This window comes from Marmota flaviventris, chromosome 8 (genome assembly GCF_047511675.1).
Source record: "Marmota flaviventris isolate mMarFla1 chromosome 8, mMarFla1.hap1, whole genome shotgun sequence".
NCBI classification, from domain to species: domain Eukaryota; kingdom Metazoa; phylum Chordata; class Mammalia; order Rodentia; family Sciuridae; genus Marmota; species Marmota flaviventris.
Genome location: NC_092505.1, coordinates 75196424 through 75268512, shown reverse-complemented (window position 1 = coordinate 75268512; position 72089 = coordinate 75196424).

Sequence of the window (72089 nt, the reverse complement as noted above, 5' to 3'; positions counted from 1 at the left end):
ATGAAATGATGGTTATGGTGAGAAAGGAATTACTCAGACACAGGTAAAAATTGAAGTTCTTGTGTCACACATGAGCTTCTGGAGGACACTGCATATCCAAATTGTAAACACAGAGCTGTGAACTAGGACCTTCACATCTGTATTGACAATGCAAGCACAAAAATGAGAAAGAAAAGGAAGGGAGGAAGAAATGAGATTTAAGTTTTTCACATTTACCAAATTCTCTACCTTTTATCTATTGTCATTTACATTAGATGACAGTAATAGGAAGGTAAGGCCAATTAATGCATAAGCTATGCTTATTAATAAAATTATTTCTAATGGGATATCTTTTACTTTCTTCTCTCACTTCCTCCTCCTTTTTTGTGGTCTTTCTTTTTAAGGCCACCATCAAGAATCATTTTTGTAGATGCTTTTCCTTTGTGGTTTCTCTGCAATTACCTGCTTATACCATATACTGCATCCTATTTCTCTCTTGTTAAACTCACCACTTGACCTTCAAGTTCTAAATATTTTACTTGCCCATTTCATACTTGCATCTGATTACTGTTTTTATACCTTTCCTTTTACATACAAAGTCATGATTTTATATGAATTTTTTTCATTTTTGCCCAATCTACACCTCAGCATTCCCACAATGAGTGTTTCTAACTCTTCTTTGTTTTGAACTGATTTGTTTTGATGAAACTGGACCAGTCATGAATGCTTAAGAAACAGCTGATAATCAATTTCAGAAGAGCCAACTAAATATCTTCTTGCTTCTTACGTCACAGTTACATTTGCAAATATATCTTATTTTAAAATTGTAAACTCTTTGATAGAAGACACTATATTTTATTTGTGTTTTGCACTGTGATGAATTCTTATTTAATACTAAATGACCAACACTGAATTAATTAAACAATGAATGTGGAATTTTCGTTGATGTGAGAAAAGGGATAAGAATTGGATAACATATCCTCCTAAATACAAATAAGGGTTCCTTAAATGCTTAGTCATGGCTAAAACAACTTTACTAAATCTTAACCATTCTAATTGTTCCAGAGTGTCTAAACCAATGCCTACACTTTAGAAAAGAAATAAAACAACATTTAGAGAATCACTTACTATGTATAGAAAATATAGTATTTATCTGTTATATCGGAATGCCCCATCTGAAAGAAAACTCTTCTGTATATGAGATAAAACAGTTGACCCTTGACTTTCTGAGTCTGTCTTATTTCACTTAGCACAATGTTCTCTAATTCCATCCATTTTTCCTCAAATGCCATCGTTTTATTGTACTCTATGATGAGTAAAACACCATTGCATATATATATATATAAAACATTGTCTTTATTGTTCATCTGTTGACAGGGACCTGGGCTGATTTGATAACTTTGTTATTGTGAACTGTCCTGCTAATAAACATCAATGTGCCTGTATCACTAGAGTATACTGATTTTACTTCTCTGGGACAAATACCAAGGAGTGGTATAATTGAATTATATGGTGGTTCTATTCCTAGTCTTTTTATGAATCTTCATACTGAATTCCAGAGAGGTTGTACAATTTTCAGTCCTGTCAACGATATATGAATGTACTAGCCCCCCCACATACTTGCCAGCATTTCTTATTATTTATATTCTTGATGGTTGCCATTCTAACTGAAGTGAGATAAAATCTCAATGAAGTTTTAATTTGCATTCTTCTGATTCATAAAGACATCAAACTTTGTCTTTATATATTTTTGTTGGCCATTTGTACTTTTTTTATTTTGAAAAGTAAGAGCAACATTCTTATGGCTCATGATCTCTTTGGCTGTTCCAGGTCTTAGGACAAAATAAGGGCAAAAAGTATATGTGTGCTTTTGTGTGTGTGTGTGTGTAGAAAAATCGCATGAAAATAGATTGGAGACCACTGGAGTAGACAGGGTGAGGGAGAAAGGGCAGGAAAAACCAGGAACATTGGAATGGAATTTCCCAAATTATGCTATCTTCATACATGAATATGAATATATTTCAGTGAATTTTACCTTTATGTATATCTATAAAGCACCATTTTAAAAATATAGTAATACATAAATAGACCAAAGACCAGTAGAAAAGAGGAAGGGGAGCAAGAGAAGGATGTAGGGAGGAAAAGAGGAAGTACTGATGACTAAAGAAAATTATAATCCATGAATGTGTGATTATGTCAAAATGAACCCCAATATTACATATAACTATAGTGTACTAATGAAAATATTTTTTAAAAAAAGAATTAAAAAGAACTCTTCTGACTAAATCAACACTGCAAACCAAACTTTCTTGCATTTATGAATAAAGGATCCCACTTATTTTATTGTTTTAATTAATAGCAGGCTTTTTGTGCCTATACATGAGGATGATAATAGCAAAGAAGGCAACATATGAGAAAAATACAGACTATATATAATACTACCACCATTACCATGCATTAAGTGTGATTGCAATAAATTATGTTTGCCCTCAAAATTGAGTCTTTGTCCCAGTGTTTCAGAGGGAAGAGCAGATTTATCCAATAGTTCCTGCTTTGTAATGAAAGGCAATCGTTAGCAATTTGGTTAGACCACTTAAATTTATTTAACAGTCAGAAATGTTAAAATCCTTTGGAGATTTTCTAGTTAATAGAATTAACCTATAGTGTAATTACACATATCTGAATTAAAGTCCTTTTTCAATAAAAATCCCTATGATAGAAATAGTCTCTGGATTTAAAAAAAAAAAAAACTTAGTATTTACATTAGTGATACTTTCATTATCAGAACCACATGGTCTTTGGTCTTTAATCCCTGGAAGATAAGACAGCTGTGGAGACTTATAGGTTTTCCCTTTCTCATCAACTATTTGACCTGATTTTTATTTCAATGAATATTGACTTTCATTATAATTTTCTAATATGAACTTTAAGGAAAAAACTATTTGCTTTTTCCTTTTTGATCCTCCTTTTTCAAAATATAGGCATGATATAAATAGACACAATTAGGTTGAACATCGGCAAAGTCACTGCTATAGGAATCAATCAAATCACTGTCACAAACCTCATGGAGGAGTTACTGAAGTTGAGCTAAATAACCTGCACTCAAACTTCATCTGTTCTCGGAAGTTTTCCCTAATTCTGAGAGCAGAGACAATTCCAGTATGCTCACTAATATTTCAACATCACAAAGCTAATGATGAACTAAGAAAGTCTAAGCTCACTTATCTGTTTTTAATATTGTTTACATAAAATGTAAGTACAAATATTTTTCATATTCTTTTTTTCTATCTTTTTTATTAATTTATAGTATTCCTAAGAATCTCCTTGTGTCCTCAATTCAAAATTCCTTTCTGTACTGTGTTGGTCTTTCTGGAAATGTTGAGCACCATATTGATGAATATACTGAATTTCTTTTATTTGCCATAGTAGGCCACATAAGTCACATTTTCTTTGTTAGAAGTCTTTCAAATTACATGTTCCTGTACCTGTTTTGTCTAAGAGAGCCCTATGTGGCTTATATTCATATATATATATCACAGTAACATAGACTATGAGATGGAGTTTAAACTTGAAGTTCATATTGAATTACAAAGTAGTTGTGTTTTTATCAGTGGAACTCTGGGCTCCTTTGTATCTTCCCTGATCACTCAGAACACAAGTTCACATGGCCCAAGCACTGTAAACAATGAACCCTACACATTTTCTAATGCTCCTTGGGGTATAAGGCTGTAGTTTCTATCCTCTGCCTTAATCTTTGTGGCTAAATCAGCTGTATCACCCTCATCTGGACTTCTGAATTTCTTTTTACTGTAATTTCTATTGTGTCTTAGATATTTAAACATAGGTTATATTTTACAGCAAATTTATAATCCTACACAGTATCTTTATTTTACATATTTTGTGTCCTCATAATGATTCTCATTTGAACCTCAGAGTGTTTGCTGTGGACGTGAAATGAAATAAATCATGTGAAGTGTTCTTAAACTATAAGTGGCTGTACAATTGCAAGTCAGAGCAGTGTGTATTGACTGCATTTGGATATATAATAGAAACTTGGTTTTCCTCATTAAAAAGTATCTATAATAAAAGTAAGAAAATTTATGCACATTCAGTTTGTAGAATACATCAGAAATTGTTATGTTATTTAATATTGATAAATTGATGAAGAATCTCTATTTCATAATGAAGAAAATAAGGTTTCAAAAAATAAAATGATGTCTTACCTTTTTGGCATAGATAAATGTTCTTGATTCATTCTCAGATCTATTTACATTTATTATAATTTTTGTTCTTCTACCACATGGTATAAGTTTTAGGATTATTTTATAAATAAATATGTGGCTTGTGAAAAATTTTATATCTTCACTTCAAGCATTATACTATATAAATTCCTTTCTCTATGAAACAAAGTGAGTTCTAAATGATATTGTCTCCCACTCTAGTAAGGATATAACTTACATAGAAAGGAAATATTATATAATCAGCCTTCAACCACATATTCCCTTAAGAGTTAGCTTCTGGAGTCATTTACAGTGATCTGTTGTTAATGCTCTTGGACTCATCTATGGAAGCACATCTTTAGCCTATAGACCAATAACAAAAATTATTTAATAATGGAATTACATCTTTTTCCCCTTGCCTTGCTGAGTACTGGGCATGTAGGTGTCATTCAACAAGAAAACACTGAATAAATGAGAAATTGAGGAAACTGTGAAGGAATAAAGTCAGCAGCATATTATAACTTGTACATTGTGTCTATTATCTGGAGAACTTGGCTGTCATTTTTGATCATTAACTACTGAGTTACCTTAATGACCCATAGAAGGTCTTCTAGTTTTTAAGATTTCAATTTCTCAATGTTTCACCTATTTAATTATTATACCTCTAATGTCCCCTCCAGTTAAAATATTTTCTAGTTCCCTAGATTGCCCAAACTTAAGCTAACATTAATTTGTAATGAACTTCATCAAATCTGATCAATAGTTTAAACTGTTGGCTGTGTCTCAAATTCCAAGTTATAATATATCCTGGGTCACCATTCTCTATGCTTTTATTTGGCAAGCGTACTATATTCTTATAGTTTGCTTTTCATCTCTCTCACCTCTCCTTAGGTGCTGCTGCTAACAAAGACTTGACTTTACGAACATGAACAAAAATGAAGATTTAAAGAAAATATAGATCACATTGTATTTTTCAAACACTTCAGGTTATTTTATAGTAAAAAAAAAAATCCTTTCCAGAATCATAGTGTCTTCAAATAAGACAAAAAATAAAGAGCAATGAAGGCCTGAGATTTTGCCTTTTTGTGTGCTAACAAGAGAGTCTACTACAATTTCAAAATTCTGGCAGAAGACTCGGAATTCCTGGCAAAAGATACAAGATTCCTAGGTCAGAGATGGAAGGTATTACCCAAAGGACAGCAGGCAGAATAATCTACATACTTAATTAGTTCCCCTTTTTTTTCTGAAAGTTCCTAGAAGATGACTGCAAGTATCTCACGTGTGTACAGCATACAAAACAGTTCTATGCAACATTCAATGAAATCTGAGCTTAGAAAACCCCAAACTTATAAAGGTGTTCCAAAAATTTGTTGGCCTAAAAGAAGACACTATTTTTATTTATTTTATTTTATCGGGGGGGCGGGGGGGATACCAAGGATTGAACTCAGGGGCACTCAGCCACTGAGACATATCCCCAGCCCTACTTTGTATTTTATTTAGAGACAGGATATTACTGAGTTGCTTAGTGCTTCACTTTTTGCTGAGGTTGGCTTTGATCTCATGATTCTCCTGCCTCAGCCTCTTGAGCCACTGAGATTACAGGCGTGTACTACCACTCCCAGCTAGGTGTAGAGAGCTATCTGTGGACTGTGTGTGGACTATATTGTGAATTGAAGCCTAGTGAATATTAGAATCTGGTTATCTTGGAACTTCCAGGGGACATTTCCTCTAACTTCTCAGATACATTGTGAGACCTATTTCTGCTCTGGTCCCATATAGCATGGAGATAGAGTGATCTGCTGTGGCCTCACAGCCCCTCTGAGATGGGTATGACCTTCCAAGATGCCAATCAACCTGCTGACTGAAACACTTCAGGAAGCAAGGCTCCACCCCTGAAACCTTATCCCCGACTTTGATGTACCTTCTTAAATAAACCACGGGTGCCACAGGAGCCATTTTTAATTGTCTAGCTCCAGTTCCTGTGTGGACTGGATCTATCAGGTCTCCATTTTTAAAACAATCTTTTCTGACTCTTTGTCTTTTGTTCCTCCCTAATTATTCTGGACTTTAATTCTTAGGAAGTTTATCCCTCCAAGCAGGCAAGAATTCACTGGCGAGATGCTGGTCACTCGGGGACAGCTGGGGAAAACACACTATTTTTATTTTCTGCTCAAGACAAAAGTTTGCTTTTTGTTCTGGAGGGAAACACTACTTGAATCATCCAAGAATCTTTGTTGTACAAAATCTCTGAAAGGATGGCCTAGGACAAAATCAGTCACAAGACAAATAGAAACACAGAGAATCTTCCCTTGATAATACAGTCCTCACTTAAGATACTTGTCTATCTTGGGGTAAAGACATTATTTATTTAGTGTAATAACTGAGGCGCTAAGACTAACAGAAGTTTTATCTACATACTTCTGCTCCAGAACTGATGCAAAAAGAAGAGCACCCAGCAAATAATGACACTTTAATCTTCTTCTTCTAAGTAGAACCACATTCCACTTTTATCTATATGTTGTTGTCAAAAGAAAATCACAAGTTTATAATTATTATTTTACTATGTACTTAAAAGGAATACTTGGTGATCAGCACTAATAATGGCAACAGTTGAATTCCAAATTGAATTAATGGCTGCTATAATTTGGACATGGCTTAAGTATGTCCCCCAAGGGTTCCTTTATTGGAAGCTTGGTCCTCAATGTGGTCATATTAAGAGATTTTGGGAACTTTAAAAGGTGTAGGATAGAATGAGAGGAATTTAGGTCTGAGGTTATGTGCTCTTCAAAGGGATTACATACAGATCTTGTGGCACCAAATTAGTCTGTGGCATCTCACTTGGGCTTCCTGTCTTGCCATCTGATCTCTCACTTTCACACACATTTATATCATAATGCCATCCACCATGAAGTGAAGCAGTCAGGTAGCCCTTAACAGGGCCAATGATTTGCTGTTTGTACTTTTAGCTCCCACACAGAAAATAAATAAATCTCTTTTCTTTATATTCATTCTTAGCTATTTTGGTACAGCCACCGAAATTGAACAGACACAGAGAATTTAAAATTAAGTAATGGACTTAGGTTGTAGAAATTTAGGGAAATAGATTAGAAAAGGCTAAAATAATATTGACAGAGCAGTAAGGAAGATTATGGGGAGGGTTCAGAAGGCAGGTTGACCAGGAAATTAATCTCAAATATAAATGAAGAACTGATAAAAAATTGAACTAAAGGTGATCATTCCTATATCATTGAAAATAACTTTTTAATTGATTGATTGATAGTAGATATTAAACTCAGGGGGACTCTACAACTGAGTAACACCTCCCAGTATTTTATTATTGTTATTACTTTTTAAATTTTGAGACAGGCTCTTGCTAAGTTGGACAGGCTGGTCTGGAACTTGTGAACCAACTCCTTCAGTCTCCCAAGTATTGTGTCCAAGCTTTTCCTTTGTGAAAGCCCAAACCTAAAATTGATGGACTGATTTATTTATCAAAGGAAATTTCAAAACAACAAAGCACAAAGGCTTCAGCATAGACATTATTGAACACTTTTCATCAGTTTTTGTGACACTCAAGAACAAAAGCAACTGGAGTGGAAAGATTTGGAAAATTCACATTGTGACAAAGGAAGGAACAACACAGTTTATAGAGATGCAGATGAGAAACCCAGTTTGGAAGGAGGCAGCTGAATTGCTGCCTGCTAAAATGATTAGAATGAATTAAAAGAATCAAGTGCTTTGCATCAAGACAATAGCAAAGAGCTCTTGGGGACATCTCAGAAATCTGTAAGGCCACTTCTCCCATCATGGGTGAGAATTCTAGGGCAGAATTATTTCATAGAAGGGTCCCCAGGTACCTTTCATTGACATGAGGCCAAGAGCTCACAGAGATTCTGCTCCCCTCTTCCCAGGTGCTCCAGTCAGTGTTCAAGTGGGCCAAGGCAGTGCTTGTGGTGCTGGCACCAAACCTTAGTGGCAAACCCAGGGTGTTGATTTTACAGGCACAAAGAATGCAAGGATTGTGGAGTCATGGTGGCTTCCATCAAGATTCAAAGGAAATCCTGGGAATTCAGGCAGAAATTTGTCCCAAATCAGAAACCCTGCAGAAATCTTCACTGGGAGACTACCTACTGGAGTCATGGGAGTAGATAGAGCGCCACTGATGTGCACAGCCTGCTAGGGAAAGCTATCGACAGCCTGCAAAACCTAGCTGAGAGAGTTGTCCAACCAGCAAGGCCATAGTGCAGGGTTCCCAAGGCCTGGGGGTTCAGCACTAATTCTGAATATGAAGCTTTAAATTTTAATGTCTGCTCTGCTAGGTTTGGTTTCAATTTGGGCCAATTACTTCTTTTCAGTTTTTTTATTTCTCCTTCTCTAATAGGAATGTTAACCCTTTTCTGTCCTGCCATTGGATCTTGGAAGTATATAACTTGTCTGTTTTGTTTTTGTTTTTGTTTTCAGGAGCTCATAGATGAAAGAATTTGTCTTGAGTTTCAGATGAAACTTAGGACTTGGGCTTTTGAGTGGCAGTGGAAGAAATTAAGTCTTTGGGACTATCAGGAAAAAATAATTAATGCATTTTCCATGATGTGATGGACAATCCTATAGTTTATGTTGGGAATTCTGGAAGTTCTGGGCACCAGAGGCCAAAGTAAACACTTGGAGACTAATCAACTCTGTCAGAAAGGCAAGAAGTTTACTTCCATGCACAGAAGTTGCAGAGCAATGAAAACTAAAAGCAGGCATACTGAGTGGCAGTCTGTTTGGCTTTTATACCAGACACAGGGGGGCTAGTTCATTGCCCATTGGTCAGGACTGACCACACAATATTTTGCTTAAACAGCTATTGAGGAAAGAGAATACTTAACTGCTTCTCATTGGGCAGACTGACTTCACTATCTCCTTTTGGGTTATTTTTTAAAAATGTATCTTTTAGATGTCTTCACCTCCATTTGTTCCCTTATGGGGTGGGGGGGCGGGGAGTCATCCTGGGTTGAGTGCCTTTGGCATATGCGTAGTTGTGTGTCAGGTCAGACTCCTTCCTTCTCACCTCCTTTTTGTCAAGGGACTGTGAATATTTATGCTCTGGTGGTAAATGCTTATAACTTTCTATTCTGCTTTCCCCTGCAGCTGCAAATTTTACATCCCAAGTCATTTTACATTTAATGTTAAAAACTGTATTCTAAAAATGAACCACTGGGTTTTTCTATTTCTCACATTTCAAATATGACTTATGTTTGTACCTTAAAGTTTCTTGTGTTGCAAGCTGGGTTCTCAGTGTAGTTCTTGTGGAACCAAAGTTCTCAATATTTCACTCTGGCTGTTTCAGCATATAAGCTCTCCCTCCTGTACACGTTCCTAGCATGACGTAATTCACGATGGTCTGATCCAGCCAGATGCCCTCCCAAGATTTGGTCCTAGCTGTAAACTAAATAAACATTTTATCTTTATAAAGTACCTAGTTTCAGGTATTTTGTTATAATAGTAGAAAAACCACTAATATAATGATGATACCAAAGTAATGCTAACCAATTTTTGCTTGAAGATCTTAACTACAATGATCTATCCTCAGGTTCTATGAATTGTTTGAATAATTATATTATTATATGACTTAAATTTTTAAAAAGTCTTACCTTTTGGGTAAATAATTAACAATATCTCAAGATACTCAGTATGGACTAAACATTTCTAATAGTTAGAGTCAAATGGTGGCTAAAGCACTATGATGACTATCTTCGAAGAGCTTATGTTTTAATGGAAGGAACAAAATGAACAAACAAAGAAACAAGACAATAATAGCTTGTAGTATGTACTAAGGAGAAAATAAGCACATTATGATAGAGTAAGAAGAAGAGTGACCAGATGATTTCTATGCAAATTTTGATAAGAAAGGGTCATTCAAAATGTTTTAGGATGAAAAACATAGAATATAAGTTTCCAAATTGGGATGCTGCTGGAGTTAAAAATATTAATCCAAGATTTGTGTGGCTTCATAATGACCTTAAAAATTGGAAAAACCTTGGGTATTTGGTAAAATAAACCTTTAATGGGAATAAATATATGTTTTTGTACACCTTCTTATGCCAATCAAGAGTTGGGATAGAGAGGCTTAATCATTGGATGTGTGAAAATTATCTTCGATTTTGATTTTCATAAGAGCAATATGTTTTGAAATGGAATATTAGAAATTTGACTTAATACTAATATAGATATGTGGAAGAAAAAAACAAACCATAGTTCTTTGCTTCATATTGTGATATGACTTATTCAGTTCTAGGCAGATAGTTGCTTTTGTGAAAAGCTAGACATGGTCCAGCAGAATGGTACTAGACAAGGATGTATGTGGTTTCTCTCAGGCCTATACCAATCCTTAGAAGATGCTTAGAAATGCATGAGGACTGTATTATTATTGTTAAAATGAATTATAAATTCCCCATTAAAATTTATTTTTATTTATTTATTTATTTTTTTATTGGTTGTTCAAAACATTACAAAGCTCTTGACATATCATATTTCATACATTTGATTCAAGTGGGTTTTGAACTCCCAATTTTACCCCAAATACAGATTGCAGAATCACGCCGGTTACACATCTACATTTTTACATAATGCCCTATTAGTAACTGTTGTATTCTGCTACCTTTCCTATCCTCTACTATCTCCCCTCCCCTCCCCTCCCATCTTCTCTCTCTACCCCATCTACTGTAATTCATTTCTCTCCTTGTTTATTTTCCCATTCCCCTCACAACCTCTTATATGTAATTTAAAAGAGAGGAAGGAATTGCTAAGTATCCAGCATTGTAGCAGAGAATTCTACATAATAAATCTTTGTCCATGTCAAGATTCCAGTAATGTATCCCCTGAGAAATATCAGTATGGAAACAAATAACAGACAAATAACAGAAACAAATAACAGACAAATATAAACATAACATTTTAGTTTACATGGAAAGACCTGTGAGCATTTAGCATGAGAAAAGTCTTAACTGCCATCTCATGTCCAGGACAGTGAAGTAAATAAACCTCATGTGTAGCAACAGTTCAAATAAGGTTCATAGAAAGAAGTTACTAGGAGGATTAGGGGGGAATAGCAGATTTGACCTCAATATGGAAAAGAAAAATCTTAAGGTTTATAATCAGAAATATGACCTGGAAAACATGGTCATTTTTAACTCATTGGCTTTCTTCTGAAGATAACTAACCATTTTATCAAGGATCAACTTACCTTTCACTTGCTCAGCACAAATTAGAAAAAAAAAATTGACTTTGTCAAAATAGCCAAATCTTCCTATTTTTGAGACTCTTATAAACCATTAAGTTCAGCTATAATTAAAAAGATCTATTCCTCTGCATTTAAATGCTCCGACTAGCTGCCAGTAGTCTTCTTGGCTTATAGAGGGGAAAAAAATTTAGTTCCAGTTCTAAAATTATAAGTCTATATGTGATAGTTTGTATGCCTAGAATAACTTCACTTATAAAGACTGGATTTTACTAGGGGAAGTTTAACTACTACTTGTTATTTTCTATTTGATATTTGGACCAGTCACAATGTTTCCTTCCTGCCATTCACTGTGGTAATTCTTTTTTTTTTTGCATTTTATAATAATTTTATTTTGGTATTAAATTTTCCTTGATTGAAAACATGTTACTCTGTAAGAGTATAACAATTGAATTGGAGTAAAGAATCCAAGAACTAGTCCTATACCTCATACAATGGTCAGTTCATTTTAGGTGCATGGATTTGTTGAATAGGTCTCATTATGTCCTTATGAAATTTATAGTTGAAACAAGCTGCTTAACAATACAGTTTTCTCTGGTACTTATGGTAATGCACTGGCTTTGTAAGTACATTATAATAGTTTGAGTCTTTATAAAATTATTTGTAACTTAATTATGGTTCCTTAATTTATGTTTAAAATTTTTCATTTTTACATAATTAATGTTCTCTTTTAAAAGGTTTCCAAATTATATCTTATATTGATTTTTCAGCTAGAATAGTACATATACATATAGATTGATACATTTTAGCCTGATTTACATACAAAAATACTGTATTCTCTATTTAACAAAATGAATTTAATTGTACAAATTGTTTTTGTGAGTGTGTTTTTAATAAATATATTTTTTAAAATTTTGATTTGTTATATATGACAACAGAAAGCATGCAGTGGAAAAGGGGAGGGAAGGGAAGGAAGGGGGCAGAGGAGTAGGAAAGTTGATGCAATGTGATGGTCATCATTCCCTAAGTACATGTAAGAAGACACGAAGGGTGTGACTCTACTTTGTGTACAACCAGAGATATGAAAAATTGTGCTCTATATGTGTAATATGAATTGTGATGCATTCTGTGGTAATTATAGTAATTCTTAATAATACATTTGACTAATTACCATTTAATAATTACTCATGGTATTATATAAACTATTGTGTCCCAAACAATGAGGGATCAGATAACTGCACAAAGGTGGGAGCCGCTGAGAAATTAAAAGTCTGAAATAATATTTAGAAGTAAAGACAAACACATTGAAAATAGGTTCACAGCTGGGGTCTGGTGGGTGGATGGGACCTGATGGGTCTGATCTCTAACAAAGGAAAAAGGCTCCTGAATTCTTTATTTAAAGAAAGTACATCAAAAGGATTTTTTGTCAGGAAGGGTTCTTCAAGGTAAACAAGAGGGAGAGGCTGTGGGGAAATTGGTCAGATTGCAGCCTTATCACTTTCACAGTAATTCTTTCTCCGCCAGCCTACTGATGCCTCAAGGTTACTTGGGCACTGGTATCACTTTCTGCTTCAGGGCAGCAAGCATCTGAATCCAAAGCTATGGAACCCATAAATTCCACAGGGCATGGAATCTGCCCCATTAACAGCAGCCACCTGCAAATGGGTGTGTCTTGTAGCACTGTTGAACTGAGAGAAACCCATAAGCGCAGTCTAGCTGTCCAAGGCTATGGAGTTCAAAGCAATGATTCATTTGTTGCTCCCGACAATAGACTTGATTTTCATTCTATTTTTGCCCAGAGTTTGACAACTAACAACCTCCAGGCTATTTATCCATGAATTATGGCTGTGACAACCAGAAGCATTAGCTAAGATTTGCATTATGTCATTAGTTTTAAGGTTTTCATTAAATTAAGCACTTATGATGGAGAATAACGCATAGAAGAAAGAGACAGTCTAGAAGAAAATGTTAAGCGGGGTTTGCTGTTATAGGAATCAAATGTCTGAATGTCAAATGCCAGGTGCTAGAAGTGACCAAAACTTGGGAGACAGGAGTTGGTGGAAAGCAATATGGTTTAAACAATGCTGGTTCCTCATAGTTCTATCTTCAGAAGTCTTGGGAATGCAGAGGGTTTCAATTCAATGGGGGAGGGAAGAGGCAGTGAGGTTGCAGGCTGAGCAAGGTCTGCCCCTCAGGTTAAGGTTTGTGTCTGCTCCAGAAAGTAGGCAATGGACTTCAACCTCCTGGGGCTAGTTACTAAGGAAAATTTTACAAAGGCCACCTGGGATCTAAAGATACTTAACAGTTAACATCAAAGAGTGGCTGTCCTTCAGCCAAAGGGTGGAAGGACAAAAGGGAGGTGGTTGGCAGAGAACAATTTCAAGGGAGACTTATTGTATTAGTACACCCAATAGATACATTACCCAGGTAGTTGGGAACACAAACTAATTGAATACAGATTAATTGAATATCTGCTGATCATGACACCCACATGACTTCATTAAACACAAGGAATACTAGACTATTTTGGAGAACAGTATTTATTTTAGCATGGTTTAATAATTCCCTAGAATATTCTTTCTGTATATATTTGTATATATTTGTGTACTGTTATGGAAAGTAGATTTGTTCACAAAGCATAAAGTAACATTCAAAGAGTGGGAGAACTCAGGTTTATTATGTAGGGCAGGGCTAGAAGCATCTCTATTTGGAAGTCTGAGCCACAATCCACAGGTTTTTACAACATTTTTAGGGTATTTGGTGTCATTGCAGACCTCTCCTGTCATTGGGGGGGGGATGTTAAAAATTTTTAGCCTATGTGAATCCCCTTGCACTGGGGATTCTAGCAGGAAGCATGTTTACAGGAGCAGAAGCTATAGGGGGACATAGTCTTTTTTACCAGCTGTTGTTTTTCATGATAATGTTCTTATAATTTCATTTCTCATCCTGGTGTGGTTTTGTTACCTCATACATATATTTTACATATATATGTACACACATATACACACATTATATAATACACATATATATTATATATAATACACTTTATAATATACATGTATATTATATATGTACTTGTCTACATGTACAAATATATGTTTATATAATATACACAAATATATTCAATGTATATAGTAATTATTCAAGTTTTACATGACATCTTTAGGACCAGCAAAAGATTTTAAGAGATCTACTGTCCTTAAGAAGACATATTTTGATAAGCTTTTTATGAAAAAAAAATTGTGATGACTCCAAAAATAAATTCTGTCTACTTTACTTTTATAATTATCTTCAGTTTAAATTCTATCTACTTTGCTTTGTTTCCTGACCATAATGACACTCATTTATTAAGTGTGGATATGCTAACATTGCAGGTTTTTTTTTTAACACAAAGCTGCATTATCTAAACTTCATGTACAGCTAGTCAAATAATAAATAAATTAAAACAACAACAAAAACTTATTTATGAGTTATTTGAAATCTTTAAAAAGCATAATCCCTGATAAAGATCATCACACAATCTCAAAAGCAATTCCAAAGAGTGATTTCACAACAGTTTTTGAGCAATACCGTTATGGCTTAATAAAGCACGCAGACTCTGAGGTTTATAATTTAAGGAAGAAATACCATTTTGATTTTATGGTTCATAATAGATTTGCCAAACTCTTTTGCATTACTTTACATTCAATTTCCATATTCCCATACACTATTTTGGGAAAATTATCAGGAGTATGCTATTTAGAACTGAGAATTACTGGGAGGAGTCCCAAAATGGAGTTGTTACTTTTTTCAAAACTAAAAAACAAAATTATATACAAAATAAATCTTCTGCATTTTCCCCACTGCTATTTAACTTTCAAATGATGCCTCATTTGGCCACACTATCCATGGACAGAAGAAACTACTAATATACTCCTATTTCTACCCTATTTGAAGAAAAATAACAATGAGAAACAAGAGGGATTTTCTGATTTTACCTATGTATACCATGAGAAAGTCACTTCTGAGGCAACCTGCTGATAACAAGAAATGTTGGGGAGGATGTTGGGGAAAAGGCACACTCATACATTGCTGGTGGGACTGCAAATTGGTGCAACCAATCTGGAAAGCAGTATGGAGATTCCTTAGAAAATTTGGAATGGAACCATCATTTGACCCAGTTATCCCACTCCTCAGTCTATACAGAAAGCACTTAAAACAAGCATACTATAATAATGCAGCCACATCAATGTTCATAGCAGCTCAATTCACAATAGGTAAACTGTGGAAGGCACCTAGGTGCCCTTCAATAGATGAATGGATAAAGAGACTGTGGTTTATGTACACAATGGAATATTACTCAGCATTAAACGAGACTAAAATTATGGCATTTGCAGGTAAATGGATGGAGTTGGAGAATATCATGCTAAGTGAAGTAAGTCAATCCCCCAAAACCAAAGGCCGAATGTTCTCCCTGAGAAGTGGATGCTGATCCATAATGAGGAGACATGGGGAAAATGGAGGAACTTTGACTAGGCAAAGGGGAGGGACCGTAAGGAGGGTGCATTGGGGCAGGAAAGATGGTGGAATGAGATGGACATCATTACCCTTGTTACATGTATGTCCGCACATATGTTGTGACGCTATATGTGTACAACCATAGAAATGTAAAGTTGTGCTGCAGTTGTGCACATGAATCAAAATGCATTCTGCTGTCAATATATCTAATTAAAATAAATAGATAATTTAAAAAAAACTTTTAATAGGAAAAAAACAAATTTTACTCCTATGTTGTAATTTATACTTGCTCAGCTATAAGGATCATGTTGTATAAAGGATTACTTTATATTTCCTTTGGTCTAAGGACTCATTTAGTTCAAAACTTGGATACAGAAAAGGACATTTATTCGTTGAAACCAAGAGTGATTTAGAGATTCTCAATTTTCAAACCAAAGGATATATGCTGAAAACTCTAAGGAAAAGACCATTTGCAACAAGGCAGGAGGATTGCAGTGAAAAAGCACTAACAATTAACAGGCTATTTCAGGTAAGTAAGGAAATGAACTGGAATTGTAGATTCTTCCTTCCTTTACAGTAAGGAAATGAACAAAGAAAACTTTAAATGGTCATGTCCTCTTTGATCCTAAAAGGAGAATGAGTTGTACATACCTATTTGAAACACAATATGTGCAACAATGACTTCAAATATATTAACCGTCAGGCATCAAAAGTAAATCAACTCTGAAAGAGGGGAAATAAGAAATTTTACATTTATATTTATCCAAAATTACTGGTAAGGGAGGGTTTCTGGACTTTCCTCATAAGGAGGGGAAAAGAGGGAGAGCCCCGTAATCTTCCCATGTTGTGAAATTAGATTGGAAATCCAGGGATATGTAGGCTACTCGAGTCCACACAGCTGCATACTCCATAGGAGAGAGCTCCATGGAGACACCCCTGTGGGCCTAACTTGAGGGTTTTCTGCAGCGTATTGACTGTTTTTACCATGTTGTTTGAGTCTTTTCATTGCTATTACCAAAAGACCTTACAAGAACAAATTAAAGGGGGAAAGGTTTATTTTGATTCATGGCTTCAGAAGTTCAGTGAATGGTTGGCCAAGTCCATAGCTTTGGGCCTAAGGTGAGGTAGAACATCATGGCATTAGGACATGGCAGAGGAAAACAGCTCAGAACATGGCAACCAGGAAGCAGAAAGCGCTCTGCTCACCAGGGACAAAATATAAACTCCAAAGACACACTCACAGTGACCCACATCTTTCAGTCGCACCTTTCCTGTCTACAGTTTGTGTCAGGTTAATCCATGTCAGTGGATCAATCCACTGATTAGATTGTACCTCTCATAACCTAGTCACTGCACCTCTGAAAATTCTTGCACTGTCTTAAACATGAGTCTTTGGAGGACACCTCATATCTAAACTATAATACATTGTTTTAGTCAGCTTTTTCACTACTGTGATTAAAAGACCTGACCAGCACAGCTATAGAGGAGGAAGAGTTTATTTGAGGGCTCATGGTTTCAAGTGTCTCAGTCCACAGAAGTCCAGCACAATTCCTTGGGACTCCAGCTGAGGCTGAATATCATGGCAAAAGAATGTGGCAAAAAGAAGCAGCTCAACATCATCAAGAGCAGAGAGAGACTCCACTTGCCAGATACAAATATATAACACAAGCCATGCTTCAATTCCCACCTCCTCCATTCATACCCTACCCCTTCAGTTACCACTATTTAATCCTTATCATGGAATAAATCACTGATTAGGTTAAGGCTCTCATAACACAATCATTTCCTCTCTGAACCTTCTTACATTGTATTGTTCATGAGCTTTTGGGGGACACCTCACATCCAAATCATAATATACATGTTGATAAACTATCTAGGGATTAGCAAAAAATAGCCCCGAGAAAACAATAAACTGAGCCTACCAAATCAGGAGTATTTTCTCTTCCCAAAAATAACTATGGTAATTTAATTCATAGGACACAGGGTCATATATTTATTTTTTCCTCTCAGTGCCTGTACTAGGTAATGCTATCATATTTACAAAGAAAGCATAAAAGCAAGATTCAAAAGGATGAAACTGTTTCCAAGTAATCTACAGTTCCAGAACAAGCTTAAGATATTTATAGAAGTGCAGAAATAATCAGTACCAAACAGGTAAAATTTGCTTTGTGTGACATATAGTAAAAGTTTAGTAGGCGGGTGAAAAAGGAGAAATATGAGCCATATATAGGGAAAAAGAGACATAATATAGGTGGTAGAAATATGATACAAGGACAAATTAATTTAGATAGCTATTACAACTATATGCATCAAGTCATGAAGGTAGAAGAAAGATTGGATAATTTACTTAGAGGTATGGGAATATTAAAAAGACCTAAGTAGAACTTCTTAAGATTGAAAAATAGTGCTTGAAATAAAAATTATACTGAGAAGGATTAATACCAGATTACATATTGCCAAAGAAAAGATCAATAAATTAAGAATAAAGTTATGATAATGACCCACACACATAAAGCAGTGAAGAAAAAAATAGGATAAAGAGAAAAAGAAAGGATCAATATGCTAGGATATAACTTCAAATGACTAATATATATGCAATTTTGTTCCTCAAAAGAGTAGGGCAACAATATTTTAAGAAACAGCAGTTAAATCATTAAAATTTGATGAAAACTACAATCTTGTAGATCTGAGTGACTTAACAATTTTCTGAAAAGCATGAGGAACATCCACCAAAATATATTATAATAAAACAACTTTAAACAAATGAAAGAATTCTCAAAAGAAACTAGAAAATGGACACATAAGACATATTACATATATAAGAAAACAGGGTGACATCAGATATATTGTAAGATACCATGAAAGCCAGAAAATACTGGAATGATAAATAACTGAGGAAAACAACCAAAGTTGTCTACCTAAAATTCTTTACTCAAGAAAAACATTTCTTAAAAAATAAGATAAAAGAAAGACATATTCAGACAAAAAGGCTGAAATATTTAGTGATATTACAAAAAATATTAAGGAATTAAAATGGTACCACAAGAAATTTTGGATCTACAGGGAAAAATCAAAACTAGTATTGGCACTGAGATTTTATCTCACTCCAGTTAAAATGGAAATCATCAAGAAAATAAATAACAATAAGGTTGGAGAGGATGTGAGAGGAATATATATACTTATGCATTGTTGGTAAGGAAATTACTACAAATCCCATGGAAAGCTATATCGATATTTCTTAAAAGGCTAGGAATAGAACCACTATATGCCTCTCTATTCCACTAATCTGTGTTTATCCAAAAGAACTGAAATCAGCATACTAGAGTGGTAACTTACAAACTGATGTTTATAGCAGCACAATTTATAGTAGCCACGTTATGTCACCAGTCTAGGTAAGAGTAAAAAATAGAGTAGAGGAAGGGGGCTTAAAGAAGGTTTGAAGGGAGAACTTGGGGAGTACTGGGGAACGAATTCAACCAAATTGTGCTGTGTCCATGTATGAATATACCACAATGAATACTGCATTAATATATAATTATAATGCACTAATTTTAAAAAGTAAAGTAATGAAAGGAAGCCAGAAGAGTCAATCAGGGGGATCTGGGGGAAGGAGGAAGGCAGGAAAAGGGGGAGGTATTGAAGAAAAAGATCAAATTATGTTATGTGCATGTTTGAATATGGCATAATATTTATAATGGACCAATACAAATAAAAATATTTATATATGAAATATGGGGTAATAATTAAATATTTACAAATATCTGTTAACATTTAATGTTTAAATGTTTAAAATATACGTTGTTTAACCTGTAAACATTTTTTAGTTATGAAAGTAGTTGATACATGCTAGAAAAATGGTGATTACTGTCTTATGTACTGTTTACTTGATAAATGTATTAAATTCATTAATTTAACAGTAAATAATCCCCCAAAAGATATTTAAGAAAAATAGACTGTATGTTTTGGTTGTCACTGAATTAAATATAAATAAATTTAAACATAATTTAGATAAATATAAATATCCATGCCTAAATCTAATGGCAAACAGTAAAATAAAATATCAGAAATTATACCTAATAATTAAACTAATGAAGTAAAATAGAATTATAAATATTATTAAATCACTTAAAAGCAGAAAAAAGTGGGAAAGGGGAATAGAGAACAGATAAAATAATTTTAAAAAACAATATTATAGATTTAAAATTAATCATATCAATAATCACATTAAAATAAATTATTTATCTTGATTTCTGAAACAAAAAAATCATGATTTAAAAAAAGATAGTTAATAATAATAATTCATTTAAGAATGACCGGAATCAAATCTTCTGGCCATCGAGAAGCTTTATTTATAGTTTATCCAAGAAATACATTTCAACCTGCACTTTAGTAGGTAATTGATTTTAAGTGCAAATATGATATAAATGGTTTATATATTATTTGTCAAAAAAGAAGCATTTTCTCATATAATCAAAATAACTTTCAACTTAATTTGGAAAAATTCAAACTTGCCATCAATATTTATTGGAAATTCTATTTAAATTCAAGTATGAAAGAATGGTTTGTAATCTCACTTTAAATAATTGGCATAAACTGGGAAAAAGCTGTTTGAAAAGATTGGAGACTAATCCAGCCATAAATGTCTTAAGTGACTAAGAAACTGGTGAATGTTAACTGTGTAGAAGTCAGTCACACATTAACTACACTTTTTATCCCCTCAAGGTGTTTGCCATTTCAAATCAAGTGGCAAAGAGAAGAAATAGAAAGCTGTACAGCTTGTAAAATGGTCTTGGCTTAAAAAAAAAATACTAAATTTTGGTGTCACCAAAATAGTGAGAGAAAAAATACTTTTACAAAACATTGTAGTTTCAGTTTTTCTCTCTCAAGACATTTGCTTATTTTAAGCTATGTTTACCAGATGCAAGAATAATAAAGAAAACAAATAACAAAAGTAATATATTTTGCACAGCAATATATGCAATTAACAAAGTGAAGTGATGTTAAATTGATCACTTAAAATCTTATGTGCCAAGTTTCTTTGCTAAGATGCTACTATTTTTTCTTTCTGATCAACGAGTTATTCATACAGAGGTACTTTCACACTATGTAAATATTGTGTTCCTTAATTACTTTGTTCTGCTAGTTTCAATGTCTGTTAGTGATAAATGTCAAAATCAATTACTACAACAACCATTACAAAATTGCTTATATTAGTAATTGATCTAAAATAAATCGATTCCTTATATTAAACTCACATTTTAAAATCAAAGATGAATAATTTTATATTTTCTTAAATAATCATTGTGAAATTCAGTTATTCTAAAAGGAATTTTTGGTTCAAAGAGTTTTAAAAAGTATTTGATGTAAACAATCCCACCAAATTATGTGGTTTGTGCTTAAGAATTAAAGGGATAGCATCAAAATTATGCATAAAAGCAAAAGAATGATAAGATGGGGAGACAAATTTATAAATTGCCAACCTTATACATGCTTGATTTCCTTGGATTGTTGCACAAGAAGGTAGAAGCAACAAAGATATTCCCATTAGTTGGATTTTTAATATTTATAATATTCTGGGAATTTAAATTAAGAATCAGGGATCTGGGAATTTAAATTAAGAATCAGGGATCTGGGAATTTAAATTAATTTAAGAATCAGGGAAATAAATGAGATTTTTTTTTCCCAAAAGAGTATAATTCATGAAAAAGAACTTATAACAAATCTATGGCAAATGTCAAATTTTAAAATAACAGAAACATGAAAGGAATTAAAAAAATAACTTCCAAAGAGATTGTTATAGTTTAGATATTAGGTATCCCTCATAAGCTCACGTGTGAGACAATTCAAGAAGGTTTAGATGTGAAATGATTGGGTTGTGACACACATAACCCAAACAGTGAATTAATCCCTGATAGGAATTAACTGAGTACTAACTGTAGACTGGTAGGGTGTGGCTGGTGGAGGTGGATCATGTGAGAGGGGGTGTTTTGGGGTATATATTTGGTGAGCAGAACTTATTCTTTGTCTGCTTCCTGGTAACACCATGAGCCACTTTCCTCCACCACACTCTTCTGCCATGATGTTCTACTTCATCTTGAGCCTCAAGGAATGGAACTGGTCTTCTGTGGATTGACACCTCTAAAATTGTGAGTCCCCAAACAAGCTTTTCCTCCTCTGATTGTTCTCATTATACCTTTTGGTCATAGCAGTGAAAAAGCTGACTAAAACACAGGTGGAAGCATAAGGTCGTAAAGTCTGTGTATGTAACGGTGAAAATAAAAGGCATCATCCCTATTGTCAAAGGTTCATAGGAATGAAGATAGTTGAGCCTCAGAGTGCCTAATCTAATCTGGGTTTGGGAAAAGTTGTCAGAAACTTCCAGAGAAAGGTTATACCTATACTGTGATTGAAAGTGGAAAGAATCTGATGACTAATATTTCAGGTAGAGGAAACACCACTACCAGAGTTATAGGAGAAGCAATGGTAAGGTCAAACTCTTGGCCTAATCAGTGTCCCTGTGACACTCCACTATCTCTACATCTCTGTGAACTAGAGTGTGATGGGAGGGGTCATGGAAGAAGATGCTGATGAATAAGAAAGAAATCTGCGTGCTATGATTAAGAATTTGTGTTTTGTATGGATTGGAAAAGTGATAATAGGATTTACTCTATGTGAGGATTTAATTGGTTCAAGAAAAGGCATATTTTAAGAAGAATCAACTACAAGAAGGAAGAGAGAGAGTGGAGTTTATAATCTAGATTTATCAGTTGTAAACTGTGGAAATTTAGACAGGCCACTTTCTTAATAGAAGTAATAATACCTATCTCTTTGGGTTGTTGGGACATTTAAATTACATATTCCTTAATTTTGCCTACATATGAAAATGGAGTATAGTCAATAATTCCTTTTCTCCCTTTACTGTGAAATATCTCAATTCCATTTTATTATATATAATAATTTATCTTTAAATCCTATAAATTATAAAGATCTTGTACCTTCAATCACACCTCTGCGGTACACCATACTACAAGTTTTGGTCTGCTACTATATTTAACTGCAGTTATGATGGACAGTTCAGCTCAGTCTCACCTCAACTCACAATGTCCTGACTCTAGAGTCCAGGCATGAGAGTGCTCTGTGTGTATGCCAACACCATTTCTGAAGCTCTGATATCCATAAAAAGGAAGGGAGAGACCATCAAGATGAGAGAATAGAAATAATAGTTAAAATGCCTTCTTTTAACCATCTAAGCTTCCTAGAAAGTCCTCATTTAACCCAAGCTCCCCTTCCATATTGCCTCATCAATGCATGATACTAGCTTTCTCTTTCCTATGTCTCACCTCCTGCCTGCTTCTGTCTGGTATCTGAAATCATTTTCTGAATACACTGCCTACTCTTAATTCCTCCTAGGAGCTAATTTCAAGTAAGTCCAAACTAAGATTCTTTACTATCTTACTTCATTCATTATTTAATTCTATTATTTTAAATTTCTAGATTTATAATATATCTAGCATAATCTATTGCATTATATTATGCTTGTCTATGAAGTACAATAATCCTAAAGATTTTTTGCCATCTAAACCCTCTTTTCCTTACTTTACACATTTTTTTTTTTAATTTGGAGAACTAGCTCATCTCTGTTTAGCTGTCAAGATCTAAGAAAGACTTTTGATAATGATTACCTGTCCTAAAACATTGAGCTCTATTAAAGTATAATGCCTGACAATTTTTAGACTACTTTAAATATTAATATGAATTTGGACTCTTATAATTGTTGGGATTCTGAAGAATATAGAAGGGTGACTGCGTCAGGATGTTTGGTCAATACCTCAATTGCCTAAACCAATATTATACATTCTCCCTCTCCTCCCCACATGGCTTTTCCCTTACTTCAATAAATAGGTCAAGGATCAAAGTCCACTGACTTAGGAAAGAAAATTAACAACAAAAAAAATCATTATTTTGCTAAAACTGTCATGGAAATGTGTTTTCTATAGCTGTAATTTGTGTAAGAGTGAATAAATGACACTACTGTGGCCAACCAGGTATAAGCAGTCCACTGGGTTCATTGTGATAGTTTCATTAACACAATAAAATATCAGCTCTTCCTAAGGGAAGATCCATTTTCAATCTCTCTTTACTCTCATCTTGAATATGTCCAAGGATACTAAAATTGAGAATTAGAAATGGCTTGAATTGCTGATGGTATCTTCAGTTTAGTCAATAATGCTATTTATTGATTTACGTGAAAAAGGAACCCATCCCTGACTGTCTTACTAGCTAGCTCCTGGATGTTTGCTGGCAATTTGGTGTTCCTGGGCTCTCAGCTGCAGCCCTGCAGTTTATCCTGACATGACTTTCTTCTCATCTGTGCCTCTGTGTCTTTTCTCCTCTTCTTATAAGGACACCCAGTCAAATTACATTAAAAGCCTGTTCTCTATGCAACATGACTTCATCTTAACTAATTACAGCTGCAGTGGTGTTTTTGCAAAATAAGGACACATTATGAAGACTAGAGGTGGAATTCAAATATCTTTTTAGGGCACATAGTTCAAACCATAAAGGTCTGCCAGTTTACAAGTTTTCAAGTAATCAGATTAAGGTGAAAATGTTTATAATATTTTCTTGATACATAGATCTTTTTATCTTCATAAAGGACCCTTATTTTCTAGTAGTATTTTTGTCTTTGTGTTTATTTTACCTATAAGTATAGAACATCAACAAATCCTCACAACAGTATTCCAGAGATCTTCAAGAAGGTCAAATACGCAATGTCCTTTGAATAGTGCTCTGGTGAGCTCCAAATGCTTTTCTTATTCTCCAGTGACCACCAAACTTTTGGTATGCAGCATGAATTCAGGACTTCAGTTTCAATGATATAAAGGAGTTGCAAGGGCAAGACAGAGACAAGGTGAAAGTCAAAATGCTTGTAGTTCTTACTTAGATTCTCCTACTTGTTTCCTTGAATAAATGTTCCCCATATTGCTAAAATCTTGATTAATTTCCAAAGTTCTGAAAGTTAATTTTGATAATATCCCTACTTATTATTTTTGCAGTATTTTTCATGGTTCCTTACTCCAACTTTCCCATATATGTCATCCTCCAAAATATTTTAAGTGTGTGACTTGGGATCCAGATTGTCTTAATTCACTGGGCTCTGAATTCTTTTAGGTATATGTCTTTGGGTATGTTTATGAAAATCAATGTGAGTTTCCACAACCATTACATGTAAATAGATAATAATAATGCATCATAGGGTTGTGTAAAAGTTTAATATGGAATAATAAAAATATCATAAAAATAATGCCTCACAAATATAAAGTATAAATAAATTGAATTATTTATTGTTATTAATCTATTTAAAATATAGTTAAATATTTACATATATTTATACATGATCTTTGATATTAACTTTATTGTCTATCTTTTGACACATGAAACTATCTGCTGAAATGGAATTTGATTTTTTTGCATAAAATAATTACTATTTCCATCAGCTCTTTGTTTACCATATATTTATTAACTGCACTATTTGTTTTATAAGCTAAATCAACTAATACATAATTTGAAAAGGGTAAGCATGAATAGAAAAACAGTCATCTGATCTCACAAGAGACACAGGCATTCCTTTCCTTTAAAAATGTCACTGAGCATGAGTTGAATTCGTGAATAACTGATAGTATTAAAACTTTTAAATAAACAAAGTTAAGATTTCTAAAAGCATTTTTATACTAAGATAATACCTCTCCATATAAATGTACACATTGAATAATAAATTAGTTCTGCAAAATTTTAGAGGGATTAACATTAAGCACTTGCTCCTAGAGAGTTAAAATATGCTCTTTAACTCTGATTAATAATTCTAGAAATGAACATATCCAGTTAATTTAAAATTCTAAAATATTGACACTCTTGGATAATAAATGAATAAAAAAAGAATGACTTTATGACTTCACATAACTGGTGTAAACAGCAGAGTTAAGGTAATAGCTAGACAGTCCAGAGAAGAGGACAAATTTGGAGCTTATTCTATAATTTTTGGTTTGATTCACGTTTATGATGATATTATCAAAGTATTTTTTATTGAAAAATCTCATAATGATCCTTGAGGATAAATTTATTAAAACACTGAGGAAAATGCCTCATGTACAGTTGGTATTTGTTGTATATTTGATAAATGAAGAAATGGACAGATGAGTATAGATTACCATATTTCCATTATTGTTACACTTTCATTTAAGGCTTTAATAATTATAATCTATACACATCATTGCAATTAATAGCAGAGCAGAATACAGACAAAAATCTTAAAATAATTTATATAAACACAATTTGTAAAGTTCCAATATATTTAAATTTTATAAAACATTTTTTAATTTATTTACTTTTCTCCTATTGTACTTTTACTTTATTTGGCAAATATATTCCTATAGAAGATAAAAAGATAAATGGTATCCTTGCCCTAAAAAATTATTACAACTGTTAGATGCCTGAAGTACAAGATTAATTACACACCAAACAAAAGTAAATATATTGCCTTTACTTTAATCAACAAAGAGAAATATCGGGTATTTTCAAATAAACTTCTCTCTATCAATATTCACTGCACATTGCTCCAAAACACTACACACATTTTTCTTGAATTAACAACATGGAAATTTGCGCCCGTGAGTGGTGGCACATACCTGTAATCCCACAGGCTTGGGAGGCTGAAGCAGGAGAATCATGAGTTCAAAGCTGGCCTCAGCAAAAGTAAGGCGATAAGCAACTCAGTGAGACCTTCTCTAAATAAAACACAAAATAGGGCTTGGGATGTGGCTCTGTAGTTGATTGCCCCTGAGTTTAATCCCCTAGACTCCCCCTAAAAATGAAAATTTATAATTTATACATTGTAATTCCAAATTATATTTTGAACAATTTCAGCCATCAATTAAAAGCATATTCTATTTTAAGAAACTGAGAGAAAATATAAATTTTAATTATATATATATATATTCCCTTTCCAACATGTCTTTACTTTATGAGAATACCATTTCATTGAGTTTAAGAAGAAGAGCAATGGATAACATCATTATAATACATTTATTGTAAATTAGGAGCAAACAGCAATAATAAAAGCTTGTTTGGCATATATTCTATATTTGAAAATGTGATAAATCTAAATGTTCACACTTTCATTTATATTTTTTCATTGATTATTATGCCAACTATCACTTGAGAAATTTCTGGCATTAAATCAAATGATAAATTTAAGTGTAAAAAAAGTAATCAGATATCATACAGTTATTTTGCTTTTCTGTTAGGTGGAATTCTGTTACTTTCTGATTTTTTTTTTCAAATTTAATTGGATATTTTAAATATTTATTTAGCTGCTTATATTTGAAATGACTTCACCAGTTACCACTTCCATTGTTTAAGGTACAATAATAATTCATTAATTATTATTAACAAAATGTCTTAATGAGTTTTGTTCTTCCTCTATGAATTAAGAAGGGAATTTATATGTGGGTTTAATTCATCTGACTTCATAACATTTTTTCCCCTTAATGGTAGTTATTTAAAAATATTTTTCTAATACTTTTATTGTATACATATCTTGTTTCAAACAGAAAATGTTAATATTAATGAACATAAGAAGGATAGAGTCAGTATTCAGTTTCAAAATCATGTATTACAGGTATACTTTTGAGCTATTTTGATTCTCTTTATATTTGACTCTGCCTATGTAATTTTATACATTTACTTACATAAATTATGTGTTTTATTAAATTAGGTTTGTGAGTTTGAGGCTAATTTGTTATTCTAGTCTTTGTTTTATTTATTATGGAAAGCTATACTATTTTTGGAAAGCAGTTAAATTGAAGTCTTTTTATTTTCTGTACTGGAGGTTGAACCCAGGGGCACTTAACCCCTAGGTTAACTGGACACTTAACTGGAGCCACACCTCCAGTTGAGACAGGGTCTTGCTAAGTTTCTCAGGGCCTTGCTAAGTTACTGAGGATGGCTTTGAACTCACAATCCTCCAACCTCAGCCTCCTGAGCTGCTGGCCTTTCAGGTGTATGCCTGGCTAAAGTCTTTAGCATAGTGTTGATGCCATACTGAATGGCAGATTTCTGCTTCTGCATCACTTCACTATTTTTATTTTTACCCATAATTGCCCTGTCCAGGGATGGACACAATACCATATAGCTGGCTTGAATAAACAATTATTGATAAATTAGCAAATGGGATGGATATTCCTTTATTAATGTTTTTGACTAAAGGCTTGAACTTCAAAGTCCAGTTTTATATGTAAACTGGCAATTTAGGATTCATTTGTGCATCCTCATGCGTTTCTTCTTCAGTCAACATGCCTGAATAAATTGGTCTCTTCTATTGGATAGAAATATCCAATGCCAATTCTCGTCTCAGCAAAAGAAATTACTATGCCTTTAATAAAAAATAGTTTCAAATAATGATATAATCTCTGTCAAATTTCTATTCTTCACATTCAAGTTTTTCATCATCTTATCACTGTAATTTCTGCAGTTATAGTCTAGGCTTTTGAGACCATTTTTGTCTTTTTTTCAGATAAAGGAAAAATGTTTGTTTGCAGTGAAAGTGTAAAGTACAAAATATCCTCTAATCAGAAGTGGTGGTTTTATTCCACTAATCAAGAATGTGAAATGGAAGAGGGAACACTGGGTGTTTTCCCCATAGATATTCAAGTGTGTAACTGGAAACCAAAGTTTACTGATCTTTTGCTTAGATATTTTAGTCACAATGAGATGCAGTGGTGTTTTGACTTGGCTTCACCCTTTCTTCATGATTTTGCCCAGGTAGGACAGATTTATGGCTGAAGTCTGAACTATAAATTAAAGTCTGCCATGGTTAATCTGATAAATGTTCCATGGAGCTGGCACAATTGTGTGCTTATAAAGAGAAGCAATATTCTCTACTGTGAGTATGCCTCTTCTGTGGAAATCTTGACTATATTCAAAGGCCTAATTGAGGGCAATTCTTAAATGTAATCATGTGTAAAATTGTTTTACAGGCTAATATATAGAAAATATAGTTCAGACCAATTCTTTCCATAGTAGTCATACAGTAGAAAACAAATGCAAATTGACCAGCAAAATTTGGGCATGACTAGACTCAAAAATGGAAAGACAAATAGATTTGCCTGCCAGCAATGTTGCAATTCTGACTAACAGATGATCATCTGGCACCCTAGAACACGGGAATGATTGACTCTACATGACCAACATTTCACAGATCCTAAGCCAGTGCAGGTAGAGGTGGGTAATTACTTCAGCCACCCAAGGGGAAAGGAGGGAGCAGGTGTTATGCTGCCAGCATAGCCCGACTTTCAACTCATTTCAAATATAAATGGAGTTAGTGGTAGGAGCCAAGAAATTTGGGTCAGTTGAGATTTTTGCCATCTCAATCTTGGGTATTATAATTGAGTTTTTGCCTCTCTGACCTGATTCTTTCTAATGCATTTCCCATATTGGTAACTTTCAAATTTAACTTTTCCCTAAGCTCTTTGTGTTCTTTCAGAATCACTGCGTAGAGAGCTCACATGCTGTTTCAGTAAAAACTGACAAATTTGTCTTCTGAGAGATTTACTGCATCAGCTTGCTTGACAGAGAGCTAATCACTGAAAGGATAGATTTGTCTATCTGTTTCATACAGTTCTTTACGCTCTGTTAACAGTTATAGGACTAGAGGTGGAAGGCCAGGCAAGTGAGTGCCTTCACAGGAAAGCGATAAAAAAAAAAAAATTATTTGAAAAAGAACTGAAGAAGGAAAAATGATCTCTCTTCTTTTCCCTGTTTTTTTTTTTTTTCTCATAGGAAGCATTTAATAGTCAAGAACTATACGTGACTAATCTTGATTTATTACTGAAGATGACCTACTGTGTCTCAATATCTCATTAACCTTTTTCTCCTGCTTGTACTTATTGAAATGTGTTTGCACATTGTACATTCCTGTAAAGATGTCTCATTTTCTAAGCACATTTCTTGCTAACTGAGGCTTGTCTTTTAAAGGTCAAATTTGGGAGAAGTGTGTTTATTTATTAACTTCCCAATTTAGACACTCCTGGTAGAAAAAAATGTGCTCTCTTAAAAGTATTGCATGTTTTCCTGTTTTTGTAACTAGAGTATAATTTACCTTTTTGTAATGACAGAGACATTTATTATAAGCACATTTCCTTTTGTAAATATTGCACAGATTTTATATCCTCTGAGGTTATTGAGGAATATGGAACTCTTTGCCCTATAATAAATGGATATGATCCACTGAATTCTGGATTTTCACAGATATTTACTCTCTCACCTCAATTTCAGGCTGTAGACTTTCATTTCCAACTATTGCTTTCTAACCGCTTCTTTCTGCATGTGCTAATTTGCCCCCTCAAATGTGCCTGAAAAAAAGAGATAATTTCTTTTGTATAATTGTGTATGGTGTATGACAGTCTCTTTGAAGCTTTTATCTAAGAGAAAAATCACAAAAAAAACTTATATGCATTATTTTATGTTAAGAGAAAATTTTTATTTGATTCTCATATTTTAGTTATATTCCAGATGGTCAAAGTTGTTTTGTATCAGACCTTAAAAAAATGTAAAGATAGTCCTGTTGCTTTTCTTGTTTTTGATTTTTACCAGGATTCTTTGTTATTTAAATATGTTTCATTTTGTTTTATTTCCTACTAGTATTTTTCTCATTCTCTGATATAAAATCAATATTTTATCTTCAAAGTCCCACAGGTCTAATCTTTTATGTGGCAAAATGACAACTCACTATTAATTTATATGTGAAAATTTCTGTGTGCATTGCATAAAGCTTCCTCTAGGATTATTTTATGTATCAACCATATTATGATTAAGGTCAACAGTTTTTTTCATTACATTTCACGTGTAAAATGAGATTTAAACAACCTAATAACTAAATAATAATATGCAACCAATGAATAATTTCCAAATTTTATATTATAATTATATAATTTTATATTATAATTATATAATTATATTATATTATATAATTTCCAAATTTTAATTTATAACTTTCAAGTTCTGTGATCATTTTTGGAAAACAGGTGTCAAGTTGTGATGAGGTTCCTGGAATAAAAACTGATAAAAATAAAGGGTTCCCAGAGACTTTTAGTACATGAAACTTTAAATTTTAGATATCACTGTGCAATTGATACATGAATTTTCTAGGAATATGTTTAAAAATAGATTTTTAAGAGTGTTTTTAGAAATGTTGTCAAAGTATGTTGATTTAACTGCAGGCATTTGAGTCAGAGAGACTTTAATTTCAGTCTTACCTTGATTATTTACAATTTGTATAATCATGGAAACTTTGATGGTGTGTTTGTTATGTATAACATGGTGATTATAATACTTTGAGAGAGATATACTTTGTATCAATACCAAATCACATATTGAACATTCTTAAGTGATTATTTATTTAGTCAACTTTTGTGTTGGACCTGGTAAGAACAACTTAGAGAAGGTAAGGTTTATTTCAGGCTGTTTCACAGGTTCAGCCCATGGTCAGCCAACTTCATTGTTCTGGGCCCAAAGTGAGGTAGGACATCATGTCAAAAGGGTATGGCAGAGGAAAGCAGTTTAGGTCATGGTAACTGGGAAGGAGAGAAGGAGAGAGGGAGGGAGGGAGGGAAAGAGAGAGAGAGAGAGAGAGAGAGAGAGAGAGAGAGAGAGAGAGAGAGAGACATCCCTATTTACCAGGAACAAAATATAACCCCCAAAGGCAAACTCACAATGATCTACAGCCTCCAGCCACACACTACCTGCCTACAGTTAGGGCCCAGTTAATCCATTTCAGTGGATTAATCTATTGATCAGGCTACAAACTCTCACAGACTAATCATTTCCTATGAAAGTTTTGGCATTGTCTCACACATGAGCTTTTGGGGAATACCTCATATTGAAATTGTAACAATTTATTTTTAATATTTGTCTGTTTTAAGGTTTCCCAACTTTTATTTAATCATAGTTTTTATTAAAATTAATATTAACTACAGTATCCCCTTTAATATCTGTTGATCAAACTTGAGATATTCTTTGAAAGTCTTCTACAGTAGTGGTTATTGTTTTATATTTTAATATTTTTCCATCAGATTTTTTCAAGTTAATTCTTAGGGCATCACAAACAATACCAGGAATATTGTGGGACTTGGAGTAATCTTGCCAGCTGTCCATGCTGACGAGATGAGCTGGGTTCAAAAAGCTGGCTGCAACATTAAAATAAGAAAACAGCGAAGAAATCACTCAACACACAGACATGAGTTTCTCAGATGGAGGGCGGGACTGCTCTGCGATCTCAAGGATCCTCTTGTATGCTGGAAGGCTAGAGAGCATGCACCAAGATTCTCTTTATTTTATAGGCCCGGAGGACACACAGAGGAGTTTCAATGGAATGTTCTTCACCAAATGAGCAGGGGATAAAGTTTCAAAGGTGGAGTCTTGCTTCCTGATGTCTTGTGGCAAGTCACACTCATCTCAGGTGCTATGTGGGATCACAGGCAGAGCTAGAGGAGAGGCACACTTGCGTCACATAGCCCAATCAGTGTGCAATGCCAGACCTGTCCCCTCATATAGCTACAATTCACATAGCTCACACACACAGCCCATGGATAGCTCGTGATAGAGTACAGTACTTACTAAATCTGTGACTGGATTAAGTATATAAATTTAGGTTTTTGATGATCTCATAAATAAATAAACTTCACAACCTTTTAAATGTTGTGAAGTTTATGATACATACAAAAGCCCATAATACACCTCTCCTTTATGGGGCACATTCCAGAGAAGCATCTTTTGGCAAGTTTGCTTTAGGGCTTTGCAATAAGCACTGCAAAGATAGGTAACTAAGAACTTAACTCTTCAAATGAATTTTCATTTTTTGTTTATCCAGGAGCTTACTAACTTATAATTTTACAAAGTTTTGGTTATTTGCTACACTATTTTATCTTAATGGTTTAAAACTGGCCAGAATAATTGACCTCCCTTCAAAATTATAATTTTTACTCCACTTTTATAAATTATGCTATTTTTGGTATTTTGTGGCAAACCACTCCTCTTATCCAGCTCATGATTTTCTGTGTTTAATGTGGACTCCCCAGAATATTCAATAATTTAGAATCTAATAGCTATTATTAATAAGAAAACATTTTTTTATTTCATGAATTTAATTCCTACACTCCTGGAGTCATGGAACTTACCAAACCAGAATTTATTCCAGAATTTTGATGGTTGAGTCTCCAAGAAATTACCACATAAGAAATAGTGGTAAGAACTGGAAATTATCTTTCATGTTAAAAGAGAGACATAATTGTTTGGGGGTATCTGTTAGGTGAGCATTAGATAACAATAATATACATTTATTTTTCTTCAATATACAAAGTAGGATTAAGATGGATAAATGAAAGTGAAAAGACTGTAGGTTTAAAAATTACTATATGGAAAATCAAGTAGAACTACTAAGATATTCCTTCTTTTTTTGGTGTGTTTTTAAAAAATTAATTAGTTTATTTATTTCATTTAGTTATATATGACATCAGAATACATTTTGATTCATTTTACATAATTGTAATACAACTTTTCATTTCTCTGGTTGTACACGATGTAGCTTCACACCATATGTGCAGTCATACATGTACCAAGGGTAATGATGTCCGTCTCATTCGTCATTTTTTTCTGCCCCCACATCCTTCCCCACCCTCCCTTTCCATTTGCCCAAAGTTCCTCCACTTTTCCCATGCCACCCCTCCCACCCATTATGAATCAGCATCCACTTATCCGGGAGAACATTCTGCCTTTGGTTTGGGGATTGGCTTACTTCACTTACCATGATATTCTCCATTTTCATCCATTTACCTGCAAATGCCATAATTTTAGTCTCTTTTAATGCTGAGTAATATTCCATTGTGTATATAAACCACTTTATCTCCTTATCCATTCATCTTTGAAGGGCATCTAGGTGGCTACCACAGTTTAGCTATTGTGAAATAAGCTGCTATAAACATTGATGTGGCTGCATTACTATAGTATGCTCATTTTAAGTGCTTTGGGTATAGACTGAGGAATGAAATAACTGGATCAAATGATTGTTTCATTCCAGGTTTTCTATGGAATCGCCATATTGCTTTCCAGATTGGTTGCACCAATTTGTAGTCCCACCAGCAATGTATGAGCATGCCTTTTCCCCCACATCCTCACCAACACTTATTATTGTCTGTATTTTTGATAACTGTTATTCTAACTAGCGTGAGATGAAATCTTATTGTAGTTTTGGTTTCCATTTCTCTAATTACTAGAGATGCTGAACATTTTTTCATATATTTGTTGATTGACTGTACATCTTCTTCTGAGAAGTTTCTATTTAGCACCTTAGCTTATTTATTAATTGGGTTGTTTGTTTTTAGGTGTTAAGTTTTTTTGAGTTCTTTACATATTCTGGAAATTAGTGCTCAATCTGATGCACATGAGGCAAAAATTTGCTCCCAAAATGTAGGCTCTTTCTTCACCTCATTGATTGTTTCTTTTGTTAAGAAGAAGCATTTTGGTTTGGGTCCATCCCATTTATTAATTCTTGATTTTATCTCTTGTGCTTTAGGAGTCTTGTTAAGAAAGTGGAGGCATAATCCAACATGATGAAGATTTGGGCCTGCTTTTTTCTCTATTAGTTGCAGGGTCTCTGGTTTAATTTCCTAGGTCCTTGATCTACTTTGAATTATGTATTTTGCATGGTGAGAGATAGGCATCTAGTTTCATTTTGCTGCATATGGATTTCCAGTTCTCCCAGCACCATTTGTTGAAGAGGATATCTTTTCACCAATGTATGTTTTTGGCACCTTTGTCTAGTATGAGATAACTGTATTTATGTGGGTTTGTCTCTATGTCTTCTATTCTGTAACACTGATCTACATTGCCCCTGCAGACCTGTTAACCTATGCTGGATCCAGGCCCAGGCCAAGAACCGCTTCCAGTGACTCACACAGGAGCATAGAAGATATTTCTTGTTACTGAAAACATGAAGCAAAAGATGAAAGTATTCTTCTTCTTTCCACTTTCTATCAAATAAGTATGTGCATAGAGAAAATATAGACAGAATTAGGAGCAAGAGTAGACTGTTAGGGTAACTAACAATTAAGGTGCATCCAATGCCAGTGTCCTCCAACCCTTACTGTTTGTTGTGGGATAAAATGCACACAAAAGGCTTACACTAAAAAAAGGTATATGGTGTCCTATTTTACTTCTGATGTAAAGAGATTTAATTCATCAAAAAGTAGTTGATGGACAGCAGAGTTACATATCAAGCTAATGGTAGACATGCAAAAGATATGCAAAAAAGCACATGACTCTTAAAAAGATGGGCGATAAAGGGATTTCTGTGTGACCACTTTTTAGACTCACCTCAAAAGCAAGTTTCATATGCATGAAGATAATATCTGTGTACCTATTATTTTCTACCAGGGAAGTTTTTTTCCTAATTGTGATCTTCAGCCATAACTTATATTTACCCTTTTCTCTGATTAATTAAGAAAAATAGGAAAGCAGCATTTGAAATACTGCCAATTCAGAAACATTATCAGAAAAAATGGCTTTATAGGAATACATATATTTTTTTAAGAGAGAGAGAGAGAGAGAGAGAGAGAGAGAGTTTTTTTAAATATTTATTTTTTAGTTTTCTGTGGACACAAAATCTTTATTTTATTTTTATTTGGTGCTGAGGATCGAACCCAGCACCCTGCGCATGCCAGATGAACGCATTACCACTTGAGTCATATCCCCAGCCCAAGACATATATCTTATAAACCATTTGCTTTCAGTAATGGTATAATCAATGTTAGCTACTATCCATATCTGGACAGTTAAACATAAATTGCTTAGTACACGATGGATTTTTTATAAAATTCTAAGTTTTTTTTTTTTTTTTTTAAATAGGTCTATAAAGCTTTCATGCAATATTATGGCCATTATTGTTGACAGCCACAGCCGAAGGGGCCCCAGCAAACTTCCAGCTGCCAGCAAACTTCCAGCTGCCAGCTGATGATTGGCTCACAGCGGCCCCAGCAACTTCTAGCTGATTGGCTCCACTGCGGTGATGTTCATTGGGCTGTTTCCCGCCCTTTCAGACTACAGAGCTGCTCATTGGGGGACTTTTTTGGCTCCGCCCACGTGACCCAGCCAATCGGCCTCAAGAGCAGGAGGAGTGGGGGAGGTTGAGAGGCTTGTGAGGAGCCGGTGGTGGCACTTGGGCTCTGAGGGTTTTTCCTGAGGAGCTGTGTGGCGCGGTGTGTGGTTCTAAAAATAAAGTTCCTTTCTTTTGACAAGTGGCTCCTGAATTGTGCCCAGCCAGACTGCGGCATTATTATTTCATAATAATAATGAAAACTGACATCTTAGGAATTGAACTACTACAACATTTAAACTTAAAAGATTATTGTCTAAGAGAGACCAGAATTTTGAAGTAGACCTGGAAAGGCTTCCAAAACCATACCACCACAATAGAAAATTTGGATGGGAAGGGAGATTTTGAGTTGTTTTGGCCAGTTTAAAGTATGGTAGTTTCTATGATGCAACAACACTGTTCAAAAAGTACTTGCCACTTCTTCTGTCTTTTAAGGACTTAGGAGTGTCCCGGGCGATTGAGAAGGACATTGTTGACAACTTTAATTGTAATGGGCCACCTTAAAATGTGCTCTTACAGTTGCAGGTGACTTTCTTTAGGTGTCCGTAAGGGGAGATTCTGGTGAAATAGACTCTATCTATCTAGCAAATCTACCTATTATATCTCCACCTAGATAGCTAGCTGTAAATGCTTTCTTGGATGAAAAAAAGGCCAGAGATTTGTCTTCTATAAGATTTTGTGGCACTGGCATGTGCCATGGCAAAATGCAACTCTTAGATTCCTGACCATTAGAAACCTAACTGATTGTCCAAATTACTGTGCCCTGAAATTCATCATTATGTGCATGCTGAGGACACACTTCCCTGCTGCTGTCTGGCAAAAACAGAGGATGGCAGGGATACTAAGTTGGGCTCATTCCTGGGAAATGAGAGAGCAACTCCAAAGGCAGATATTGGCTATGGGACACTCCATGAGTCATATTGGATATTCATCAATCTGAGTTTCATTCGTGGTAGATTTTAGTGTACTCTTTCCCCCTACCTTCTCTCTTCCACAAGAGTGAAGGCTGAATTGCAAATAGATGTGCCATGGTTCTATTTCCTTCCATCTTGAGGTCTGCTTCTAGGATGATCTGGAGTAATACAAGCACTGCATGATCCTCTCCACTTACATAGAAGATAAGGCATAGTTGTAGAGGAAATGAGATTTATACAATGTGGGTGAGTAGAAAATGTTCTTAATCCTACAAAGCAGGTACTTGACAACTTTGGAGATGTTTAGGTTCAGGTCTTTAGACCCAAAATTAGGTAACTTTTCTGGAAGAAAAAACAAAAGTCTCTATTATAAAAATTAAAATAGTAGCAAGTAATAATTTCCAGTCATCCTGAAATGATGCTGTAGTCTTTATTTATATGATTCCAAAGCTAGGATTTTTTTTTACATTTCCAAGAAGTAACAATATATAACACAATGAGGAATATGCAAATGAAGCTGCAAGTGGAGCATCAGGTCTAAAATATTCAGTATACAGTCTTTTTAGAAAAAAAAAAATATGCCAACCTCTACCTTAGAGGAATTCAGGAACAGAAATGTAGTGCTGTGGTTAAAATATGATTTGTACTTATACTTATGTTGAATCTCCAAAGTCATATGACAGTGGTATTTAGTGGTGGGAACTTTGAAAAGTGGTTAGGTTTATATGAGGTCATTAAGATGGGCTCTAATGGAAATCTTGATAGCTTCATTAAAAAAAAATGTACAGAGATAATACACAAAGAATTGCAAGTCCTTTGTTATCATGGGATACTATGTACTACTACCATGAAACTACCAACCATAAATGCATTACCAGAGTAAAGCCAATGCCAGCATCATGTGCCTAAACCTCCAAAATTTCAAGCTTAATAAACCTCGTTTATTTGTAAAGTTAGTCTGCCTAAGGTATTTGGTTATAATAATGAAATATTGACTAATACACCAAGGCAGAGCAAATATATTAAAACTGAGTATATAGTAGACACTGGCTTATAATGAGGTAAAATAAGAAAACTGTATAGACATAAATTATGTATAGTTCTCAGACTTAGTTAATAGACATAATAAACACCCAGTTAGATTCATATTTCAATGAACCATAACAAATTTGTTCTGTGTAAATATCTGAATATTGCATAAGACATATAAATACTAAAAGTATTTTTGACATACTTGAAATTTGAATTTAACTTAGACCATTGCATTTTATAGCATAGCACAAAGGCAAGTACAGAATTAGCATGAATATGTTGATTCAGTGTTTCACCTAGACTAGGGGAGAAAACTATAAAAGACAAACATTAAATCTTGATAAAATTCATCAAACACATAAGTGATTATATTTAGATATTTTGAAAATCATTCAGTCAGTATTCATAAGTATTTATTGGATAGTTCTTATGGACTTGGCACTTAAATAGCCATAAGAGACATCAGCCTTTTATGAAGCTTGAAGTCTGTATCAGTCAGCTAGCCATTACTATAATAAATACTTGAGATAATCAGCCTAAAAAGAGGAAAGGGTTATTTTGGCTCACAGTTTCAGAAATTTCAGTTGATGGTCAACTTCATTACTCTTTGGCATGTGACATATGACAGGAAGCATGTAGCAAGTATAGCTGCTTACCTCATGGCTGAGAGAAAGAATAGGGAACTGAAATCTTACTATGACTTTCTTGGTCACAATTCTAAAGTCTGGAAGAACCTTCCATTAGTCTTCTCCTATTAAAGTTTCCACTATTTCCCAATAATGCCACACTGAGGACTAAACTTTTAACACATGAGCCTTTGGGAGACATTCCAGATCCAAACTACAACATTCTTTCTCTGAGCCACAAAGGCTCATGTCCATGTCATGATGCAAAATGCATTCAGTCCATTTCCAAGACTCACAAAATTCTTAACTGTTCCAACATTGTTTAAAAGTTCAATTTTAAAATCTCTTCTGAGACTCAAGGAAAATACTGCTGTTGAACATTCATAAAAATCAAAAGAAAATCATATACTTTCAACACGTAATGGCATAGGGTACACACTCCCATTCCAATAAGGGAAGAATAGGGGAATAGAAATGTAGGTTCAGACATAAGTATGTCTAAAAGCCATCAGGGCATACAGAGAATTCCAACTCAGGTATCCCAAGGGATTGTGTACCCTGCCCCTGTTTGCAGCCCACATGACCAATCTCTCACTTTAACTTTTCACACTGCCTGCATTTTCTCTAGACAGGCTGCTTTAGTCAGCTTTTTTGCCACTGTGACTAGTGACCTGACAAGAACAATTTCAGAGGAGAAAAAGCTTACTTTGGGGTTCATGGTTTCAGAGGTCTCAGTCCATAGATAGCTGGCTCCATTTCTCAGAGCTTGATGTGAGGCAGAACATCATGGAGGAAGTGTGTGAGAGAGGAAAGCAGCTGGGGACAGGGGACAAGGATGAAGGGGGGAGGGAGGGAGGGAGGGAGGGAGGGAGGGGGAGAGAGAGAGAGAGAGAGAGAGAGAGAGAGACACTGTTCAACAAGGACAAAATAATTTACCCCAAAGGCACATCCCCAATGATCCTCCTAGCCTCCTCCAGTCATACTCTACCACTCAGTTAATCCCCATCAAGGATTTATCTCACAGATTGGGTTAAGGCTCTCATAGCCCAATCATTTCACCTCTGGACTTTCTTGCATTATCTCACATAATATTTTGGGGGATACCTAATATCTCACTTATAACATTCTGCCCCTGACTCCCCAAAGTTCATGCTTATCTCACAATGCAAAATACATTTAGTCCATTACAAGAGTCCTGATAGTCTCAACAGTTCAAGCACTGCCCAAAAGTTCAAGTCCAAAGTCTGCTCTGAAATTCAAGGCAAACTCACATAGTGAGCGCCTATTAAAATTAAAAAAAAAAAAAAAAAAAAAAAAAAAAAAAAAAAAAAAACAACCTACAAGTATATTATATATGTATTTATAAATGTCTTCATTCAGAAAAATAGGGGCATAAAAAGAAGGGATGGGACTAAAGCAAGATCGAAATCCAGCTGGGCAAACAAATCCTGTAGTTTCCTGTCTGGCATCTGGGACACCTGGCATTTTGGTGTTTTCTCCAAAGGGCTGGTGTAGCTCCACCCTTATGGCTTTGCTGGTTGCAGTACAGGTGGCTTCTCTCTTGGCTTGTTTGTGCTTGATTCCTGCCTGCAGCTTTTCTGGGCAGATGTTCCAGGGTATTTGCATTTCTTAATCTCAGGGGTCTCCACTGCATCTTTAGCTTACTCCACACATCTCCACACATCGCCCTCTCAGGGAAAGCCTGAAGGAATTCTGACTCTGTTGCACTTTGCCTGGCCTCCCAAGCCTTCCCTTGAAATCTTTATCATAATAAATTTGGCTAAAACCTGCTAGCAATATCCATATCACTTCCTGAATACTATGCTGTTTAGAAATTGCTTCCACCAGATAAAGAAGTTCATCACTTCTAAAATCAGCCTTGCAGAAAGTCTCAGGACTTTGGCAAAATAGAGACAACTTCTTAGTCAGAACTCAACACGAATGGCCTGTAGTCCAATTTCCAAGAGTCCTTTTCCTATGAAATCTCCTCAGCCCTGTCATTATTATACACAATTTTATTGGCATTTTGGTCTTCTGAGCTTCCACCAGAATCTCCTATTAAACTCTGCTTACAACAATCTAAACCTTTTCTAGCTTGCATAACTAAACTTTCCAAAATTCCTCCCACAAATTCCAAAATACTCTTAAAGCTTCTGAATCACATGGTCAGATTAGTCATAGCAACAACCCCACTTATAAGATAGGCATTCCCTATTACTGGAATTATCTCTAACTCTCTTGAGTATCCACTGCAACTTCAATTTCACTTTCACAGCTCCCTGCATTACCATGTGTAGGGCTGTTTGCAGGGACATTGACCTTAACATACAATGCTTGGCCTTCTTTTCAAATGTTGGTCATAGGCTTCATGACACCATGACTCTTATTCTGCTTATCTACACAACCAGCATCATATAGATGATGTCACATATGAGCTATCAGCATGAGCTTGCTTGCTCTGCCCCATGGGTGTTGGAGCCCCTGAGTGCCTTACTGGCTGCATATTGCCCTTTGGGTGACATTCCAGATCCAGATATAGCAGAATATGTATAAGGTAATTATTTTAATACTTTCATAATAAATGTCACAGAGAAAATATAATATGATGTAAGAAAAATATGAACAGAGTTGTTATTCATGTCCATCTTTTTAATAGTAAAAGCAGAATAATGATCTACCAAAGATATTTACTTTATTTTCCCTGAAACATGAAATTTGTTAACTACATGGCACTAATGTACTGTACTTTGCAGCTATCATTAATGGTAAGATCTTTAGATGAGAATCTTATCTTGGTATGGCCAATATAATTACAAGAGTCATTAAAAAAACCCCTCAAAATCCTTTTAGTGTTTGCTGAGAGAAAGATGCAATGGTAGAAAAATATAAGAGTGTTTCAAGAGACTTTAGTGAAAATAGTGGAAGGGTGGGTGCAGGCATTTATCAGTACACAAAATCCAATCAATGTTATATATCATGTTAATAGAATGAAAAAGAAAAAAAAAAGCATATGATGAGCTTAATTGGTAGAGAAAAAATTAACAAAATCAAATATTATATCAAGATTTTAAAAACTAGGAACATAAAGGAACATTCTTAATTCAATGAGGGGCATTTAAGAAAAATCCATATCAATCATCAGACTCTGTCTTAACACACACAGCATGCACACATGGACACGCTCACTTAACTTATTAAAGAACATATTCATGTCATTTTATCCAATAAGGCAATTGTTAAAATTTGGTTTTAAATGTCCTCCAAAGGCCCATGTGTGGAAGTCTTGCTCCCCCTCACAGAACTACTGGGAGGTGATATCACACTTAAGAAATGGAACATAACTAGGGTGTTAGAAGATCAAGGGTCAAACTTGATCTCCCTGTCTTCCTCTCTTTTACTTCCTTGCTGCTATGAGGTGAGAAGCTACGTTTTACCACAATGATGTGCTGCTCCATGACAGGCCCAAAAGCAAGGGGGTCAACTAACTATGCAGTGAATCCTCTGAAACCATTAGGAAAAAAATAAACATGTTTCTTTTTAAATTGAGCATCTTAGGTATTTGTTACAGTTACAGAGAACTGAGTAGCACAAAATGCTTAGTGTTGATGCAATATGATTTCTATCTCTAAGAAGATAGTCTCATGACTCATGCTAATTTGAAGTCAAGATGGAAAAAATGCTGAAATAAATTGATGAAGAAGTTGTGGCATTTCTGATACTCAACATCAGAAATGGGTAGTTTTTTTTTTTTTTTTTTTTACAATGAATAGACAGATTTTATGGTCATATACTCTCTTAAACTGCATGAACATAATACAATTTTGTTTAATAAATTGTCTTTGAGCATAATGCCAATCATCATCTTGTTTCTCTTCCATGTTCCAACTCCAGGTTACAAAAGTATAGGGTAATTATGATGGATTTTACAGTAGTACTTATGATGAATGAAAAATATTACAAACTACTTTTTTAAAATTCATATCACTTTTAAGTGTGTGAGATTATATAGATCGATATTGATAGTTACCTATATAGGCAAGTTCAGATGTAACACATATTAAATATGCTGATGATTATTTATACCGTGAGATCAATGAACATTGAAAAAAAGGGTTGAAAATACTTTTATACATTTAATGAAATTCATAAATAATTGTTATATAAAAGTTTACGTCACTAGCTTATATTTAAAGTATTGATGCTCAATCACAATTTGATTTTTCATTTTAATAGATCACTACTCTGGTTTGGATGTTGAGTATGCCCCAAGGGTCCATGTGATAAAGGCTTAGAGTTGCCACTATTGCAGGTGGCAGTGAGCCCAATAGGAAGTCCTTAAGTCAGTGGAGGCATGCCCTTGAATTTACTGTGGCACTCCAGATCCCTCCTCCTGTTTTTTTTTTTTTTTTTTTTTTTTTTCCCTCTAGGGCATGAAATGATCAATTCTACTCCACCACATGCTCCTGCTTTTATGAACTGCTTTACTGTAGACCCAAGCAATGGGACAAGGACTCACTGAAACTTTGAAAACTGAGCCAAGATAACCTTTCTTCTTTGTACCTTAATTATCTCAGGAATTTTTCATTGATGCTTATTAATTTTACAGAAGAGTAGGTTTCATTGTAATGGATTTATCAATGCATATAAGATAATTTGATTAATTTCACCGCCCAATACCTCCCCTTACCTTTTTTTTTTTCCCTTCCCCTGATACACTTCCTCTAACATAATGGTTTTTCTTATACTTTCATGATGTCCTTTTTTTCCTCTTTTTTTTCCCCTTCTAGCTTCTATATATGAGGAAAAAACATATAATGCTTGTCTTTTGAAGTTTCATCAAATTACAATAAGATGTAATGCAGGAATTTTCCTCAGTCTTTAAAGTCCTTCTGTTCCCTTTTCCCTCATCATCTACTATAGTTTCTCAGAAAGTCAAAAGAGAAAACCTTATAGCATCACACTTAATGCATTACCTGTCTGGAAGAAACTGACCTACTTAGTTTAAGTTTCTTTAATGTGTTACAAAGATGTAAACTTTTAAGCTACATTGGCACAATGATGAATATTATATTTATTCTATGCAATAGTATGTTTCCAGAAATATGAGTAGGAAAAATAATAATGCAAAAATTTACATGGGATGCAATGTAACTTTCCAACAGTTATTTTATTCTAAATATCAGAGAACATGGCATAAATTGCTATTTAGGCTAAGTGATAATCACTGCACAAATTCTCCAGGAGAAAAGAAAGATTGTAAAGCAAACACTGCTTAACCACAAGTAGTCCATTATCATAGTCAGGTCTGAGAACAGTAGATGTATGCTCCTATTTGTTATAGCTGTTTTCTTTCTCTTTTTTTCTCCATAAATAAATTCTCCTATAATCCTTGATTTTTATGTAGATGCACATGATGAAATAGGGCAAGATAAAGCAGTCATTCATTAAAAACAGACTTTGGAGTTTAATTACTTTAAAAATATTCCCCATAATCATTCTTCTATTCCAGATGTCTAGTTTATTTTGTATACCCCCTAGAGATTTTTGCAACATTTATGTTAACTTTGAAAACTCTTAGATTGATTTAGAGTTTGAAGAGTTTGTGAATTCATTTTATTACATGTATTTTTCTAATCACCTTTTATTTTTTTAAATGATTACTCAAGAATTAGTGCAAAGAATTAAAAATTTGGGATTGACATCATTTGTGGGATAAATGAAAGCATGTTATTTTGTTATCAGATGTGTATAAAGACGGCAAGCTGAACTTCTTAACTTGACAACTCAACATCTTATCACACTTTTCATAAGAAAGGTGGTGGTCTGTTAATTGCTAATCCTTAGATTTAGTATAAAGAAATTCATGTAGAAAAGACATTAAAATAAAGTGAGGATAATTGCAAATGTTCCAGATGCAATCTTGATTCCTTTGCCTGTTACACGAAGAATAACATTATGATAAAAATCAAAGAAATAAACTCAGAAGCTCTAATTTGTTGCCACTTAGACACTCCCATGAAATGAGTTTCCTCTAATTAGTAGGTACTTCTGGTTGAACTGTATTTCTCCCTAACCCTTTACTTGAATGTAAAGATAAAACACATCATCATATGTGTTTGACATCTCTAAAAGAAACCAGAAAATTTTAAAAATGCTTTTTTTCACATCTGATCTGTCTGGATACTTTGAGCTCTTCATACTTGCAGGATGCACTGGTAACATTTGCCTTGGTGGAGGTACTGTATCAAGTTCTGTCAATCTCTGTAAGAAATTTACTGAAGTCGACCTAAGCCAACAGCAAAGAAGAGACTTTTCTGAAGTTTAAGTCTCAAATGATATAAAAGTAGAATAACAGAAGAGACTGTCTCAACAAATGTAGAAAGACAAATTGACATCAAAGAAAGCAAGTGGCTCAGAAAGGAGTTAAAAATGGGAAGAGTGACACGAGGAAGAAAAGTCAAAGAAGTAACAACCAGATTATGTAGATCTTTTCTATCCTGATAACGCCTGGTTTCTACTCAGTGATGTGAGAAGTCATTGGGAAAATTTGACCAGGGCAAAGTTGTGATCACATTTTCATATGAAGAAAAATATTCTAGTTGCTATATTGAGGGAAAAAAAAAACTGCAACAGATCAATTAGAAGCTACATGGTGGTTTCAGCCATGCTGGAAATAGTGGTCTAATTAGAAATGATGGAATTCTGAATATATTAAAGATAAAGAAGATGGAATTTCCAACTAACCAGAATGGAGCAAGACTAGAGATTTGGAGGAATGGAAGTTGACACCACAGTTTTGGGCTGGGGAAGTGGAAGAATAGAATAACTGAGTTGTGGGAGTTGTGAACATAGCTGAGTTTGGAGCATGCATAGTCTGAGATCTCTGTTGAACATCCAGTTGAGAAATGTCTGAGGAAGTTAGGAGGAAATCCATTTAGATATGACTTTCCGAAACCAAAGAGAAAAACATTTTAAAGATAAAATGATTACCATTGCCAAATGCTGTTGATAACTCAAATACAATAAAGAATGATAGATGACACATAGATTTGAAACATGTTACAGGTAACATATGGTGGGAATCTACAAATCTTATTTTAAAAAGGGTAAACTGGCAAAAATCTTATTATTAAAATTATATTTTTTCTTGAGTAATTGACATACAGGAAGATATGGGATTACTCAGTTAAAAACAGTAAGACAGAATCAAATCTTTTGGTCTTTTTTGTAGCATTCATACATGATTTAAGATAATATTAGACAACATAAACTGGTAAACTAAAAAGAGAAAAGACCTGCTCTAAGAATATTGCCTATCTGGATAAGTACTCAAATATTTAAAATTTATTTTATAACTCTGTAGATATAATTTCAGAATCATCTATTTTGAAAAAAACTGACACATGGAATTACTATTTTCTTTAAATTCTTTACATTAGGTAGCTCAGAAACCTCCTGAAAATATATTTGTTACTGAGTATGAAAGGTCATCATGAATGTCACTTGCTGATATTAAACACAGCAACATGCACCACTGCAAAGGATAATCACATATTTAATTAGAGTAGGAGGTTCTCTGGAACTGTCAGCCAGCTGTCCACTTCTAACAGTGAAGTTAAAAAGAAACTGAATTAGAAGAATGTTGACAGTGCTCAAAATATCTGAGTAGCTGAAAGAACCTAAAATTGGGGGATACTCAAGGTATAAGGTCAATTTCAGAACTGTCATACACAACCAAAGCAAAAAAAAAAAAAAAAAAAATCACAAAAGTTCTTGTCTGGGCCTTTTGAAAACAGGAAAATTTTAATATATTATTGCCATCATTGTCTTCACATCAGAGTAAAGGAAATAATTATCCTTATGATGGCTTTCAGTGTGTGACCTCCAAAGTCAAATCCAAAGTCATAAAGAGAAGTCACCACCACCCCCACCGCCCCCGCTAAATAACGGACAAATTCCTTGCACTATCCTTTACTTAGGCAAGATAAAATGGGCTGGAGAAAGAATTACAAAATTTTCCTTAAAAGTATCCATAGAATTTAGATTTTAATATAAAGATGCTTTTTCAGAGCATCTCTTTGGTCCTCTTTTGCAGTAGCCACTATCTTAATATTTAGATGACGGCAAAGTTAATATTTAATTTCACTGAACATTTTAAAAGAATAAATTAAAAAAATAAGATAAATGAAAAATGGTTGAGAGATTTTTTTAATCAAATGGAAGTGATTATTTTTGGAATTGTACTTCAAGTTTCATTTTATGTTCCAGAAAACACTTAAAATGAGTCTTGAGTAGTTTTATTTTTTAATGTTTTAGTTATATATGTTTTACATGTGAGATCTTTTTAAAGTAATTTATTAGCTGTATATAGTGGTGCATGACTTGGGAGACTAAGGCAGGAGAGTTGCAAGTTCTCATAACCTCAGCAGCTTGGGGAGACCCTGTCTCAAAATATAAAACAACAAAATTTCTAGTAATGTGATAACAGTGGTAGAGTGCGCCTGGATTCATTCCCCAGTACCACAATAAATAAATGATTGAATAAATAAATAAAATAACAGATTACCATATAGTTTGTTAATCTGGTGCTAAAAATGGCAAAATTGTTCCAGCCCTGGATAACGAAAAAAAAGTATAAATTAATACTTTATGAAACTTCTATACACAGTCATAAATAATATTTATGATACTACAAACAAATGGATTTGTATGCAGATATTTATTTAAATATTATGGATTAAGTTTTGTCAAATAAAAACATTTTCAAAAAAATATCTTCTTTGCCTGGCTTCCACAAGTTTTAAATATTTTATTCTTAGTGGAATATTCAGGTTGTTAGTGGAATATACACTGGTTCTTATCACTAAAGCATAATTTAAAATTTTAGTCATCTCGTCTTGTAAATGCCACAAAGTTTTCCGTAGAGGCTATCACCTTTAACTTTTCCCCAAACTGTATAAGGGATTAAATTTCTCTACATTCTTGCCATCACTTGTTATTTTATGTTTTTTTTTTTTTTTTTTTTTAATTTTCTTGCTTGTTTTGGATGATGGCCATTCCATTGAGTGTGAGGTGATATCTCTGTGTGGGATTTGATTTATAGTACCCTAATGATGAATGTCACTGAACAACTTTTTCTGTGCTTGCCAGTCCTACATTCTTTGACAATACAGCATGAAGGGAACTTGATTGCATAGATGTTCTATAGGACATCACATTAGTCCACTATATTGATGTCATATGTTCACTGAATCTGAGGAACAAATTGGTAAACTATCTGGCACACTATTAATAACATCACCAGGAGCCCACCTTTGATTAGGGTCCAGAACATAAGAGAGGATTTTCCAAAAGACTAGTTTGAAATACAAATGCACCCTGCTTCTTAGACCAAATGGTATGAAAGAGCCCATGGTGTTACAGGTGTTTGTGGTATATAAAGATAGTCTGTGAATTTATAAAATTCACCTGCAGGGGGTTGCAAAACAGACCCTGAAGGGCTCAAAAAAATGTCATGCCATATTTATCAGATACATATTTTTCTTTTGAAAAGCAGTTTATGCTGAGCTCCAGGTCCTTGGACATCAAATGATTATATAGAAATAGGTATTTTTTTTAAGTAAATCAAATCATAAATCCAGGAAGCACATCAGTAAGTCATGTAGTAAAAGAAGTTTATTTAGGATCAGGCCTGATCTGACTCAAGGACATAAGCAAGCCATGTAAGAGTTTATTGGAAACTCTAAGGATGTTACCTACTGCCAGGTGATGAGATGGAATAAAAATATGGCCCTAGTTTATGGCTGGAATGGTTTGGTACATTGGCAAGGGCTAAAATGGACTGCTGCTGCGTGTCAGCATTGCATGAACAAGTCCTGCATGGTAGGATTGCAAGAAATTTTCTTAGTTGAATTTTTTTGTAGACTACAGGGTCATAACCTGATGTGAAAAGAGTTATGTTATGTTATCAATATATGGCTCTTCTGGATCAAGCTCAACTGGCAGGTCAGCAGTCTGGAAGTAACAACAGTAGAGGATTGAAGGTGAGGAGTTTGGAAATAAGTGTGTGGTAAAAAGAGAAGAAAAACAGCGCATAGGTCAATATTTCTCATGTCAGTGAGCAACTGCATATTTCTGTAGGAAAGCAATGTATATCTAAGTTTTAGAACCTCTGGGTATCAATTGAAATTGTGCTTATATAAACTTGAAGACCTATGCAACTGCCTTTCTTTTCTCTGAATTGTGTACCAAGTGTAATGGCTTTCACCCTCTCTGTTTGAGTTGTCAAACATACAATCAAGCTTTTTTTTTTATTTGCTTATGTCCTTATAAATGGAGTGGAAATAAAGCTACAGCTTCTTTGCATATTTCTTTAACTGCCCACATTCCTTTGTCAAGTTTTATTTATGAGAACATTAATAGCTTGTTGATGTTGCTTTGTGGACTATGAACCTACAATGATAAGGACATCTTAAATTTACCCACAGCTGATACAGAATCAAATAACAAGATGATTATGCCAATAAATGATAATTATTTTGAATAATTAGTATATCATACTGGCCTCTGAAAGTAACCCTAAGATCACCGTGCTGAATAGCCCACACATATAGAGTGCTAATGATATAACTTTAATTCTTGAGGAGTATTTGAAGGTAATCAGTGTTTATATTGTTATAGCCAGAGAATGAGCAGAGTCCTATCACTGCAAGTGATGATTTGCAGAGCATCTTTCCCCTACAGCTTACGGGCTGAAGATTTTCCATGCTTTAAGATGATGGCCATAAACCATCATTTGCCTCTTTTCAGCTCTTTTCTGTTTTGAGTCTCTTCCCTTATGTCATTCACAGAAGGAAAAGAAAAATCAGCTGGCAAGTTAAATCTGCAGACATGAAAGGGACTGCAGTGTTCTTTAAGATTTAAAGAAGTACCAATGTTTCCTCCTGGACTTGGAGGCAATGGCAGTTTTGAAGAAGTAATTTCCCTTCTCAATCTGGATGTATATCACATATGTGCTTTACGTATACTGATTTTAAATGTGCCTAGGGACAAAAGTCCTATTGTAACCATCATCTTCATTTTATAGATGAATATTTTGAGACAGAAAAGGAAGTAAATTGCTTAATGTTATATAGCTGTAAAGAAGAGAAGTCGGTCAAAACTGAAGAAGTCTGGCTCCACCTTCCTCACCTGTCATTATTGTACACTTATTCTTTTCTAGAACCATAGCACACATTTTACAGACCTAGGTATATGGGTAAACATATTTTAGGAACCCTGAAGTTGGTATGACTATGGTAATATTGGGTAAAGATAAAGTAATATTTCTTTCATTTTACACCTACCTATTTAATACTTACTTTGAGTAAGGTTTTATGTGACACAGATTTTCAAATCTGACTAATAGTCTGTCCAAATGAATATGCGTTTACACAAAAAATTCGATAATAATATAATTAAGATAGAGCTAACTTTCCATACAAATAATTAGAAATAAATACAAATAATTAAAAATTTGTCAATAAATAAGTAAAAAAATGGAAGTAGCCAAATATTGGAAAGATACATTAGAAGGAAATAGAAGAGAATTTTATGAATCTTATTTCTAGCCTAGTAAATATTATATCGTGACAACATGTGATTTTAAAACAAAATAACTTTTTTATCTATCTAGACTTTAGTGGCATTTGTTTCTGGTTTGTGTCAAAGAGAAATAATCTTTTCAGCTTTTCAGTGCAAAGAAATAAGTGTCTGATAAAATTTTTATTATAAAATGCTGTACAATAGTGTTGTTTAAAAAAATTGTGGTTCTGGTAAATGAAGACAACTACACATAGCAAATAGAGCAATGGCTTTACCTCCAAAGATTCAACTTCTTTTAATTAGGCTGGTCAGATTAAAATAGGCTTGGATTCAGTCTTAAATGTAATAAAAAATTGGTTACACTTAAGTTCCTATAACCCTTTCTCTGCTAGTACACTGGGGATGACCTCTTGCTTTTTAACTCCCAGTGACTCATAATAAAACCTGACTTTTGTTCTTTCCATACTAACATCCTAATTTGAAAAATTCTCTTATTTATATATCTATTAATAACATTTTTCTCTCACCTCGAGAGAGAGAGAGAGAGAGAGAGAGAGAGAGAGAGAGAGAGAGAGAACTTTTTAATATTTATTTTTTAGTTTTCGATGGACATCTTTATTTTTTTTTATTTTTATGTGGTGCTGAGGATCGAACCCAGCACCCCACGCATGCCAGTCGACCACACTACTGCTTGAGGCACATCCCCAGCCCAAACCTCAAGCTTTTATACTGCAAAATTAAGATTGAGAATAATTGTATAACATTTAATCAATGTATGGTTTAATTAGCATCAAATCCTTAGAATATCTTTGAGATTCAAGCATTGTATTCTGAGTTTTCCCATGAACTCTTGTTCAATTCAAAGAATTATCAAAAAATTACACTCACCAGAAATACTTTTAAACTCTTTATTGTAGGAATTCTCAGAATGTGGTCTCCAGACCAGCATATTAGTAACACCAGGGAATTTAGCAGAAATATAATTTTTTGCCCTGTCTTACTCTACTGTCTGATTTATAAAGACCAGTAGTTAATTCTACTGTAGTTTGTGAACCACTGGCTCAGAGTTTGTTCCTGTATTTTGTGGTCTAGTATTAGCTTTAGCATATCACATTCCTTATATTTGACACACTTCATTTCTATTACATATTTTTTTTGCCTCCACTAACCAACACTGCAAGATGTTTAAGGAAATATCGCTTTCTTATGCATTTTTACACTCTCTAGAACCTGCCAGATTCTAAGCTTACTATTTATTAAAAATAAATTTATAAAGTATTATTTTTTATAAAACTGATTCTACCACTTGAAGTTTTATTTCTGAAAGATTGAAAACTGTTATGAAAAAGGCTCAAGATCTACTAGGAAAACAATGTATAAAAATTAAGGTGATTAGTGAGCAAGGTGGGGCATGCCTGAAATCCCAGCTGCTTGAGAGGCTGAGGCAGGAGTATCACAGGTTCAAAGCCAGCCTCAGCAACTTAGTAAGCCCTTGTATATAAAAAAAAAAGTGTTTGGCATGGGGGTAGGGTGGGGTGGTGGGGGGCAGGGGGGCGCCATTGAGGATGTGGCTCAGTGGTTAAGCGCCCCTGGTTTAATCCTTGGGACAAAATAAAAAGTTGGGCTGGGGATGTGGCTCAAGTGGTAACGCGCTCCCCTGGCATACACAGGGCACTGGGTTCAATCCTCAGCACCACATAAAAATAAAATAAAAATGTTGTGTCCACCGAAAACTGAAAAATGAATATTAAAAAATTCTGTAATTCTCTCTCTCTCTCTTTAAATAAATAAATAAATAAATAAATAATGTTAATGTGATTAAACTCTGTAAACTTTCACTTGTAAAGAAGATGAAGTGGATATACTTCTCCTTATTCATACCAGTAAGTACAGCTAAAATGCCTGGATATCATATACAAAATAAACAAAAAAGATTCTCAGGGAGAGAGGAAGGCATATTGCCTGGGGATCCCACAACTTGAGGAACAGCATAGAAGTAAATTTCCTGGATATGGAGTTTTTGTTTCTGTTTTTTTGTCTTTTTCTTATTGCTAAGTGGTAGAGAAAGTAATCAAGTTCCAAACAGCAATGAAAATATGGAAAGACATTCATAAAAATTGCCTGCTGTCAATAGCCAAAGATAAAAAAGGAACAACATAACAATAACTACTCAACTCTAAGCAAATGTCATGTAAAAAAAATTCGGATCCTACAGTCACTTTACTGGCAAAGAGAAAAGGTCACTTTACTGGCAAAGAGAAAAGGGAATTCTAGACTCTCAAACTCATTAGGCCACAATGAGTCACTTCAGACCTCTGTGGGAGTAGTGTATAGAAGACTAGGTAAGAGCTGGGGCTTCTATCCTTACACTATTGGTTCAAATATTTGTCATCTATTGTGTTAACTATTGAAAATGATCATTTTAGATACTTCCAAGTGTCAACAAAAACCCCAAACACATTTCATTAAATGTGTACATTTAATTTACCATGTGTAATGAAATTTCTGAGAAATTCTGGGAATAGAGAAGTATTTCTTCACCATGATGATGAACTTTTAAAGAAGAATTTACTGTTAGCATCATATGTAATAATTTAAGATGGAATTCTTTCCTCTAAGATTAGAAACACACAAGGATGCTCACATTTCCAAATCTTACTCAACATAGCACTGAAGTTTTAAAAACAGCAATAAGACAAGAAAAGAAAACAATATGAAAAGACACACACACTATATATATATCTATATATCTATATCTATATCTATATCTATCTATCTATCTATCTATCTATATATATATATATATAGAGAGAGAGAGAGAGAGAGAGAGATATCTGAAAAACAGAAGGAAAACTATATTTGAGGATATGTATAAAATCTAAGTAATCTATAAAGAAAATTTTATGCAATGTATAAATAGTTCAGCAAGATCTTAGATATAACATGAATATTAAAAAATTATATACCAGTGTAGTAGCATTGAAAAATATGAAAACCAAAATCATAGTATATTTTGATACAAAGCTAATAAATGGATAATTTAACAAATCCAAAAGCAAATCTAATCAAACTTATATCCTGAAAAATGACAAAATACTTATAAAAAAATAGAAAAATATATTTAAAGAAATATTTTTCATAAACCAAAAAACTTAGTACAGCAGAAAATTTAATTCTTTAAAATGATATAGGAGAATAATGTAATTATTATTAGAAATCTTAGCAAAACTTCATATGAATATAGATAAAATTCACATGGAAAAGCAAAGAAACTAATTATTAACTAATTATTATAAGTGTCAAAAAAACCAAAAAACTAATTATTAACTAATTATTATAAGTGTCAAAAAAACAACAACAAAAAAAAACATATTTGATTAAGTTCACCATGTGTAATGAAATTTCTGAGAAACCTGGGAATAGAAGGGTGTTTTTTCTCCATGATGACGAACTTTTAAAGAAAATTTTATTGTTAGCATCATATGTAGTAATTTATTAATTAATATTTTTTAAAAGAAGAATGAAACTGAAAGAATGACTATCAGATATTGATTCTTGGGCTGGCTCAATAGTAGAACACTTGCCTAGTGCATGTGAAGCACTGGGTTCAATCCTCACCACCACATAAAGATAAATAAACCAAATGAAAAATATTGTGTCAATCTATAAAAAAATATATTATTGATTAACATAAAGATATAGTTTTCAGCATTGTATCATATCAGCAGAGAGATAGATACATAAAAGAACGTGGATATAGATCTACCCAAGTATACAGCCAATTGATTTTTTTTAAAGTTGAAAAATGAATTAAATGTGGAAGGATAATTTTTCAATAAATAGGGCTAGAACAATTGGACATCACAGGCATAATAGTTAATTATATTGGATACCACAGGCAAACTCACATTAATTAAAAGATCTAAAAGTTATAAAGAAAATATAGATGAAAACATACAAGGCCTAGAATTTGGTAGAGAGTTCTTAGATATAGTATAAAAAGCATGCTACATTAAACTAAAAATTGATAAATTGAACTTCAACAATTTATTCATTGAGCCACAACCCCAGCCCAAGCATCAATATCTAAATCCCTGAAAAGAGGATGGAAAATCAAATTATAGATGGAAAAATTTACATCTGACAAAATGTTTCTATCTATATGTAAAGAGTCCCTAAAACTTAACAGTAAAAATTCAAAACAAAAGAAAACCAACAATTCAATTAGAAATATAATAAAAGAAATGGAAAGAGATTTTACCCAATAGGATATGCAGGTGACATGCATATGAAAATATGTTCAAAATCACTGGTCATTAGGAAAATGCAAATAAAAACCATGATGAGATAACACTATGCACATATTAAAACAGTGTAAGTTAAAAATTGTATTACTAAATGTTGACATGAATGTAGACAAACTGTTGGGGATATAAATTTGTACAACCACTGGCTTAATGAATTCTTAAGCAACTAAGTATACTCTGAACATGCAACCCAGCAATTATACTCTGATCCTTTAACTTAAGAAAACTTATTCACCCATACACACACACACACACACACACACAAACTCTCTCTCTCTCTCTCTCTCTCTCTCTCTCTCTCTCTCCCTTTCTCTCTCTCTGTCTCTCTGTCTCTCTGCCTCTCTCTCTCTTTGCAAAGTTGGTCACATCCAATAAATGTAAGCAAATAAAGCGTCCATCAGTTATGGAATCTGTTGTACAAATATATCATGAAATATTACTCATCAATAATTACGAATGAATTATTAATACACAACTTGGATACATCAAAGATGCTGCCTTCAACTTCTAAGACTGCCGTAACAAAATACAGTAGACTGGATAGATTAAAAAACAGAACTTCATTTTGTTACAGGTATGGAGCCTGAAAGTCTAAGATCAGGGTGCTAGCATGGTGGACTCTGGGGAGAGGTTTCTTCCTGGCATGCAGATGGCTACCTTCTCACTGTGTGCCCACATGGTCCAGTATTAGTGGGTGCATGTGCAATGAGGAAGAGCAAGCTCACCAGTATGTCTTCTTGTAAGAATACCAGTGTCCTGTGAATCCATCCAACCATAATAGTTTTCTAAGGTCTCATCTCCAAACACTGTCCTACTGGGAGTTAATTCTTCTGCATGTGAATTTTGGCAAAATATTCAGTCTATAATAAGGGCAAAAAAAATGTAAATGAAATAGCCAATCTCAAAAGGTCACATCCTAGAAGTTTTCATTTACATGATAATTTTAACATGACAACGTTATAGAGATAGATAACACATTAGTCAGTGATTGCCTGGATTTAAGGGGAGAAGGGACAGTGACTAACAGATTATAACGGGGTAGTAAAAGGGAGTTCTTTTGTTGATGAAATAGTTCCATATCTCCACAGTCATGGTGATTACACAAACCTGCACAGGTGATAAAATGGTCTAGAACTATGCATGCTCACTGTCTGAAAGCCAATTTCCTCATTCAGATGCTAACTAGTTACCCAAGAAGTAACCATTTGAAGAACCTGGGTGAAAAGTACATAGAATCTTTCTATTAGTTTTGCTACATTCTGTGAATCTATTACTTTTCAAAAATAAATGTTAAAACATAATAATAGCAACAGATGTTAGAAGATGAGTGCGGAAGAAAACTGCTTTTCTGGGGCACAGTGCAGAGTGAAGCTTGGGGATAATTGAAGGTAAATGACATTTGGAAATGTAGTTTGCTACATTAGCTAGTGCTTGCTTCTGAGATTAGGTAAGAGTATGTTGTAATCAGATCAAGTAAATGACTTGAGAATTAGATAAATACAGGTCAAAGAAGATGAAAATCTTTATAGGAACACGTTGGAATGAAACGATAGATATTGCTTTAGTTTGAACACTTGTCCCCTTCAAAAGTTATGTGAGCCACTGCACCTGGCTCACTCCTGTAACCCCAGAAGCTTGGGAGGCTGAGGCAGGAGGATCGAGAATTCAAAGCCAGCCTCAGCAAAAGCGAGGCATGCTTAGGCAAGTCAGTGAGACCCTGTCACTAATTAAAATACCAAATAGGTCTGGTCCAGGGATGTGGCTAAGTGGCTGAGTGCCCCTGAGTTCAATCTCTGGTATCCCTTTCCCCCAAAAAAAATTTATGTTGAAATTCAATTTCAATTTTAACAGTATGAAGAGGTGAGACACTTTGGATTCAACCATGAGAGCTCTGCCTTCAGCAGTGGAGTTAATGCCATTTTAAAAGGGTGAGTTCATTCCCCTTCTCTCTTTCTTGCCCTTTTGTCACATAAGCAGGCCCTAACTAGATGTCTGCTCCTTGATATTGGATTTCCAGCTCCAGAATTATGAAAAAAAGAATCCCACTTTTCTACAAATTACCTAGCCACAGGTATTCTATTATAGTAATGAAAAATGAACTAAGACAGATATTAAGGCAAGAAGTGCCCTAAGATTAAGGGCAGAGATGATGGTCTTTAAGTCAGAAAGAACTTCAGAACAATACTGCCAAACCTTAGATAAGCCCGAGGAGGAAAGCTGAGAAGCTTAATTTGTTTGCTCCAGACTTACTCAGGGACTACTAGCTTGTTTTCAGGACACTAATTTTAAGTAGATCCTTATTCCTTCCTACACTATTCAAGAAACGCCCCCCCCCCCATGTCAGATCCTTCACTAAATGGACTTAAAAAGATTTCAATATGACTCCCTCAGCCTTTCACACAGGTGTATACAGCTTCTAATAACCTGTCCAGTGCGTTTTGTCAGGATCTTGAACTCCTCTTGAACATCACAGATTAGTTTCTGAGTATCTCATTTCATTTGAACAAAGACTATATGAATTTAAAAAGTCTTCTAATGAAAACTGAAAGTATTAATTCCTAAGCACTTTCTTCCTTTGACATTGTTTGCTGTGCTGCGTCTCTGGAGCAGATGGTTGGATGCCTGTGCCTTCTCACTGTGTTAACCATCATTATCACTGTGTCACTGAAGTGTTGCTTCCACTCTGTTTACTTCTTTCCCTCTCCCTTCATGAACATTTCCCTTTCATGTGTCACAAATACCTAATATTCTTTTAAGCTTTTTTTCACCTGCTGTGGAAATCCTTCTTGATATGGAAAGAAGAAAAAAAAATAATGAGACTGTGATGTATGAGGCGACTAATGAAGTGTTAAACTTAACAACTGCTTTCCCTAAAATTCTAGAGGCATGAATGTGTATCTTATTTTTTTCTTCAGTAGTCGTACCAGTGGGATTAGTGCTTTTAAAAATTAAGATACTCAGGGCAACCTTCCATTTTATGACACTGAAAGAAACGACCATTTTCTGTGACCTGATTTGCACATAAAATATAAAGGTGACTTGTTTAATCGAGGGGTAGTGGATCAATTCTGATTCATAAATAAAATTGCTACCTTATCTATGCTTTTTGAGTCTTCCCCTAGCCTGTCAACTCTTGAAAGTACAGTATTTGATATTAAAACTTATATTCTCAAAGATTTTTTTCCTTCTCTTCAGTTCTTCTCTTAAATTATCTGACAAGTAATGAATGTCTAAGATCTTCTGCTGGCAAAATTTACATGTTCTTTTGTGCAAGAATATTCTAAAAAATGGCATGTCTAATATGCATTGTCATTTTATAGGGAAAATGCAGGCAATTTGGGATGAAATGCTCAGTGTGCAGGACTAAAGAGGGCGGGCTGGAGACCATGAAAGAGAGTGGATGATACAGAACGTACTCAGGATCAAAATGAATAAGAGAAATGAGAACACATTGTGAATGTAAAAACTATTTCTTCTCCCAAGCAAATTTAAAATTCAAAAATCCTGTCATTTAACTTTCCTCCTGATATTTTCCATAGGACTGATGTGCTTAAGTAGTTTTATATATATAAAACTAATATATATATCTAAATATATATATATATATATATAAAGTCTCGTGCATATCAGAAGTATTCATTACTATTACCCATATTATTGTGTTATTTTTAACTTTCTGTAAGGGATTTTAAAAGCTCTTTGTATCCTTTTAATAAAAGAGACTTCATTATGATCCTTATTATCTGTATAACTTCATGCTAAAGTTTCACTCAAAGGATCATATTTTTTACTTTTTAGGTATTATAACATCTTCAATCAATAAATCACAATAAATGCTATAAAGTGGTCTAGCATATTTCATGTCTTCCATGTGATGAACATCATGACAGTTTTATAAACTATATATTATTTGAGCATTTTACAATGCAATGAGACACATAGTGGATTTTTTAAAATCCATGCAAAATATTAAAATTGTCAAGATTGAACTTCATCTTGACAAAATTTCATTTTTACACTAGTATTACTACTTGAAAAAATTCCATTTGTACACTAGTATGACTACTTAACTAAGCAAATTTAAAATATTCATTATTTATTGTTCAAAAGTGATTTAGAGTACACTTGTAGCTATGTTTCATTAACTTGATTGATTTTTATGCCTTTGACAGATTTTTATTAGAAATCACCTTTCTAATGAATTATATTTTAAATATGTTCTTTAGAAATAATAACTTTCAAAGAAACATGTAGACTTTTGTTGTACTCAAAGTCAAACATTAAGATAAATTAGAAATTATCTATTCATTTAAATGTTATGAAACATTTAACCCAATCATAATAAATGCTCAAAATCACATTTTTTTCCATTTCCAAATTTCATCTGGAATAATTAGTCTTGCTTTTTGTTCTTTGTTTGGTACATTTCAGTCAAATATTCCAAAGTAAAATGAGTAAATTCCTTTAAATTCTTCATAGAGATTGGTGGAAGTTTATTAGTAGATATTTTCCATGAGGAAAAACCAACTTTGGCATTTTACTTTAACCTATAGCGTTTTATCAATTTTGATTAATCTACTGGAAATAGATCCTCAACCTTTCTGATAATATATCCCATGAACAGACATGAACAGAGGAGTACAAATAAAATTGTCTCCTTCCTTGAATATATTAGTTTTGGGAATTATTTCCCTACTCACAATTAATTCCCTATTCACAATTCATAAATATATCTTTTTTCTTATGAATTCTGTTGTTTTATTTGAGAAGTATTCTAAAGAATTTTTTCAATGTATTAACAATAAAATCAGTCACGGTAGTTGTTTCCATATTTCTTCCCTGGTTGAGATATCACTCAACTTTTAAACTCTTCTAGTATGATTTTAGTCTGTTTTTCATTGCTGTCACTAAAATAGCTAACAACAGCAGCTTAGAGGAGGAAACGTCATTTTGGTTCACAGGTTCAGTGGTCTCAGTCCATGGTTGACTGACTTTGAACTGGGTCTTGAGATGAAGCAAAACATCATGGTGAAAGGGTATGGTGGAGGAAAGGTGCTCAGTTCAGGGCAGCCAGGAGAGAGAGAGAGAGAGAGAGAGAGAGAGAGAGAGAGAGAGAGAGAGAGAGAGAGAGAGAGAGAGAGAGAAAATGCATGCACAATGAACCAAAGAATCAAGGCACACACTCAGTGACCTACTTCTTCCAGCCATGCTCCACCTGACTACAGTTATCACCCAGTATTTCATTCAAATTATTAATCCACCAAGTGCATTAATCTAACAAATATTTTGTTGTTCCATCATCTAATCATTTCACCTCTATATGTTGCTATATTGTCTCATTATATTTTGGGGACTACCTCATATTTAAACCATAATAAATATGATTTGGTTTGAGCTTAAATTTTATCAATTTAATTTTCATTGGATCTAAAACATCTTTTCATAAATTTCCATGGTTTTATCTTTTTATTAGTGTGCTTTATATTATACAATAAATTTAATTCAAATTAGTTTTTAATGTCCATATGGATACAATTGAATTTAATTCAATTAAAATAATTCATCTTGGAATGCCATTTGAATTTTCTTCAAAACTCTTTTCAGGGTATCCTAACACACTAAATACTAATGTAGCTCAACCACAAAGTCAAGTAGTCAATAATTCTTTAAAAAATTATTGACTACTTGACTTTTTGTTTTCTTGTCAATAGAACTTTGCCTAGATAGCATCTGTATTAGTATTCGACTGCTACACTAATGAGTAATTGGTGTTAAAAACACCAATTAGTAATCTCACTATTTTGCAGGTCTGATCTGCAATAGTGGTTTTACTTGACTGAAATCAGTATGTTGGTTGATTGCAGTCATTTTGGGAGACTCTAGGGGAAAATCTATTCCTATGCATTTTCAGTTTCTAGAGGCTTCTGACTGCCCACTTCCTTGACTCTTGATCCTTTTCTTCCATTGTCAAAGACAATAGCTTCCCAGTCTCTCCAACTCAACTAAAGTCACCACATCTCTCTTTAGTTACAACTGGGAAAGTCTATATAAGGAACTATATGAACTGGGCTCACTGTATTAACCCTGGATAACATCCATATTTCAAGGTCTTCACTTTAATCACATCTGCCATGCTCTTTTTACATGCTCATGTAAGAAATGTATTTATAGATTTTGGGATACTAGAATACAAGCATCATTGTGTGGCCATTATTTGTCCTACTCCAATAGAAGGTACTTGGTCGTATATACCTGAAAGATCTGCGTCCATGGATATGACTAGTCCTGAATCAAAAATGATTTTAATAATAATAAATTATTTTAATTTTTTTTAATCTTTTAATTTAGAAAATGGTGCATTTCCTGAGTTGGCTAATATGATAATTCCCAAGTAGCCAATTCTTTCTTTTCTGGGCCTCGTATTGAAAATTATGAGGCCCCAAAAATTATATTTTTGAACCACAGTGTGTTTTTTTTTAAGTATTTAACTGATTTAATTGCAAGACTTTCAGTCTTTTTTTCCAAAACTATCTTCTTTTTCTTTCTTTTTACAGTTAGTATATGATGCTGTATCTCATAAACCATCTCACTACTTCTGGGGAACTCTCTTTTTCTATTGAACTAACACATCTATTAGCAACATTCATCAGTTTATGATGATAAAAAAAGGCTTTAAAACATTTATTTTGAAGAGAAAGCCTTGACACATTAGCTTTCAATGAAGAAATATGGGCATTCCAATTAGAATATATAATTGCCATTATTAAAAAATTACACACTATTCATATTTCCTATGCAGCAGTTCCTTAATAGAAGCTTATTTTTTATGTTTGCTATACTATTAAATGTTGTTAAGCAGAGGACTCTAAAACTGTAGCAACTGTTTTAGAGGAAAAATGAAAGAATTGCAGAAGATTGTACATCTTTAAAATGCAAGAAAAACAGTGTGAGCTGTGCAACGAAGAGAAAAAGAATATAGGAATGTTGCCTAGAATACAAAAATGATAAAAGGTTTTACAAATAGGTATGTAATATGTAGATAGGTAGATAGAATGAGATATAATCCCACACTAAGTTTCTTGATCTCAGATTAGTAAAGTAACTGACAGTAGTATTCACTCATTTAAGGCTAATTCTGTGACTAGCTCTTTTTTAATTTGTTCTAATTAGTTATACATGACAGCAGAATTCATTTTGATACATCATACATAAATGAAGTATAACTTCTCATTCTTCTGGTTGTACATGGTATAGAATCACACCAGTGGTGTAGTCATATATGCTCATAGGATAATAATTGACCATTTATGTGAACTAATTATTTTGTCAGTGTTCCTAAGGGAAAATAGATACAATGAATTGGATACATAACCTACTTTTAGTAGAACATAACGTATTAGAAAGGGTGAGTATGAATGATAAATTAGAGGTTATTAATGTTACAGGAATCTAGAGAAGGAATTATACCTGGAAAGATCAAGAAAAACAAACTGTATTTTTTAATCAATAGAATTGAGTCATCTTGAAGCAAAGAAAGAAAGCATTTCAAGAATGAAATATCAGAAGAAAACAGGCAGTGATAATAAATACAATAGAGTGTCTGCCTGCAAATATGAATAAAGGGTGTCTATTAGGAAGCTTCAGGCTACAGTAACAGAAAATTATATTCAAGCTGGCTGAAATGATAAGTTTTTCATTTCCCATAACAAGAAGCCCATAGGTAAGCAGGTTTCAGTGAAAGAACTTGGTGTTTCAATTATATTTCTATTTAGTTCTCTTGGTTCTGTGTCCTTCTCAAAATGTAGGCTCTGTCTTCAAGTGGGTCCCCTTCAGGGATACAAGATGGAAGCTATCAGTCCCTGAGGAATTATACCTATTTGCTATTTATCTCTGGAGGAAATGAGTTGGCAAAATCCTCACTCAACTACGAAATACAAATTCTTTCTGGTCTCCTTGTCTCAATTTAAATTTCTTAATCTACCAAAGATAGTTTCACTCTGCTATTCCCATATTGATTTGCTTAGAGAATAAAAAGAACCATGCTCTAAAATCAATAAAATGGTAGGCATTTGAATGAAAGTGAATTTTTGTCAAGAAAGGAGGTTTTCATGTATAGCAAAAACATTATTTTCACCTAGGATAATTTAAAGCCACAGCTAATTTGAAAAAACAAGTAGAAGAATTTCAGTATACTATTGAATACCACAGAATGGTACAAATAGAGTGGTAATTCCAAAATATTAACATAAATCTTGAGTAAAAGATAAACTAGAATTAGTAGGGTGAGGCTATGTAACACTAAAGTACTGATGAAATCAGAATTAGTCTAGTGGTCTAAAATTAAATAAGAGGCAGATATGTAAGAAATTTTATGGAAAACAATGTAAGAAGTTTGGAAATGATCAGATTTAAGGACACGGGAAAATAAAAGATTATATAGTTGATTGACAAGATGATAATGCAGTTATCAAAGATAGTTACCTCAGAAAGAGGGGGCATCTGGGCAGCAGAAAATATAAATTTTGAATTATTAAGTTGAAAGAGCAAAGGATATTTTGTTTCAGAAATTCATAGTCTTAGAAAATAAGGAAACAAAGGAGAAATGGTATCAGAGCAAGATGGTTTTCAAAGAAAATATGAAACACTGAGTACTATAGAGGAGAAAATAAGAGAATTTTCTGATTGGGAAATAGTCCATAAAATATTTATTGAATATGTTTTCTAGTACTTTTCTTAATGATGCCTGTTAGTTGGTTTCTGTTGCTGTGAAAAAAAATACCTGAGAAAATCAACTTGGAAGGAGGAAAGATTTATTTTAACTCATGGTTTTCAAGGTTTCAGTATATGATTGGCCTCAGTTGCTTTTGAGCCTATGATAAAGTACAGCATCATGGCCGAAGGAATGTGTGACTGATCACCTCATGATAGTTGTAATATTGTAAGTTTACTTTGAGATTTCCAAAGGAGAAAGAGAGAAACAGGGACAGAGACAAGAAGGATTTAGGGGTCCCAATATCCCCTTCATGGGCTTACCCCCAATGGCCTACTTCCTCCTACCAGATTTCACATCTTAAAAATTTTATCACCTCTCAATAGTGACATAAGCTGAGGATAGAGCCTTCAACATATGAGTTTTGGGAGACATTCCAGATTCAAACCATAATGATGGTTTAAAGTATATACTCACACATAATGTATAGCTTTAATACAGATAAATACAATATAACATTGTCTTCCTCCATGTAGGCAGCTATAAAAAATACCCAAAACAGGTTGATTTATAAACACAAGAAATTTAAGTTTCACAGATTTGGAACTTGGTGAGTCTAAGATTATGACACCAGTAGATTTATTGTCTTGTGAGGACTTACTTCCTGGTTCAATGAGAATGCCTGGTTCATAGAAATCATTCATGGAGTTCTAGCATGGTGGAAGGGGCATGGGAGCTTTCCTAAGTTTTATAAGAACAGTATCCTACTGATAATGACCTTATCCCTTCCCAAGGCCCTATTTCTAAACCCAATCACATTAGTAATTAAATATCATACTATGAATTTGTGGCAACACAATCATTCAGACAATAGCAAATATATACTCAATGTAGAGAAAAAATAATGTTAGTTTACTTTGAGATTTCTTAAAGAAAATGAAGATACCTGGTTTCTTACTTAGCTTGATTTGTGTTTGTATCTCTTTGCATTCATGGAATACCTTAATTCTAATTACAATAACATAATTACCTACTTCCCTTATTCTCAAACATATACAATAATTGTAAAATAGCAATATCAATTTGCTCTCCAAAAAAACAAGAGTTAATGAAACAAGAGTGGGCAATCTTTGTCTTTAAAAATTATTTAGAAATATTTGTATAAATAAACTATAGTTTATTTTTATTAAGAGACATCCCACTTCTAAATGCATACATTTATTTCTGATTAATTTCTCCTCTTGTAGGCAAATTACTTTAATTTTTAGTTTATTTAAATCTATTCTTTTTGAAAATAAAAGAAAATGTATACACACACACACACACACACACACATATAAATGATTATACATGTTTTATCCCTGTTTAAAGAGACTTACAATACCATTTGGATATATTGAAGATTGTTTTTTACACAATAATCTCTCTATGTATGTATGAGTGTGTGTGTGTATATATAATATTTTAATAGAAAATATTTTGTAACTTTCTTATATTGATTTCATGTGTATACACACACACACACACACACACATACATACACACACACACCCTCTGTTGGATCTTCCACTTTAAATTTTCAGCAGCACTGCATAGATATACCACAGTTTATGTAGCTAGTCCTTTCTTGAAGAGCTTTTAAATGACATCTGGTTTTTGCTGTTAAAATAGTTCTACCATGCAAATGTTTTGCACATGTTACTATATAAATTGATTTGAAATGGATTTCAAAAATGGCAATTCTTGGTTCAAGTGATATTCATTTGAAATATTTTTAGATATTGTAGAATGCCTCTCTAGTGGGGTATATATCAGTAAGATAGGGTCTTAAATTTAGATTCATCATATAAATTACGGACAGCATCTCAGTCTAGTTTTAATACGAGTTTCTTACTTTGAATGAAGTTAAGCATATATTCCTGTGTATAAAGATCATTTGCCTTTTCTTTTTATTTATAGTTTATTTGATGTTCATTTTTGCCTTTGACTATTTTTTTTGTCAAAATGTTATATTAGGCATACTAACCCTTCCTTTGTGATATATTTGCAATTTTTCATTTGTTTTGTTTTTCTGTTCTTTTCCCCCAGTTCTGTGGTTTGGATCTTCTTAGTAGCAGCAATAACCACATTCATTAATTTTACTTTCTTGTTCATCATCATGATAATAAGTATTTTCCTTCCAAAATACTTGGAAAAAAATAATAAGCAAACTGACTTTCTTTTTAACTGGGTTATATAAATTCATAAATTAAGGGATATAAGTACAAAAACGGAGTACACATTACATTTGGTCAGAATACTTTTATTCTAAAAAATATTTTATTATTTTCTTATATTGACTTCACATGATTTCTATATTTATTTGGAGAGTTGTTTTTGAGTTTTATTAAATAAATATATTGCTACCATCATATTTCAATAGATTATTTTTATAAATTTAAATGGAGATTCTTGGTTTTACTATGTTCTTCTATCAAACTACTTTTTGTTGTCTGTAGTATTTTTCATGGATTTCATTTCAATTTTCAAAAGTTTAAAAATATTATTTCTTAACAAAGATGGTCTTACGTTTTCTCCATTCTAATATTTTGTTTAGTGGTACTGGAGAATGTGCAATACTCAGCACATGCTAGGGTAAGCATTTTACCACTGAGCTACATCCCAGCATTTTGTTTATCTAATTTTCAAAATTTTGTGACGGGGTCTCACTTAATTACCCTGGCTTGCCTCAACCTCCTGAGTAAACTGGGTATTACCTTGTCTCATCTTCCTGCCTCAGCCTCCAACTTCAGCCTACTAAGTAGCTGGGATTAGAGGTGTGTGACACCATGCTTGGTCTCTATTTCAGTGTTTTTTCATGTACTTGGCTGCTACTTCCAAATCAAGGCTGTGTGTGATTGAGACAATAGAAGGCATCCCTGATGTGTTCCTGAGTCAACTTAGATATTTCCTCACTATGGAATAATGGCTTGAACACTTCATTTTTTTTTCCTGGTCTTATTTTGAATAAACTTTCTTCTGATTGGTGTTAGTTCCATTTGTTTCACAAATTTAACCAGAGAGTTAAGTTTTAAAGATTGTGAACAAGTAAATGTATCTGAAGAAAGAGCTGGGCTATATCCTCCACTCATCAGTTGTCGTCTCTTTATGTTTTATTTTCCTGAGCAACTACTATTTCTGGGTGAGCATTAAAGATTAGGATTATTGAAACACATTTTGCTTTTCTTTTGTATAATATTGAAATACAGTCATGTTCCGCATAGAGATATTTTTCTAAAAATGGGGTAGTGCTATGAAGTATTATGATGTTGAAGGTCTAGATGAATTAATTACACAGTTTGCTTCACAGTATTTTTCTGATCCACAATGGATATTATGAAGACATTTCTGAATTTAAAAATGTATTTTAAGTAAAAGCAGTAATAATTAAATAGAAAAAAAATATAAATACAAAACCCAAATCATCCTCTAGTTTTTGAAAGATAATAGAAAATCTTAGGTGGAAAATTGAGACACTAAGTTATTACTCCTTTGTGAAAATGTCAACTTTTCATTGTAATTCTTTCTCCTTATCAGGCATTAAGCCTGAAAGTGGAAAACAGAAATAACCTTCTATTTTTTTTTATCATTGTCAAATCAAACTCCCTCTGCTACAGTGAACCTAAATTACAAAAAGTAATATTATGGGATGGGTAATTGAATAGGTGTGAACAAATGTATCCCAGTGTTATGGCCTCACATTAAGAAATGACTTTTCATGTCCCTGGAAGTGTCATTTAATTAATACTTAGTCTGTGTTTGATGACCTCATTGACATCTTCTACTGGTTGCAAACTAAAATTACCTTTCTAACCTAAAAATAATATGCAATATGGTTCCTTACTAATGTGCTATTTAAATGATTTACTGAAACTATTTGGCTTAATAGTAATATTTAATTAGTCATAAAATTTTTTAAAATTATGTTGTTTATTTTATGGAAACTGTACCATTTAGAATCATTTTTCAAGGCTACAACATTGATCATATCATATGAGGCTCAAAAATTCCTCATTAACAGTGACAATTTTGTTGATTGTGAATTTGTGTGATAACAGGGAAAAGAGATTGCCCACTGGAAACATTTTGTCTATCTTTCTGCTCACCTTTACTTTTTCTTCTGCCTAGCTCTTTTTAAAACTTTCTCTTCTGTCCTTTATATTTTCTTCTCTTTGTTTATTTGTCCTTTTTTCAGCTTGTCTTACTTTTTTTTCTCCTCTTCTTTGTGAGTATTTATCTCCAAATTCTTCTAGTAATTAAAATTTAAAACTACCATGTGGGTGGTATTTTAAGTTCAATAAATAAGGAATAAAAATCAACAATAATAATCATGGTAAACAGAAAAGAAAATTGAGGGGCCAGAACATGCTTCTTTGAAGGATAGAGAGCAAGGACATGAGCTCAGGTGAATTAAGGGTATAAGGGGGAAAATGGTGCAGGGATTTTACCAGGAGATGTTGCAAGAGTACTGACTTTAGTTCATGAGGATGTAATGAATTCAATGGATTCCATACATCTGTATGTCCACATAGAAATAACATCTGCTTCTCTTCTGAGGAAAGGTCATAACTTCTTTTATAATAAGGATCTGACTGTGCTTGTGTTGATACTGTGCACTGGTTTTCAAATTAACCTGTTCTGATAGCTTAACCTTTGGTCCTTGTAGTATTTTTTATAATAGAGGGACTCACAAAGGATTCATTAAAGAGGATCCAATAGCATTAATCTGAATAAATGAATGAATCCTGGAATCATTTTCTCCAATAATTATTTGTAATTCCACAAATAACACAGAGCAAAGCAAAATCATTTTAGAATATCATGGATATTTAGAATGAAATTATCTTAATACTATGAAATGTACATATCAGAAAATAACCATTTATAACTTTGATTATTGATTGAAATATCCCAAATATTTTATGCTGTCATAAATGCTTTATGCTTTTTCCTTAATTCTACAATCCTTATGTTTTAAAGTTCTTTTATTTAAGGTAAGTTTGATAACTGACATATGATAAGTAGCCTATCCTAACCTATGAATTGGTAAGTTTTTTAAAGATGAATCCAATATTTATAGGGGTTCAAGATTTTAATAATTTGGTCAAAGTTTATAGTGATTTCTTAACTATTAAAACTTTTCCACATGAATCTAATAAAGGGAAATGCAAGACATATGTTTAAAAGGAATACAGGATAGTAAAAGTAAATACTACAGAAGAAATTATTTTTAAAACTTAGTTGCTCTTCATAGCAATACAATGATTATAAAATTTTAACAAAAATCAATTCTATAATAAATTTTGATTAAATGTGCTATGAAATATTTGTCATTATCTTTTCCTCAGATTTTTATTAGAAAAAACTCGACTGTTACTTGAGATTTCAAATGTTCCAGTACACTTCAAATAACATTTTCTATGTTTTTGAAAATAACTTTATTTTAGTTTGCCTTTTTAAAAGTTACATTTTCTTTTATTCGGAGAAACTTTGGTTCATTTATGAGAGAACTAAAATCATGGCTGTTAAATTTTGGAAAAATTTAAATGCAAAATGATAGATGATAAAATGAAAGTTAATAATATGTTCCTTGAATTAACTCTAGCCATCTATTATATAATAATGGAATGCTAAAAATAGTAACTACTATCTTCTATATTAATCATAGCTAATGATGATGAATCAAAAATTTCAGAAATATTTTTGTTATATCCTCAATCTCACTCCAGATGGTTTATCACACCAAAAATATTTGTCTTCATTTTTTTGTCTTCATTTTCATATTTTATCTTATTTTTTAAGAGGTTATTTCAAATGACATATAAATTACTAAAGTATGGGCTATGAGTATAGCTCAGTGGTAGAGCACTTGCCTAACTTATGTGAGTCTCTGAGTTCAGTTTCAGCATGGCAAAAAATAAAAAAATAAAATAAACTACATTTTATCAATTGATTTTCAAACAATTGAACATATCCACTTACTCTCTAATGTGAAAATGTTTCCCATTTTTTTCAATATTTGATAGAAACATATTTATTTTTCTATTATCTTTGTATTATTAATTGGCAACACTTTCATTAATTGTATAACATCTCATTATTTTCTACTTTAAGGCTATAACTTTGTCCTAGGAAAATACAAAAACATATACTATTCTCTGATTATAAAATGACTTAACATCAAAAAAACTATCAATTTGCATTCATTTTTTTTTAATTTTTTATTGTTGGCTGTTCAAAACATTACATAGTTCTTGATATATCATATTTCACACTTTGATTCAAGTGGGTTATGAGCTCCCATTTTTACCCCATATACAGATTGCAGAATCACATCAGTTACACATCCATTGATTTACATATTGCCATACTAGTGTCTGTTGTGTTCTGCTGCCTTTCCTATCCTCTACTATCCCCCCTCCCCTCCCCTCTTCTCTCTCTGCCCCCTCTACCGACATTCATTTGTCCCCCTTGTATTATTTTTCCCTTTCCCCTCACTTCCTCTTGTATGTACTTTTGTATAACTCTGAGGGTCTCCTTCCATTTCCATGCAATTTCCCTTCTCTCTCCCTTTCCCTCCCACCTCTCATCCCTGTTTAATGTTAATCTTCTTTTCATGCTCTTCGACCCTACTCTGTTCTTAGTTACTCTCCTTATATCAAAGAAGACATTTGGCATTTGTTTTTTAGGGATTGGCTAGCTTCACTTAGCATAATCTGCTCTAATGCCATCCATTTCCCTGTAAATTCTATGATTTTGTCATTTTTTAATGCAGAGTAATACTCCATTGTGTATAAATGCCACATTTTTTTTTATCCATTCATCTATTGAAGGGCATCTAGGTTGGTTCCACAGTCTTGCTATTGTGAATTGTGCTGCTATGAACATCGATGTAGCAGTGTCCCTGTAGCATGCTCTTTTTAGGTCTTTAGGGAATAGACCGAGAAGGGGAATAGCTGGGTCAAATGGTGGCTCCATTCCCAGCTTTCCAAGAAATCTCCATACTGCTTTCCAAATTGGCTGCACCAATTTGCAGTCCCACCAGCAATGTACAAGTGTACCCTTTTCCCCACATCCTCGCCAGCACTTGTTGTTGTTTGCTTTCATGTGTGAGAATTACTTTTTGTTCAGTAGGGATCTGGTATGGATCAAATTGTGTTTCACTCAAAATTCATATGTGGAAGTCATGACCCGCAGTTCCTCAAAATGTGACTGTATTTAAAGATAAGGTTATTAGAGGTGTGACTGAGTTCAGATGAAGTCTTCAGAGTGGGCCCTTTCATGATCTCTTTGTCGTTTAGGAAGATAAAATGAGGAACTACAGAGACACACAAGGTATATACACACCAAGAGGAAGAAACTTGTGAGGAAATAGGGAAAAGAGGATGTCGACAAGCCAACTAGAAAGACTCAGAATAAATAAATCCTTACTTTGCCTTGATCTTGACTTCCAGTTTCCAGAATGGTGAGAAAACAACTGTTTTGGTTTCAAAGTCACCCCTATCATGGTATTTTTTTTTTGGCAGCTCCAGCAAAATAATACAGTATCTATATACTTGACCACTGTTGAAAAACATTTTACTAAGATGAGGGAAAATATTTGAGAGATGATCTTCTTATATGTTATTTATTTTCCCTGCAGGTTTTTTTTTTAATTTCATTTTATAGTTGTTGATAGACCTTTATTTTATTTATTTATATGTGGTACTGAGAATCGAACCCAGTGCCTCACACTAGCCAGGCAAGTGCACTACCGCTGAGCCACAGCCACAGCCCTCCCTGGAGTTTTTAATCTTTATTTTTCGTATTATTTGTCAATGTTGTATCCTCAAAATTTTACTGTTATTTATCCTTCTTATGATATACAACCAGAGATATGAGAGATATGAAAAATTATGTTCTATATTATAATATAAAATTGTAATGCTTTCTACTGTCATATATAACAAATTTTAAAAATGGTGGGGAAAAAAAACTTGCTTATGTACTTTATTTCTTAATCTTCCAAGTTGCTTTTCTCCCAGAGATCACATCCTACTGGTCTGTATAGGGGTCTAGGTCTATTGCTGAGTCCACTCCTTGAATAAACATCTTCAGTCTCCTTCTCCTTTCTCCTTTCTTCTTTGTGCTTTCTTTTTTTCAGTACTACTGGGGATTGAACCCAGGGCCTTGTGAATTATATGCAAGCCCTACCACAACACTACATTTCCAACCCTGGTTTCTGATCCTCTTTCTTTACATACACATCATTTCCTGAAATCCATCTTTCTTGATTTCCAAATTTGTTTCACTGAAATATACTTTCAAATAATTTTCAAATAAAATATTTGTGGCATGTAAATTTTTATTGTCTTTGCATATTGATAAACTAATTTTTCTGGACATTTATTGATGCTTTTGGAAGATAAAGAATTCTAGGTTAAAATATATCATTTAGCAATTTGCTTAAGCTCTTTAGCATCTAACTAAACTGTCATGTGGCAGATCTGATTTGACTAAAAAAGGACTTGATTCTGGCAAGAAAATTTCAACATAAGAAGTATTTTTCTGTGTATGTATAAATCATAACAGTCTAGGGTTTTCTTGGGTACAGAGTCAAGGATATGTGCATGTGTTCTAGGTGTCATTTGAGGTAGAATTGGGGGTTAAAATAAAGGAATGAGGATATACACAATGTGAAGGTAATATAATAGAAGTGTCATGTAAGGATTAATTTTCCCATTTATATGTAGATCTTCAATTAGTCTGGTTTTCATCTCA